This window comes from Sinohyriopsis cumingii, chromosome 9 (genome assembly GCF_028554795.1).
Source record: "Sinohyriopsis cumingii isolate HCF-2022 chromosome 9, ASM2855479v2, whole genome shotgun sequence".
In the NCBI taxonomy this organism is placed as follows: Eukaryota; Metazoa; Mollusca; class Bivalvia; order Unionida; family Unionidae; genus Sinohyriopsis; species Sinohyriopsis cumingii.
Window position 1 is genome coordinate 87017020 of NC_142969.1, and position 72089 is coordinate 87089108.

The 72089-nt window shown below is 34.7% G+C and overlaps 1 protein-coding gene across 13 annotated transcripts; it reads right to left on the reverse strand.

Moving 5' to 3' along the window:
• Positions 1-34190: 34190 nt before the first annotated feature.
• Positions 34191-55806, reverse strand: LOC149792178 (uncharacterized). 13 transcript variants are annotated; one of them, XM_089970696.1, is made up of 8 exons: positions 55358-55805; positions 54718-54839; positions 47118-47232; positions 36747-36836; positions 35699-35895; positions 35056-35199; positions 34754-34860; positions 34191-34301 (listed from the first exon to the last, which is right to left on the reverse strand). In XM_089970696.1, coding segments are annotated over exons 2-5 (225 nt in total). In that variant the 5' UTR covers positions 54737-54839; positions 55358-55805; the 3' UTR covers positions 34191-34301; positions 34754-34860; positions 35056-35199; positions 35699-35894. The 13 variants fall into 11 exon arrangements, 12 of the variants coding, with proteins under 12 accessions (XP_089826822.1, XP_089826819.1, XP_089826818.1 ...); XM_089970693.1 differs by having other exon boundaries at positions 36747-36863; positions 55358-55802; XM_089970692.1 differs by having other exon boundaries at positions 55358-55792.
• Between the last annotated feature and the right edge of the window lie 16283 nt (positions 55807-72089).

A 72089-nucleotide genomic window follows, 5' to 3' on the forward strand; every position in this document is an offset into this window, starting at 1 on the left:
TATGTTAAATGTGTTTGGTACAGAGCCTGGTTAAATTTAGGCAAATGAAGATTAAAGTTCAAATCGACCGTAGATGGTGTGAATATATATTATCAACTGACATTATACATTTCCTTATATATTGTGGAACTAAGAAAACATGAATATGTCAAAAAAGCGTTCAAGTATTAAAGTTTGCAACTGAAATGTAGACAAGTAAAGTGAGAAATAAGTATATAAGGATTTTGTGGTAATAGTTCGCCATTTGAGATTTTGCTTTCGTCTAATTAAAATTATTTGCATTGAAACCCTGTCCAGAATTTACATAATCAAGTATAAATGTAATGGATTATCCTGAACGAATGCTTGGATTAAATGACAACACAACACATAATGATGAAAGATGGAAGTTTATGAAATGAATTAATACAAAATATGTATATACCCCACAAATACAGTATGATTCGTTCACGCTCTAAACACAAGATTCATTCAACTACTTACTTTACACAAACATTCACAAATGGGAAGACTAAAATGTGAGTCATATATTCCCATGTAATGAAGGTCAAATTCACATAATCTTGTTGAAGGAAAATAATATTCACATAGTCTCATGAATGAAAGCAAGACTTTGCATAATCTAATGTAATGAAAGAAAGATTCAAATTATCTCATGTAAGAAAGTAAGGGTCAAATAATCCCATGTAATGAACGTTAGATTCAAATAATCTCACCTAATGAACATAACTCAATTATACTCAGTTGAAACAACATACTCAATTGAAAAAACCACGTATGACTCATACATACTTGTACAACCTTGCAAAGAAAATATGTTGACCTGGTTTGCCTGTCCCGTGTCCAACCACACATTTTTCCTGAATTCTTGGATTGGCCCAAGTTTACAAATCAGTGGTTCTGTCCTTGTATGGCCTTGACAGTAACACCTGCTTCCATTTCCATACAGACATACATACGCCCAGACCAACAGCCTGATATACCCACACATACAGACACCTACAATACAACCGAACTGGTCATAATAACAGGTACGGAATTACAATATATAGACAAATGCAACTAATTAAACTCCTAATAACAACTTGCAGCGATTCAAAAGTTCACAACCTTTCAAATCCTCCTAGTGGTACAACATGCAACATTGCACGGTACGACATTAAAAACTAAGTATGCTTCACATATCAAATAAAAAAGTAATACTTAACCTTATGGCTGTAGAGATAAATGGAGAACGTACACTCCTTGAGAAGATCCAAAAGACCAGCGTGTCTATTTGAGAAGAAACGTGCCCTAAATCTACAGAATATTTAGTATTATTAAAGGTACAATACCCGTGCATACGGTGCTTTTTGTGTCTCCCGTCGCAAGTGATCTATGACGAGATAAATGTATGTTCAGTCGCTTACCTAGAAAAACAAGTATCCACCCTGGGTAATATTCTTCGCATGTACGAAGAAAATGATAAAATCATTCAAAGGAGAAACTAACTGATGCATTGCCTTATTATGTGACAGTATAAAATCCACACATACACACGTAACTGTATGTCACTAATTCGGAGCGAAATCGAACTATATGCCCAAGATGAAAGTACTTTGATCTGGAACATACTGAATATAATTTGTATAAGAAATATATGAAATAAAGTACTTCTGTAATGTGTTTCATTTAGCAAAGAAGTGGACGATAGGGACACCTTTATCCACATGGGGATTTATTCTTAAAAAGTGGATGCTACCAAAGGGGGAAAAACTTTTCCTTTCTCAGGGCTTGATGCGGCAGATTAAAGATAGAATTTCATGTCTCATGGTACATTAATGTCCTTATCCTCTATGCAAAACATGATCGAAAAAGGTACAATAAATGATCGAATACGCAGTTTACAAGTGTGTCAGAAATTTTGAGGGAGGCAGAATCGGGAAACACAGTATGGCATATGGGAAGACTTAGCAGGATACTGAGATCAGGTGGAATACCATGGCAGGATACTGTTATCAGATGGAATAACATGGCAGGATATTGAGATTTGACGGACAAATATAACAGGATAATGATATCAGAATTAATAACATGGCAGGATAATGGAATGTCGCAAAGCTGCAGAAGCATAAGCGCGTATCTGTATGCATTACAATAATAAATAGTACATTTTAAACAAGCTCCTGAAAGTCTGCGTATACATTTTCGCCACTCACTTTTACAGTACTCGTTGATTAACTCATCGAATTTAAACTACAAAATGAAAAAGAAGAAAAACATATGGGGTGTGTAAACAGAACTTAAATTATATAATGACTTGTATCATTACTGAAATCATCATGGCAATTTACATATAGGGGATCTCTCTCTCTCTCTCTTTATATATATATATATATATATATATATATATATATATATATATATATATATATACATATATATATATATCTAGATAGATTGATAGATAGACGCAAAAGAAAATAAAGATTTCAAGGTGGAATATAGTTTGAAAAGATGATAAGTATGATGATAAGTACAAAAATTAGCAATGCAGATATGTATTCATATTAGATCAAAATACTACTACTACTACTACTACTACTAATAATAATAATAATAATAATGAGGACTTTGTATAGCGCCTAATCTTTAGAAGCTCTAAACGCTTTACAACTTTGGACAACACCTATAAGATAAGAAACATAATAATATTATTACAAAAACAAACAACATGAAATTAGAAAACATTTAAAAAAATAAAAAACATGCTGAGAATATTTCATGTAGGAAACATTATTAGATCTTTAAGGTTGCTCTTGCTGTCGAAATAAGTGAGTTTCGAGAGCCCTCTTGAATGTGATCACTGTGTCTTTGTGTCAAAGTTCTGTGGGCAATTCATTCCACGTTGCTGTGCCCTGGTATGCAAAAGAACGTTGTCTATATGAGTTTGTCAATTAAATGAGTTTTTTAACCATACAAGCTTACAAATGTATGTCTAACCATGCCCTTTTAGTTTATTAAAAAAAAACAAGTACATCACGTGAAACGTACAATTAATTAACAATACCACTGGTCAACAGTGAAATCATTACTGACTTGAAAAGGCCCTAATCTGTAGTATTTTGGTGTGCCGAACACGAATATAACCGTGAAAAATTTGTATTGGCTCTCGTTTTGAAGATATTCATATACCTCATTTTCTATGTTTCACTGTGTAAATTTCTCCAGTAGGACTGCAGCAACATCCGGAATAATGATGTAACATTGCATAATACCATCATGCTCACATCATCCACAGTTGATTGCATCATTTTCTGATGCAATGCAATACTAATGCCATGCGGCTGCTGAAGTAAGTTGACGTCAGCAGTGTACTATACATGTGTAGGCCTATTATACTAATGCCAGGCGGCTGCTGAAGCTGACGTAAGCAGTGTACTATATAAAGCCCAATCAGATAGGTTCAGCATTTAAAATATTTTAGACGTTGTGCGAGACAGTTCAAGCTACTGTTACATAAAACTTATTATTTTATCCATTTACGTACAATAAAGAACAGTAATGCCTCGAAAGTGTGTTAATACCGCGGACAATTTTTGCTATATTTGTGGGGAAGTGACATTTGCCAACCAGAAGAAAAGTATCAATTCTCAAGTGAAGAAGGCATATCATCTTTACTTCGGATGCAAGGTTGGTGACCAAGACAAGCCTTGGGCTCCGCATATATGCTGTGCTACATGTACAACACAGCTTTCACAGTGGTTGAATTGCAAAAGGTCATCAATGCCGTTTGCAGTCCCAATGGTGTGGAGAGAGCCAAGCAACCACCTAAATGACTGTTACTTCTGCTTGGTTCCTCCTCTTTCCGGCGGAATAACGAAGCGAAAGAAGTCGAGAATAGTCTACCCAAACATTCCATCTGCATTGAGACCAGTTCCACATGGTGAGGGACTTCCTATTCCAGAACCTCCAGCAGAATATTCTCTTGATTCATCTGACGAAGACAAAGGTGAGTCGACCTGTTCTTCTCCTGGTCCATCAGCATGCAGTGATCCAGATTTTCACTGTGGTGCATCATCAACCCCACACAGAATAACACAGGAAGAACTAAATGACCTGATTCGTGATTTGGACTTATCAAAGAACAAGGCAGAATTGCTAGGATCAAGACTCCAACAATGGAATCTTCTAGAAGATGTCACAATTACTGCATATCGAAAGCGCCACCAGCAATTGGAGCCTTTCTTCAGAAAGGAAAGTAATCTGATATTCTGTTCCGATATTGAGGGCCTCATGAATGCTTTAAAAATCACTCATGACCCACAAGAATGGAGACTATTTGTGGACTCTTCGAAACTGAGTCTCAAGGCTGTGCTTTTGCACAATGGAAACATTCTTCCATCTATTCCAGTAGCGTATGCTGTCCACATGAAAGAGACATACGATAACTTAAGGTAGCTACTGAATTCCATTGAGTATAACAAGTACAGCTGGCACCTCTGTGGTGATTTGAAGGTAGTTGCCCTTTTAATGGGACTGCAGCAAGGATATACAAAATACATGTGTTTCTTATGCGAGTGGGATAGCCGAGCAAGGGAAATGCACTACATGAGGAAGGAATGGACTCACAGGCAGAATGTAGCCATTGGAGAGAAGAATATCCAACACCCAGCTCTGGTTGAGGCTCAGAAAATCTTGCTACCACCCCTTCACATCAAACTAGGTTTGATGAAGAACTTCGTGAAAGCCATTGACCGGACTTTGCCAGCATTCCGATACCTGCATGAAAAATTCCCTCGACTCAGCGAAGCAAAGATTAAAGAGGGAGTTTTTGTGGGTCCTCAGATTCGAGAGCTTTTCAAAGATGACCGGTTCAGCAACTTGCTGGAAGGTGACGCGAAACAAGCATGGAATGCTTTTCGCCTAGTTTCTACAAACTTCCTCGGAAATGTTAGGGCAGAAAACTATAAGGAACTAGTAGAAGACATGTTGATGAAGTATAAGAAACTTGGCTGCAATATGTCTCTAAAGATTCACTTCCTTCATTCCCATTTGGATTTCTTTCCTAGCAACTGTGGTATTGTTAGTGATGAACACGGCGAACGTTTTCATCAAGATATCGCAACAATGGAACAAAGATACCAGGGAAAATGGTCCACTACAATGCTGGCTGACTACTGCTGGACACTCCTCAGAGATGCTCCCGAACAGCTGTACAAGAGACAGGCGAAGAAATCTAAGATGTAGTCAATGACTTGATTTTTTATAGGTAGGCTATTACAGTTGACCTTTTACTGTTGGAATGCATTTCGTTATGTAAACATTAATTTCTTGCAGATTACAAAAAAAACTAGAGCCAATTTTGCAATTTGACTGTCATATTCGTGTTCAGCACATAAAAATTGATAAGAATTGACTAATTTTATTTCAGTAACATGACTTTTGTAAAAATTTGTTGTCCAGTGTACTCTATCTATACAATACTTTCCGAGCTTCCATAAATACAACATTTATACCATGAGTGGTATATCATTGATACTGCATGCATACTATACATATATTTTATTTATATCATAAACAAATACATACATTTATATTTGCCTTTTGAAAGAAGTTCAGAGTTACTACAGGTAAATGTGTTTTGACCGAGTTAATGAAATCATAACATTGCTGCCGAATGTGTTTAGCTAGAAAATATAGTTTAATTCCATTCTTGGCTATTCTAAATTCCATTTGCATATTTATATGTTGGTTGTTTTTTTTTTTTTTTTTTTGTATGGTGAATTTCTATTTTTCTTCACATTGATTAAGTCAATATAATACACTCTTATGATTTAAACATAAAATATGGTTTTAATGAAGAACGTAGAGCACTATAAACACATGTTTAGCTACGTCAATCACATGAATCCTTAGAAATTCAAGACCTGTCAAAGGAAAATTAATGTGGAATAGAACCTACATGAAATGACGAACCAAGAAGAGGTATTTAAAATGTCTTAATGTACCGCTGAGCTAAGACACTATTCTGATTTAATAACAGTAATGCCGACCCTACAACTCTCTGTCTCTCTCTGGTCGGTTTGACCTCAAAACTCTCTATCTCACCTTCTCTCTCTCTCTCTCTGGTCCTGTGGTCGGGTTGACTGTCGGCTTTTACTGTCATTCTTAAGTCCAGAGACATCGCTGGATGTCACAAGCGAAAACCCTCAACGCTCTTCTTTTCATAGAATTTCGCCCTTAACTTGCTACAATGTACCAGAGAGAGGGACTTTTAAAGAATAGTAAAATAAGTTTAAAAAGCAACAGCAACAGCAAAAACAAACATTAAATACATGAGAAATTTACTGTATAATGTCGAAATTTGTATCATTGAGTATATAAATACTGTAGATAAATACCAAAAATATGGAAACATACCGTTACAAAGAATCATATTTTTGTATGATACTTGGTGTAAGCTCAATTTCCAGGTTTTTATCCACCATAAATTTCTTTTGTTTCTCACTCTAAACTTCTACGCAGGCTTTTTATCCGTTATGCATGCAATGGAAGGATTAACATAAGCAGAAAGGATTGTGATGTAAGTGTGTACCATATTGAATTCATTCAGAAATTGGAGATTATTAGCATCTTTCATCGCAATTTGTATGTTACTAGTGTTCAATATGTGGAAATTCATCATTGATCTAAAACCAATAGAGCAAGGTTGTGAGATTGTTTAGATATACGCATTTTAGCGCCATGGGCAGTTCACAATTTCATATAACAAAATGCACAGCAATGCATGAGACGTGGAGGTCTTTCTTCTTTGACATCTCTTGACGTTGACATTTTAGTTTGAGTTGACTGATAATCTTGGATGGGATAAATCCTATTAAAACCAAAATAAAGGGTATGCCCAGTTAATTCTCTTTTTACAAGATTGACAAGATGATCATATCATCATATTGTATTCCGTGCTTGATTTCACTTTATTTTGGTGTCTAAAATGGTATTCAGATTGCGTTTACTCTGTATAACATAACATAGCATTATAATTATTACCGAAGCAAACATTCACGTGTAGAGGATAGTGGAGGTGGCCAACACAGAGTGAACAAAATGAATTGCACAATGTTCCAGCTAAAAATTATAGCTTTTACCAATTTATGAATTTTAATGTGCCACAACATTTTAGAGAAAGTATGATTCAAACATAAAATATGGTTTTATTGAAGAACGTAGAGCACTATAAACACACATATTTGTTCAAAAGGGCACAATCTTTGTTAAATAGTATATAATTATAATACAGAAATAAATGGTTTTAATATCAATATATTATAATAGAAAATTACTTTCAATATAATTTAATCAAAACATACTTTTAATACAATTTAGAGAACATTTAAATCTTATTACTTGTACTAAAACAATCTGTCCTAATAAAGCTGTTAGTTTAATTGAACTGTGGCCACCTTCAATATATCTGGCATTAGCAATAAGTTTGTCATCACTGGACGTGGTTTGCAGTAAACACATTAGATAATAAAGACTTTAATCCACTTTCTTCAAATATGTTACCATATTCATTGTTTTAAGCGTGCAATAGTAATATGAAAACATATTATTACTCAGGGAGATATGATTAAAGTTATTAAAATCTGACATGATATAATAAACTGTACTAGAATAGACCAAATGCATCGCGTCGTGCAATGTAATGACCTTCGGAGCTGTAGACGAGCTAGTTACAACAAGATCGACACTTGAGCGCTTTGTCTTATCAATATATTATCATGATTTACATATGAGAGCATTTGGAAATTTTGGTGTAAGTCAAACAGGGCTTCTAACATCATTAATTTGCTACTTGAAGATAAATAATGAGAGAGAAATATTGAAGTCGTTTTGTATTGTCTTCTTTATGAAAGAGTTGAGCTCACCTAGTTAGTCTCAAAGCAGGACCTCGCTGAAATAGCGGAAATACGGTAGAAAAGTCGCAAAACATAATATCGTCAGAGATAACTTAAGTGTTCCAAATATCATAATTGACACATTTTAAGCAACTATATAATTTCTAAACTATAAAATTTGAGTCACGGTAATCATTTTATAAACATGAAAGACAAACCCAAACTTTTGTATTTTTGCATTGCATCTATTGTATTAGTTGTTACAAAATTACAATCATTTAACGATTCGTGTTTACTAGATTATAAATAATCACAATAGAGGCTTTTGGTCATTTTTATTTGCTACTATTATTTCCATTCATTTTAATTTCTTACGTACATTTTCAGTCTAATATCATACATACATTTTGATTTAGGAATAAATAATAGTTCAAAAAGAAAATGTCAAATAATATGATGTGAAAAATAATTAACTAATATTTGCAGTAAATGAAGCTTTAAAATATAATGAAATAGACGTTGGCGAACGGCGACATCAAAACGGCAATATGTCGTCGGTGCTGTACTATTTAGTGGTAATGAAACAATAATCTATTAGTGACTCATACAATTGACTTTTGTTTTGTCTATTTACATTTCGATTTTAATACTTTTTCTTGATACCTTCCCCCCTCACTTGTTCGTTCCTTTTTATGCTGTTGCTATATTAAAATATCAATAATGTTCCTAGGTTAATCTACAACCAATCAAAATTATATAGAATGCCAATATACACTTCTAGCTTATTCAAAAATATTATTAGGGTCGTCAGATTTACCAGAACCTTTTGAATGGATGAATAATTGTTCAATTATGTTACCTGCATCAATATACTTTTAGAAGTCTACAAATATCACAAGGTAAGTACTTGTACATATTACAATTAGTACAATAAGTTCGAACACACCATCATCCCTCTATAAGGCATTTCGTTTATATCTCTAACTTGAACACGCTATTTTTCACGCGCCTGTAGTGAGAAAACCTTTACGGTGTCTATAGATTCTCGACATATGTGGCAATACGGTATGAGTATAGTCGATATTTATCTTGAAAACCCATTGGTATTCTATGTCGGTAACGGTTATATCAGTTAGTTGACCTAGAACGAGACAGCATTATCAGCTTTGCAATAAATATAAACTTCCGTCTTGATCACTTTCATTGTAAACGTATGGACGTGTGGACCTTTTCAGTGTGTATTGGAGTATTAAACCTTATTCCTGGTATATATTGTAAGTAAACCTGTGTGCAGTTTACTGTTGTAAATGCTTGTGTCAACGATAATCGATAATATCGATATATATTTGCTTTCAAGCAGATACCTAAAGACTTCAGCATGTCAAATTACTTTGATATTCTATTGTAGGACAATAAGTCACGCAGATTTACATCTGTCAGAGGGCTTGAAATTGTAAAACTTTTTACATTCATGTATTAATTCAAATGACTTTGCCTTATTATTTGTAATATATGTGGCTAGAATTTGTGTACAATATTTATAGGTTATTTCATTGTTATACTTATTAGTACAATTATTATTATTATTATTATTATCATTATTATTAGTATTATTATTAGTATTATTATTATTATTGCTGTCCAGATTTCATTTTAAATTCAACCAAATCTGACTTTTGGCAAAACTTTTGGCGATCGTCGTGAAAATGGTATATTACTTGAAATTTTTGTCAGTTTACAGTAATATTTATCGTCCAAAAAATAATCAAGAAATAATTTGTACTAAATGATAGTAAATACTTCAATACAACTTCAGTGTGATACAGTGTTTGAATAGCTTTCGAAACCAAAGTCACTGACGAGGAAGTTTACTCTTAGCGGCCATCAGGGAGATAAAATTAAAGAGGTCATCAGAGAAGGAAGTAATTGTTGCCGTTGTGAATTTAAAACCAGATCTCAGTATACATTGGGCTATATATGGCGGCCACTATAACTAGTTGAGGAACAATCCGGGAAAACCCTTTGTATAACTACTGACCCCTGGAAAACTACTAGCTAGCTTTTGTCACACATCTACTTGCATATGTGTTTGATGGCAGTGATTAGTAACAGTAAGAGCTTAATGTCAAATGGCCAATTGAGTTCTCTGAGAGGAGTGTAAAGATCAATATATATATATATATATATATATATATATATATATATATATATATATATATATATATATCTTCTACCTCATCTTAAAAAGTAAATTTGTGCCATAGATCAAATACCTTATCAATAGGTTCGTCAGAACAATTTGTTTTGTTGTCAGAACTAATTTTAATTTAAAATTTGACTGATATAATGGCAGACGATTTTATCTACTGAGATCCATAGAACGAAAAGCAGGCAACGTTTGTATGCTACATATGTGACGTGATTCGCGGTACCGCTATTGTTATTTCTTGTAAACCACATTTGATGTATAATAGGTAAATCACAAGTCCATCACGTTTTTGTATCTATACTTCCTGAGGATACGACCACATTGAACATTGCAATGAGATAATAATAGACGAAAACAAAATTTCAGAATCAAAATTTAACATCAGCAAATTATGCAGACTATAAAAACAGTTGTCGAGCACAAAATTAATTTCATCCAACCAGGGGAGGAGATATAATGAACACTCAAGGAAGTAAAGATTATACGGATTCGGTGAAAAGTACTTAACCTCCCCAATGCAGTCTTATCAGGTTTCCACTCTGGCATCATTAATCACGCCTATGGAGTTCTTTCGTCCATTTTAAACATATTATATGTCTTAAATAAATTTACATGAGTAATAATCATTAGTGCTCTTTTTGTTCTTACTGTAATTATTCGAAGCAGTAGTAGTAGTAGGACTAAAAACCCTTGTTTATTATCATTATCATGGTATATTCGCATCAACTACCCCCACTGCACATGACTTTAAACGGACATAATATAACGGTCATAATGTATTATCTCGTTTAAGTTTTAATTGATTGAATTCTCTGATCTGGAATGACGTCTAAATATATAAGTACTTTGCATGTTAGTTACGCATTTTCACCGATCGATCCAGCATTGATTCTTTTTAATGAAATTATGTTAATATGACATAACACAAATTACACAGTTTTACTCATTTCCGTATTGCTTTTAACTGATTTATTCTTTCACGTTTTAATTATTGAATTATTCTGGTTTTCACGGTTTATTCCAGAATGTAACGATATATTTGCTGTGTGTTAAGTGTTTGCTTTGTGGATGCGAGTTGCTTGATCCGCTGGCTAAAAGCTTGATTAGCTCCACAGGTGTGGAACTGTTTTGCAATTGAGCCGTTACACCTGTTTGTGACTTTAAGTACATCAACGTTAAATCATACACTACCGTTGTCTCTGCGCAGAAAACACTCCCTTTCAGGAAAGTTGATTTGGATATGGTCTTGATATTAGGTTGTAAGCTATTAACAAAGTATTAAAAAAAATTGATCAGAGAGATTAAATATTAGATATATGCTTGAAAGAAATGCAAAGTTTAGAGCTTGGTGGAAGCGAGCATGATCTTATTTTCAGATTGAAGAGGTATAACAGGAATATCTGCCGGTAAATCAGTTCCTTTGGACTAGTGGATTTATATTTCTTAGATCTGATTCAAAATTATTAATAATCATTGAAAAAACGTTTCTCAACTAAGTAATATTCAAACAATAACAAAATATAATCAAGAATATATTAGCCAATGTAATCTGCTGCCATGAATCAAATGAATAGTTCATTTTAATCGAAGCAATTACAATATACAACCAAAATAGAAATATACAATTAAATAAATACATATGGAAGCAATTTTGGGAATCATTCAGGGACGAATTGTATGATCATGAAGTGTTCTTCTATATAACAGACACAAACGAGACCAGGTCTGTTTTGATACTGTACAGCTTTCGCCATCTTGCCGTATGAGTATTATAGGGTGACACATTTGGATCAGTGGGTAATTAATATTAGGCCGCCATTTTAAGCCACTCGGACGATAATGGGAAATTTACAGTTGGTTCCCCATTTTTATATCAATGGCAGTACAATAGGAATTAATTTTTAGCAACAGTCTTTGTGAGTTTATATCATCAAACATAAATTGTGTATTAAAAGGGATTTGTGGATCATTGGATTAAAGGTCTACACCATATTATTAATTTTCATACAAGGAATTAGGTTGTGGATCCATGGTGAGAACTATTGTAAATTTGTACCAATTCATTGGCAGCACATTGTCACAAAACATGATGGCCTATAACTGGAATTTAACATAACTGGGTTCTCTGACTTCACACGCGAAATGTCGCTTTGGACTGGTCAAGAGCCACTCTTTTCTTCACTAAAGGAGGTCGAATTTAAATGACGGTGCACACAAAAAGATAAATGTATATTTTAAACAAAATAAAACCACTTTTCTATAACTAACCGTCCCTTTTCTTATAAGATAAATCTATCACCCGCTACCACAATTATAATTCCTTTAACCGTACGAGAGACATAGATAAACAATGGATGTGTGCATATCTTATCAAAACTTACAATACATCAAAACATGGAGATAATATAATTTCTCTGGTATATTCATCTGAATAAGAATTGCAATGCATTTTAATATGAGAATCATTACAAAACGTAATATAGTTTTCGTTCACTTTGGATTTCTTTTGAACACAAAAAATAACTTTAAATCTAAGTCGGAACACAAACATAGATACGTTTCGCTGTCTCCAATCCGTCGTTCTTTCTAAATTAATGAATCATGTTCATGCTTTCGTGTCAATTACTTAGCCACGTCACTTTTACTCGAAGATGTTCAATGCCGGGACAAAATTACTTATATTCCGTCTCTTGTTTAAGTAATGGAGCAGTAGCAGTATCAGTGAACCAATACATGCACATTATTTGGCAATGAAATTCGAGATACCTTTCATTCAACAAACAGGTTCAATCTTTGTTGTAGGTTGTAAAGGTATGTATGGATCATCTCATTTCTGCGATTTTATTTCCTTGTCAGCAACGTCGAAACGGTAATGAAGATTCTTTTTAACATTGCTATACATATTTTTAGCAACTACACCTGAACAATGGCAACATGAAAAAATCATTAAGAATGGCAACAAGCATATCCCTCCTGAATGCCACTTAATCTTCATGATGTCAATTACCTCGAAGCCTATTAACATATGAACATCTAAAATGTAATGATATCTTTTCAGATTACTTGATATTTAAGGATGCTCAATATGAATTCAACAATACTGTCACAACCATGCATCCAGCTAGTGTTTATGTGCATAAATTCAACGCTAAGTTTATATACAACGTAGGAAATTCCTCTGATTCTTACAGCATATGAGCATAGAGGTAGACAGTGTAAATTTACATTTCGATACGGGAATTATCCTTGAGACGCAAGAATATAGCCTCAAGCAACTTTCTCTGTTATTGGGTACTTCAGTTATACCGTCGATGTCGACAGTACATTTAAACTTATCGCTCATTCACATTCCCATAGTATCTCTGGACGTAATTTATGTTCTGTAGTCAAGACTTGTAAAGCAGTTCCTTGTCTTATGGCTGGCACCAGGAAATAAAACAACAAATAGTAGCACCATGGTCGAGAGCTGATATAAAGCGTATTATGAAATAAACTTTGTAAATTGCATATATTTATATATGTCTGCATGTATGTATTTATTTATGCATTTCTGTGTTTGAAGAAAGATCAAAATTGCAAGAACAAACAAATTAATATATCTTTCATTAAACGCAATAAATTAATATTAACGTATCCGCTTATGTCATATTGCTAATTAGTGCATTGAACAGCATGCGAATATTCCACACTTTAGGTGGAATATTACGTAATGGGTTACACAATTATTAACATTAGATAAACCACTACACTCTCTTATTTGGTAAGCTGGCAATTACACATCTTGGCATTTCCATTAATAGTCTTAGCCAAACAATCAATTTACCTTTTATTATAAAATAACGCGACATTCCCCCACTGGCCTCTAATATAAAAATATGTTATGATTCATAAGAATTTTTTATCGTAGCTTTAACAATTTTTCAGTCATATCGCTACGATGTCTGCAGTGTGACAGTTTATAGTGACAGTTTATAGTGATATCTAGCACTGGGGAATCATGTTGCAGACATGTAGCATGTTGTCCCATCCAGTCACATTGTCCGGACACCTTGCCGAACGAACCCACGACCTACCGCATCTGACGCTCTAACCAAAAGACCACGGGAGCAGTTTGTTATGATTATTAATTCTTAATAATCTTGTTGTATCGTTGCAGGTACAATTTTTCAAGCTCATTCCAATGTGGCATGGCCTGAAGCTGAAAAAGCGTGTCAAAAATGCCACGGAACGCTTTTCAAGCCGGATGAGAGATCATTCGATGTATCTCCATTTCCAAATAACACATTCGATGGAGATTCATGGGTAGCTGCAAGTTATACCTATGTCACGGATCCTGAAACCTGTATGTATATCAAAATTTTCTCCAGAATAGTTATCAAAAGCATCTATATAAAAAATGATAATACAAAAGGAAACATAAAGCTTTTCAAGCAATAGCGAATTGTAATTTTCTCTTATCATCCGTGTTTAGTATATGTCTGTTACGATATAACTTGTAATTGAAAACACGTTCAGGGAACCAGACTCACAAGCGAATTACTTTCCATAATCATTTTTTTTTCAGCCAAATATGTATACGTCTTCGGGTTTTTCTGACGATCTTGGTGATGAAATGTGTTTGCTTTAAGGCAAACCATCAAGCAGTACTCTATATTTGTTACAAACATTCAAATAAAGATACTTAATGTTTACTTTACTTCGTTCGCATGTTTAGTCATCATACTCATAAATATATACTGCGCCTTAATATGTTATATCATTGTGGCATTTTAAATAAAAACGTCTAATTTTCGAAATGGTTCTACAAATGCGTCTTCGCAGTGCATTATGCATGTAAATTACTGAATACTCACGTCAAATATATACCCAAATGTCATAACATAAAGGTCTGGTAAGTATCACTTTGGCTAGAAAAAAAAACGAAACCTATAATTAATACAATTGCAATTGCATCAGTTGCTAAATGTAGCGAAGCTTTTCATTGGGTAGAACATAAACATGTATTCGGGCTAAACTGAGTTTATTTCTGTATAAACTGTGCGACTAACTACTATATACCAACTTACTTGAATAGAGTCATGTGCAATGTAACTATATAAAGCATTGACACAGGAGGCAATCACGCCGAATGCCTTTAAAATGTTGGTTTTATTATTTATTCAGAAAATTGGAAAGATTGGTTTTGACATTTTCAAGTAACAAATCGTGGTATTGTTTCATGAAATAACTAATTTGTTCTTTGACTGGATTTGAACGAAACAGAATAGCTCGGAAACTCGAAATCTACCAAGAAGAACATTGGGTTAAAAATTGATTTTAAACTAATGTCCAATTTATATATCATTCGGGAGGAGGTTCATTCTAAGACAAACAATATAACAATTGCACCACAGTCATACAATGTAAGATGCCAACCCTGACAGTTGTGATGTGAGGCTAAAGGTGGCTTGAAGATATATTCCGCTCCTCCATAATTGTATCTTCTTGGTCGATGTATAATATTGTTTGACTATTGGGGCCCGGTCACTGTAACCATTAAGTGATAGACTTAATGTCATTTAAGGAGCACCTTTATGTAACTTGACCTGTTAAAGCGTACAAACATAGACTTAAAGAACTGTTAAGTGGTTCCTCACTAGTCTGGACAATAATAACTCGGTCAAGTCTTGATGAACTCAAGAAAGTATCACATCCAAGAGCCGTGTGTATGTCCAACAATGCAGTATATCGTTTTCTGTTGAATACTGTACTGCTACTCAGAATATATTTGCCAATTTCGATAAGATATTAAGACCATGTTGTGGAATGTTCAAAACCTTAGATCGCCAACCATCAATGGTTGTTTGATGCTTACGTAGGTATTAGGTTATTGATGGACGATCACCATTTATATAGATAACTATGTAGCAGACGCCATCAACAATAATTCGTGTGCTTAAATAATGCTCTAAAACTAATAGGAAATGTCTTTAGAAAGCTCAATAAAAGTATTATTAAAATATTAATAATTGCAATTAAATCTGTTTCGCATTCATTGTCTCAGTTCATCATGATATAAACTGTCAATTGTCGATTCACACAGCTCACATTACGCCCTTTGGGTGATATTTGCTGTGTGATTCAGGAAGGGATAGTTTATACCAGGATAAACTCATAACATAAACCTTCGGTCTATGGCTTTTATCGTACTATTGCAATGAAAAGTACATGTCAAAATATAAAAGTGAGCCCATATTCCTTTTCTTGTTGAGGGATGGTGTGGCATTTTGTTTAAAAACGTTGCACTATGTACAACATTCATGAGGAATTTATAACCTATGTTGACAGTAGCTTTACTTTTTTTGAATGAAAGGAAAATGTTTTCCTCAGTAAAAGGACGAGTTGGATTGATCGATGAGTTGCTTAATGTATGGCTAAAGTTGTACATGTTATGCATGAATATATACGTGTATTTGTGTTCCAAACTGCATTGTAGTGTTTCTCCATTCAATAACTTTACCTTTCTTTAATTCGTTTCTGAGATCTGAAACTTCACTGTTGAAAGTCAGATTTGAACAAGTTCCGAGAAAAATTAATATAGAATTTCCAGTTATGTTATTCCATACAAGCTCTCTGAAAGTCAATTCATATATGATAAATGAAACGTCTGTAGCAGTGAAATATGCATGGCCGGAAAGGACTCAAACTTACTTAACTCCAGACGGGCACTTTACCGTTTGAGCCATTGGAGCCGACACGCCAAGTACTGCCCGATACACTCTCATACAATTCATTGTGTATCAAAGTCCAACTTCAACTTAACTGCACCCTCAATAGCCGGTTGTAGGTGCATATGTGGAATCCTGTCGGCGACGAAACATGTAGCAGAAACAATACACGGCTGGACCGGGGTGTGAACCCGAAACCTTCCTAACTCGACGGGCTCTTTACAATTTGATCCATTTGAGCCGACATGCAAAGTCATACCGTTACACGTGCATTCAAAGTAGATATTTCTCTAATTGTTATATATAGGGATTGATTTGCAGACGTATGCAGTCTCGATTACCTAACCACATTAGTAAAGTTTGAGTTTTATTTTACAGACTTCACCAACTTTCGAATGAATAACAGCTACAGATGTATAGCTATTGAAATTCAAAATAATTGTGCAATGCAGTATTGGCACAAGGCATGTAGAGAAAGATATGGCATGATATTGGAACTGAAAGATGGTAAGATTACTTTGTATTTTTATGTTACATGATCGTGTCATTAATATATATTAGTTCTACAAACAATACGAAATATATTTAGTGGATGTGAAATTATCTGGAATGATCACACTATCAATCAAAGAGATCCAAATGCCAAAATATAACGTTTAATGTACATGTACATCATACATTGTGACAACACATGGTATCACTTATACAGATTGATTGATTGATTAATTTACTGATTGATTTATTTATTGATTCCGATTGACTGATTAATTTCTGTGAACCGAACATAGAGACGCTTGTCATGAATGTGCAGGTCATTCGATTCCCTTTTGTGAGTGGTGAATCACTGGCCGAGTGGAGGACCTTCAAAGCAATTATATCCAGACATAGGTATAAACAATGCTTTAACGTATAAATGCAGAGTCTGGTAGCACACCGAATACAACACTGTTTTACGAAACTGTTATTTTGCTCGTTATCGTATTTACGTAACACACAACTTCCAAAGGCTGATTGGTCATGAGCGTTATAGCCCATACACGTATTTTAAGCAGCATTGTCTTGTATCGAAATTATATTGCTTTTATAAACAATTTATTTTAAGTTTGTTAAGTACCTCCTTATAATTCTAATTCCTACCTTATATCAACTGTATTTCTTCTTAGACAGAATCAATTATTTCTCATCAATTTTACCATTTTCATGCTCCACGGAAAATCACGTCGGCAGTTATTTTGATTGTAATAAATACATTTTCTTATGAAATTTAAATTGTATTGGCATATTTACCAAAGTAAGATATTTATTGTACAAGTTTGTAATGTTTGATGTAGCTGTCGTCTGTTAATTACTTGCATTTTCTGCATCCTGCATAAAGTGATATTCATTGCAATTCCAGTGATTTGCTGGGCGCCTTTTTGAGTGACCACTCAATCACTGTATGTTAAATTTGACACTTTACTTTCATCTTGTGTTATAAAGATCTAAGAGGATTAAGCTCCGTTAATACGGTCGATATGCATAGGGTTCTCCTGGACAAGACTGGTCTAAACGTTTTACTTGTGAGAGACATATGTGCATGCGAATCTATAGTGTACAGGGGTTTTGGTAGTAGATACAGTTCGTGCAGACATGCAGTGTATGAATAATAACAAATGTTTGCCATATATGAGGATGTATGGTTCTCCGGGTATGATATGTACATGCACATTACAATATATACCCTATCTTACTCCTTGTTGACGCTAAGATCTTTTCCTAGTTTCCTCTAACACAAGACTATATTTTTTTAATGATGTAACTCAAATGAGATGATTAATTTTTCAGTTCTGATTGTGTGTGTTTACTTTGTGCGCTTTAATTTAAAATGGATATGCTCTTGCAGATAACAGCAATCATCCCTCCCACCACCACTACCACCACTAGAACCCCAATAAAGAAAAATGAATTATTGTATGTGCCATCAGAAGAAAAGAGTTCAATTTGTACGGATATATACAATAAACGAATATGTGTGCTCACTACCTGTCATTATAGATAATACGCGTGCGGTCAAGAATCTATAATGAATGTGTAGATGACTTTGTTTTGATATTAAGAATCATCCATAACAATACATAAATTACAATTCTTTAACATTTCGTTTATAAAACATATACAAGTTGTGCGCTCATGCATACATACATACATACATACTTCAGTCAGTCAGTCAGTCAGTCAGTCATACATACATACATACATACATACGTACATACATAGTTCAATGTGTATGGATATATACAATAAACGAATATGGGTGCCCACTACCTTTCATTATAGATAATATGCGTGTGGTCAAGAACACACACACACACACAAATACATACATACATACATACATACATACATACATACATACATACATACATACATGCATGCATACATACATACATACATACATACATACATATGGCGAATTTTATATAGAGGGGAATCGTGTAACATTGTTGATGTCAAAATTCACTTACCTCAAAATTCTTGTCCGCCGTCTATATAATAGCCTTCCTCTGACATATATATGTTAAAACACTAACATGTACACAGACTTCCTTTTCGTGGTCGTATTTCTCGGCATTTAATATATTATTTGTAATGATCATTCTAATGAAAAGCAACGTCAAACCAACAAACAGCGGACAAATTTGTCTAGGGTATGTAGATCCATCTGAAACTGATAACTATATATCCTTTAATGCCAGATATTCAGTTGTTGTATGAAAATGAGATGGACTAGATGACAGCAAAGGACGTATGTCAAAAGAACCACGTGAAATTGGCCACATTTATCAACAGAAAAATATTAGTTAGTCGGGGTCCATGTAAATACTGATTTTATTGGATCGGACGGGTCATACAAGTCATTTTTCAAAGTACAAGGGTAGGTATCTATTTTACAATATCCATTTAAATAAGTTAAGAAATTAAAGCGTTCCACGTGTCTTAACTATTTGTAACTTAAAACAATGAAGTGAAACTATGCCTTAACATTCATGTTGTGATTCGCTTAGAAACGCTGGTGATAATAAGCGATAATATAATATCGTTAACAAATCGAACAGCATAAACAGAACATAAAGTTTTTCACATTTGTCCAAGGAGACGTTTAAGCCTTTTGTTTTATATGTGACAAACTGGTTCCGATATTATTGGATCTTCACTTGTATTAATCGTACCATACTGCATGATTATGAACTTCCTATTGAGACGTTTGTCAGCTTTGGTCAAAAAGATCTATATAAAATCGTAATTCTTGATTGCAATAAGGAGATCATGCTTTTCGTTGAATATTCACCTTTGTGTCCCCCTCAGTATTTATCATTTTATTGCTTTATGTCTCAGTGACCATTTCATGAATTATCACTGAATAGTTCATATGCTCTGCTAAACAAGTATGCATACCTTTCACTTTATGCAGGCAAACCACGGTCGGAGTAACTGTGGAATACTTCAAAATGATGTATTATCTTTCGACAATTGCTTTAGAATGCTACACCCACTCTGCGAAAGAGGTAACAAATTATAATTGTTTTGGCAAATTCTTGAAAATCTTACTTTAGCTAAATGCTTTCAACATGAAATCTTGAACGTAAATCACGTTAATCTTATTATCCCCAAAAATAAAATTTGTATCAGCCCTTATAACACCAAAATATAATCACGACGAATCAGCCGTATGTATCACTCCTCAGTATGTTTCGGTAGTCGTCTTTCCTTGCACATGATAACAGTACAATTGCCATCGATTATATCAAAGACTAAATTTCTTTTTTCCTACTTTGAGGTACCCAGCCTATGGTACCTGTCCGTAAGTTAAATAATAAATTAATAGACGTCATATTTACTTATAAATATAGCAGTAACTTTCCTACTAAAATGGACAGTTGTCTGGACTATTTGTGGTACTCATTTCGATTAGCAGTTTTTTTATCTTGCGGTACCCAATCAAATCTACGACTGACAGATAGCTGATTGAGCCACCTGTTAGTCAAATATTAACAGATCACAGAAAGAAATGGATAGTTGACTACATCTACAATTGTCTAAGGCTAAACATTACGTGATTGCAGCCAGGCTAAACTCTCGTTCTAACGTTTCAAAACTCTTGCATAAAACATATACACATTCAAAGAAACATTACTTCCAAAATGTCATGCCTTTATGAACTTCACACTGCTGATGGAGATTTCATTTCGTTTTCAATGTGAGTGAATGTCACAACTGATACGTTGTTTATTACATATCTTGATGTGGTAATGAGCAGTCAGAACCACGCGAGTTTTTTCTCTGACAATCCTCAGTAAAAAAAAATCTTGGAGTATTCTTGTTTTCACTCAAATCAGTCATCTCGAGGAATTTGACAACCTTGTCCCTCTCATCTCACCTTTACGATAGATATTCACATATCGCTAGGATACACACTCTTTCTAGGTTTCTATGATGATTCGGTGCATATGTTCACTAAAAACCTTTATCCAAGATGTTATTGTACAGATTCTTTGTAAATGAGACTTGAACGTGCATATATAGCACGCGCGATTGAAATTTAAATAAACACAAGAACTGCTGCTGTACAGTCATCTGCTATTGAGATCAGAGAATTTACACTGACAAAGGGCATTTTGAGTTTCCAGGTGTAGCACGTATTTTCTGTACGTAAATTGAGAAAAAGCACAGATGTTATACATTGCATAATACTCTGATTGCAACCTCATTGAGACTAACATCTGTAATACAACACTTGAAATCTAATTTGAGATTTAACTGCGATTAATACTTTCGATTTAGCCTTGTGCAATATATATATATATATATATATATATATATATATATATATATATATATATATATATATATATATATACTTTCCCACTCACCCGTTTGACGACATGCAAAACATATAAAAGTGAACATTCCTTTTCACTAACTGTAAAAAAGAAACATGCACAAGATCCAAGGCTGGCAGATGAACAGATGAACGGAAACATAAGCCCATCATCAAATAGAATTCTTTTTATTACATCCTATATCCCACGGAATACAAACATCATACCGACGGCACTAATAAGTGAACCATTACTCAAACGTAGTGATACAATTACAAATTTACTGGAGAAAGGAAAATTATTAATAATAAAGACACCCCAAAACTTTGAAACGAATTATTGCCATATCTAAATTTAACCTCTTTGAAAAGGAGGTCTAGTGATCCAATATGGTACGAATAGATGGAAGTTTTGTTCAAATATATTAGAAGGAAATTCCATACAATTCATAAAGAGTATGCTAGTTAAAGTTAAACAGGACATGATTTGCTATTGATGAACTGTGTTTCATGCATTTATATGTGTGATGATTAAAGCCCTTTAGGTCAGACAAAAAATGAACTTTAGAAAGAGAATGCTTAGCCATAAAAAGCAGAAGAGCTCAGGTTACTAAAGTCATTAAACATATACATAACTGTTCAAGAGGAAACTTTATACTGTATCAATACATTAATGAACATTTAAGACATTTCGTGCACTACACATTTAATTTTGTATATAAGTATGGTATATATATATATATATATATATATATATATATATATATATATATATATATAGATACATAGATAGATAGATAGATAGGGAAATTGTTAATTTCTCGCCAAATAAACAATGACATAATAAATATTGTAATGACGTCAAATTGGATATTTGCAAATATATTGTAAAAGAATGATGTATTCGCGAGAGGAGCAACCACAAAGGTGATACTAAAGCGCTCGAAGGATTAAAGCATGAATATTTGTCTGATCCTCTGTTACATTAACTTAACAAACAGTGCAAACCTAATTTCTAGCTAGCATAAGCACTATCGACTCTAAATGAGTATTGTTCGAAGGCAGATATAAGACAGGGACAAAACAAGCAAAAACACAACAAGCGTTGATATTCCGAAGTTTTATAAGACTATTTCACATGAATACAATCTAGAAATTTGTCATGTTTCAGCTAGTTGGTTTCAACTTGAGGCTGATGATTTCCCGTTGAAAATGTTTTTAAGTATCAGGAGATAATTTGCATATGCTGAGTTTAAAGAACGTGTATACTTAATTATATTGGCTGGCTTGCTGAGGTGCTAGTACGCGTTCTTTAATACTTTGCAAAATTAGTTGTTAAAGTCGTTCTGTACGAATAAACATAAGATGTTAATTTTATTTTACGCTACAGCAGAAACATCAACTACAAGATCTACGAATTCTTACTATGGAGAGGCACTAATGCGATTGTTTCAGTGTTCAAGAGTTCTACAACAACATCTAATACAACAAAAGCTGTGACCAAGGTCAGAGTTCCAACAAGAACAACTATCGAACAATTTGCTAGATTTGAAAAGACGTCACAAAGAATTAACACTAATAACGGGCTTACTGGTGGAGTCAAGGAACAAAACATATATTCATCTTTACCGTCGGCGACAAACATTGAGAAAGGCATCGTTGCAACATTCTCTTCCGACGGGAAATCAAAACATCCTGGTACAGTTAAAGTATTTTCCATGTTTGTTGAGGAAACATGCATACACTGTAATTTTCTATATTTTGTATAATCCCATTTTATTATCAAAACGTATATTTACAGATTTCTTTTAAGCATTCTAGTAAAACTCTATCATTTCTTCATTTTTTGTTATTGCTGTCAATTTTGCGCTAGTTTCTATGTTTGAATTTCCATGTAATCAGGTGTCTTTATTATTGAATCAGCTATTATGTACGGATATATTGTTTTTTCAGATATTGGCGTAATCATCGGTTCTGTTTTTGGAGGTGTCGTCTTTCTTTTGCTTATGGTTCTGCTTTTAATAATTTTGCGGAAGAGGCTAACACAGGGGTAAGTCTACTGAACAGGATATAAACGCCAATCAGTTCTGCCTGGCTTTAAGCTTAAGTGGACGGTTTTTGCATGATATGGGGTGACAAGATGAATATTTTACATACTTGTAGACTATTTTAAATAGTATTGTCAGAATGTTTCATCACATTTACATATATAAATGATACATGCGACTGGATGCAATAGATGCAAATTTTACTAAAGGATGAAACATATTTACGTGGTCAGTAAATTTATGTCGTAAACAAGGGTGGAGTGGAATGACTTAAGAGAGATTTGTAGAATAGACTTCAAATTTTTAATGAAATCAGTAATATCTTTAACATATGACAGAAGTCATCTTATTAAAAGCTTCACAACGATGTGCATATATTGGGTAGATATATGAATTACAACCCGATATAATTGGTCGTCCTGGATAATATAAAGGTACAAAATGGTCAGAACCCTTACGAGTTTTAGGTCATATGTGAAATCGAGACGAACGTGTTTTGAGAGCGTTGAAAAACATCAAATTCTACATAAACGAAACTATTAAGTGTAGGGATTTCATCAATGGATTTTAAAATTTTCAATTTAATTTTTAATGAAGGGTCTTCGTTCACATTATATACATTTCATCAAGGTTTTTCATTCATTCATTGCAGTAGTTTCTTTTATTTAATTGACATTGAATTCATAGTCTTTTTTGCAGTCTTCCCGATTAATAATAACAATACTTTTTATCTTTGTCAACCCTTTTAATCACAACAGTCTTGTCATTAATTAGGTTACGTAAAGACTCCATTTCCTCCTAAGAAATATTACTATAATGTCACTTAAGAAACTAAAGAATATCATCTAATATTTATTTTTTGTCTTACTATAATATCGCCTTTTAGGACTATCATTCTATATTTCTTGTTTGATAGCTTCAGTGTAAAAACTAAATGGGAGTCACGTCCACCAAATGGTGTAAAAGATGATTTAAGTTTTTTTGAAACAACCTTTATTTTTTTAACTAAAACAATCTGAATGACTCCCATAATTGTTGTCGGTTTTGTAAAATCTTTTTAATATCCGAGATATATAACTGAAAATGAAATTATAAATAAAATGAGGTATCCATTACTTAAAATTAACGTTTGCATGCCAGTTGCAAAAAAATTTTTTTTTGCGTTTTGTTTATTTTAGAACTCGAAAGTCAGATTTAACAAAACAGGCGGAGACGACGAAATGGCCAATAGGGGATCATGCAATGAATCCAACGAATTCTGTATATAATCAAGATGTTGTGCTACATATTGGACTTAATAATGAAACATATGTTTCCTACGCAAGTGATCCTGAACAACGTAATCGTGGCATGATGGCAGAAACTTCAAAGCCTGATAATTCTATGTATTCTTTGGCGGCTTCCGAAGCCAATAATGCAACTTACGCGAAAGTTAAAAGACTAAAGGCTGTCAGAAAGGCAAGCAATTATAGTCCAAATGTAATATACGAAGACAACGATCAATTTAATGATATAAAAATGGGAAATAAAAATTTGACAGGAAATGTTTATGATAAAACTAACTTCTGTCTCAGAGACCGTCTTGTAAATCAGTCTGACAGTAGTTATGATACAACAAATGAATATAGAAAAACATTGGGACAAAGTGATGAGGCATATGACAAAGCTAACAGTGGAAGCTTTGGAGAATATGAAACGACATACGTCACAAAAAGTGACACAGATTTCACTTATGATCATGTCTAATGGTCAAATTCAAAATGTAAATATGTGTACCGCGAAACAAATATACGAAACGCTATATGGATTATAATATCGGAACAAAATTATTAGTAAATATGAAAAAGGGTAGCACTTTTTAACTCATTAGCCCTGCGTGCCACATATATACGTCATGTGGTTGTATCATACTTTCATGCTTTGTAACATCAACATCATTTATGATATATAAACATGATTGGCAACACAGAAAGGAAGCCTGATAAAGCTATACAATGGTACCTAACTATGCAGGCTTTCTACAATCACTCCAAAATACAGCGATAAAACCCGAATTTTGTAGAACCCCCCCCCCCCACACACACACACAATTTATTCGCAAACAAATTGACGGTTCATGACCGTAGTTTATGTCCCGATGTTACAATTCATATCCATGTATATAAAGCAGACCGGCCCGAACTTCACACGGAAAGCGAACCTTTGCAAAGAAAAGGAAAAGTTAGGAAATTAAAGTCTTGTGTCCAATGAGCAAAAAAGTCAGCATTCTCTTATCCTGCACATGCGCTACTTAAATAGACAAACGACAATACGTTTTATAAACATATAGGCATTCAGCTAACTGAACAATTTTGGAAGCAGATGTATCTTGATCTTTACTGAAGATGGACCCTACGTATGTTGATGGTTGTTCAAAATCATTCGGGATCAAATCATCGAATACCTTCTCTCCAAACGTGCAAATAATGATTAGAAATATTCGAATGATAGTGTCACGGGTGAACAAAACACAACATGGATTTACACTTTTATCAAGAGAAAAAAAAATAAGACCAGCTTAGCAGAGACCACACATTTATTGACCTAATCAATTTCTCACAAGAAATGTATATGCAATATGCAACAGTCCAGGCCTTCTGGCTGCGCTTGATTTTGACACAATGGGCATTTAAATCCCTCTAAAGTGAAAACAATTAGAACATTCTGGGAAAACACACACATTATATATATATATATATATATATATATATATATATATATATATATATATACACGTTTTAGGTGCGTTGTGGGCAGTCATCCCGAAAGTGGGTTTACGGGAAGGACATGATATAGTTTACATTTCAAATCAAAATATATATACATAGGTTGTATTTCTTACATAGTAATTATGTATATGTTGAAAATAAGTATATATACTTATGTTATAGTCCTATTCATGTTTTCGGTTCGTGGGCAGATATATAAATTTCATGGGCAGTTTTGACCTTTAGGTTGAAGATGATAAAGTAACTGCCCAAAAATACGTTCACGAAGAACAAACATATAGCATTCTGCCCGCGAATGCGGCCATGGGAACAATATATAGCGTACTGCCCACGAATACGTTCACAGGTAACAAATATATAGCATGACTTTCCGGTGTGCGCGCGCAAAATGGTTGTCAAGACACGACGATAAACATTAATCTATTAAAGCATCCTTTGCAATGGCCAGCGTACATATAGCGGACGTGAGGTTCGTTTTTCACAGTTTGTTTGAAAAAAATGGATGATTATATATCCAGTGTAACAACTTGTCTTGACAGCTTATGGATGCTAATGTTTGACATTTATTGTGAAGATGATTGTCACCGTTTGTTGATGAATTCGTAGATTCTGTTAATCGATGCTATAGCTCAATTTAACTGTCATACACTGATATGTTTAAGTCTGCTTGCACAGTTAACTATGCAGAGTTATGGAAATACAACAAATTGGTTTTAATAACTTTCAGAGTTTGTTTTACTATTACTCAATATTTGTTTCAAGTACTATAAAGGCTGTGATAGGTTGGGTGGCTGAGATTACAAATCAGGCCCTTTCTCACTTGGGGTGGGGTGGGGTGGTACTGCCCATTATGAATATTACTGGTCCTAGATGTCCAACCTGATATTTATGACATATAGGTTCAACATCTTTCTGCCAGCAGAAATGGTGTTCTGTAGTATTTTTCCCAGTCAATAGTTTATGGATATATTATGTCATGTACTATGCTTGTTTAATTCTCTCATCTCAGTTCTGACATTACCATTGAATGCTATAATGTTCCCAGACATGCGGTATTCTTGGTTATTAAAATTATATATATACACAGATAACTGAAGTTGAGTTCTCATTATTCCCTAACAACTGTAATTAGTGGGGCTGTAGCAATTGATGCTCTGAGAATTCAAGTTAACTGGTTCAAAACTTGGGTAAACAACAAACTGTTTTCTTCCTTTGACAGGCATCATAAAGTTTTGCATCTTTGTCTCTCTGATGACTGTGGTACACAAGTTACAAACTTTGCCTTAGAATGAGCCTGATTTTTGATACTTGTTACTGAATGGGGTGGGGTGGGGAAGTAACAAAATTATTAAAGGTGGAATGTATGCAAACCATGCTGGAAATAGATATGTGCCAGCAACTGCAACATGTAAGCTTCAATAGATTTGGAAACTATAAGCTTTATCCTGTAAATATTAACAGTTCACACCCTGTATAAAAGATGATTTTGTGTTTGATTAACTGGAACTGTTAATTTATTATGTTAAGGAATTTATTGTTTTAACCCTAGTAAATGTAATATAATTAGGTCAAAAGTTCCAGTTTGTTTATTGTTTCCAGAGTTGATTACTGTAACTGGAAGAACCTGTTTCTAAGTGTTAAATGAAACGAAAGAGATATTGTTTACTCAAGTGATATAAAATAAAAGTTTAAAATGAACTGAAAGAAATATTGTTTATTCAAGTGATACAAAATAAATGCAAAAGTGTATATTCATTAAGAAGTGTATTGTCAATTGCAAATAAATGAAGATTTATCTTATTTTGTTCTTTACTTGTGTACAAAATTAGACCTGGATTGGGCAATAATTACTTGGACTCCATTTGGAAAAGAAAAATCTATATGTCCTAAATACCTAATGTTCATATCATAATGCTCTTTTAATGGATGATTATGCTTTTCAGCTGACGTTACCATATTGCCAAGTGAACTAATAGTATGGCCTTCGGTGTGGCCCACTAATCATATTTGTAAATGAATTATGCATACAATAGAGAAATAGCTCTTAAAATATCTTATGAGTTGAACAATGTGTGTACACAAATAAACATGAAGCAAATCTTTGAACTTGTATGCCACACATGCAAGCGAATTGGTGGTTTTCATATGTAACTTGTGTACTCTTATGGCTTTTGTCTATATTACTTTTAGCCATTTCTATTCACACACCAGAACACAACCTTTTTTGTCTGATTCAGGTGCTAATGCAAAACTTATTTCAGCTGTAACTGAAGTATACAGAATTTTTCCTGATGCTGAGGCCTACTGTGTAGACAGTATAGCTGTAAGTCATCAAATCAAATGGAAGACAACAGTGTGCAGTTGAAGAAAATGATATATACCCAGTACCATTTAGAGTTATCTTAAAGAAAAGTCACAATGCACACTGATACAAGTAGTTTTAGAAAATGCATTTGTTCCACATACATTTTAACTTAACCCAAAAGTTCAGTCTCTTGCCTAAAATTCAATCAGATGTATGCATTTATTCCATAAAACTCAAAGATATAATGAACCAAATCATTTTCATTATTGAGTTAGGTAGTAGGCTATGTTAAAGAGTGCAATCACTTTATCGATTTTTTTTTCCATTACATTTTTATTTATTATAAAATGACATTTCTTAGTGGAGTGCTAGCAACTGTAACTTGAGGAATATTTTGTACATGCTGGCCTAAGTGTCATGAATATACTGTGCTACATTTTGCTTTATTAGGTACAATACTATCATGAGACTTGCTTGATTAAATCCTGAATTTGTCAGTTACACTTACAAGTCCACTGGTAGAATTTAAAATCTGTGACAGTTTGGGAACTTTTTTTGCAGTAACTGCAAATCACTTTGCCTTCATAGTCAATGAATTCAAGCCATTGATAATTGTCAAACGATTGTGACTGAAAATGTGATTGTCTGCTAGTTGTATCCTATTTGATAATTTTGCTGCCACAGAGTCTGGATTGTGTCTCTGAAGAAATAGTTCATCTAGACTCTGTTGCAGTATTACATTTTATATGTTCAATTTAATGAATTTTCTTTCTTTGAATCATTCTTATGTCATAACTTGCGAAAATAGTTTAGTTAACAATATTTATTCAAACAGAAAAGATAACCTCACTTGACAAATCATCCTACTAAAGTGATCATGGCATACACTTTTATCTTTGAAATTCAAATATTGCCCACTCGTTAATTAACATAACTAATATTGCACATTGGAGGTGATCATATGTATCATCAGTTTTAAAAAAATAAAGACATAATACTATCATTTAATCACTGCATACAGGAAACAGACACTTGTGTCTGTAAAATGCCTTTCATTGGATTACTTTGGTTTATTAAAACCAAACAGCGATCCACTCAGGATTTTCTAGGGTAGATACAGAGAATATATTATGGTCATTCAGAACGCTATCAATACATCAGACCAGATTGTTTTTATTATTATTTAGGCAAAATAACTTAGTAAGTCAGATGGCAAACATGAGGATGGTGATAGGTTATGTGGAATTTGCATTGAATCAATGATCCCAGAAGATTTGATACAATGTCACTGGCTGTGGTAATCATCAAGTGCAGTTGCACGGCACCATAAGACTTATCAAGATACCATAAGCTAGAAAGATGAAGAAAAAGAAAAACGATGACCCAAAGACAAATCCTGCAAACTGTGTGCAAAAACGATTCCACAGATTATAGATGAAAACTTTACTATATTTAGCTTCAAGATATTAATAAATTCGGATTACTTCCTCCAGTCTGCTACAGTAATTCATGCCCATTGCACTCATAAATTGATTATAGTCCTTGCAGTATTTTGTGTGGGCCACAATATTTTAATTGATGCAGCTGATGCTCCATTCTTCAGTTCAGTGTTGATTCAAACATAGCAATGTCCCTTTGGGATGTGTGCATAAATAAAGAATGCCTGTCCCTTCATTACCACACTTGTTGAATTTATCGTGTCTCTCTGAAAACTGTACCATGTGAGAAAGAATTTTATAAACAAACTGGACATAAGTATTGCTAGACATATACTCAGACCTGAGACTCCATAAAAGACTGCTTACTTGTGAGGCATTATTAGTGCTAGGGCTTGAGGTAATAACTTGCTATATGTTTGGTAAGGCAAAATAAGGGGCCTTATGACTTAAATTGAAACTGTGAAAAAACAAAAGGTTCAAATGCAATAAACTTTTGTTTTTCCTCATTTGTTATATTACAGTGCCATGAAAGGTCATTTCTTTTATCTTTTTAATCCCTTGCCAATTTTAAGTCATCATCACTAACGAAGTCTCTAAATCAATTCTTGGCATATTTAGCTAAAATGGTGTCTACTATTCCATTATATCATTGATTGTTTAGCTTGCTTGTATGGAGCTTAACACCATTTTTCAGGACATCATAGACTTTACATGGCAGCCAACATATTTATTGGAAGAAATCAACACACATAACGCTACTGGCAAGCTTTCTCATATCCACACATTGGTTGGACTAGAGAGAGTTGATTAGTGATGTGTATGCCTAGACCATTCTATAATCCAGGGCCCCATGATTGAATACAGCTTAAAGAAATTAACCCTAATTCAATTTCCTTGTTGCATTTAAATCATAACACCCACCATGCAAAGTGACACATGTCTCAAGATTTTCAAATTTGTATATGTTTTGCAACTTTTAATTCTGAGTTGATGCATGTGGATGTGGAAATTCAGTTACTGAATACTTAGCTACTTATATAAGGAGCTCTCACACTGGTAAAAGCATGCAATTGGGATTGTATTTGCAAGAGGGCAATTAATTGTTCAAAATACTGTTTTAGCTAACTACATATGCGAAGGGTTGATGTATAAAAAAGAGGATCAAGAAATCCTAGCTGGTAAAGATAATTGTATCCAACTTGATAGAAAGTGAGAAGGCCTTTTAATTTTGTACAGCAGTTTCATTAAGGAACCAACTATAATACCATTAGAAGTTTATGAGCAGCAAAAACCACATTTAGGACCAACTAGACATCAAAACCATATGCATAGTTTCATTTACGGCCAACCAGACATCAAATAGGTCATCTAGTGAAAGCACAATGTCAAAATGACCAGCCATCTAGGAGAAGTAGTAAGGAAGGGTTTTCCAGATGCCCATTAAAACAGCCATATTGGAGGTTAGATTGGCACTATTTTCATTTACGTCCAACTAGACATAAGAAGTCTTTCACTGATATGACGATTCATTCAGGAGAAGTAGTTATACCAAGATTTTCAGGATGGCCACATTGGTGGCCTTATAGGATGTCTGTACAGCACCATAATTCTCATTCAGGACCTGCTAGACATCAACATAAGTATTTTGTACACATGTTGACACGCTGACACAATTATCCATTCAGAAGTAGCGATAAAAAGTTTCTTAATATGGCTACTGTGGCAACCACACTGTATGTGTGAGTGGCACCATCTTGTTTTTTCTTCCAGATATTTTCACACAAATATCATATTTAAAGATAACATGAATTCATACAAGATCTTGTCGGTTTATTTCATAACAGATTTTTCCCTCATATTAATATAATCTTTTGAAAACATTTATACATTATAGTTCTAGAAATTTTTCATGCTCTCAGAAACTATTAAAATCACAGCAGAAAGTGTTATGTTATATCTTTATTCAGCACTGAAAAATATTTATGAACTCTTAAAGTTTTTTCCCCTATATTAACTTAATTTAATGAAGATTTTCAGACTATAACCTTTCCATTGGATTTATTTTTTCAAACATGGCGTAAAAAGTATGTTATAGTAACCAATTTTTACATTGCCTTCACCATTGCAGAAATCTCTATAATCAATTTCCTAGTAAAGAAAAGCCAAGAAAATAAATGGACAGTTAATATTCACTTCAGGATCACAGACCTGAGGCAAATATGTCATTGTTAAATTAAACATTTTTATTGTGTTTCCTTAGACCTAAATATATATATATACTTGCTGTTACTCTAAACGAAGGCTGGTGATCCAGTTGATAACCTTTTGGGGGTTTTAAGGATGTCTTTAAAATTAAGGCCTTAAAAATGTTGAGATCTTATATTAAAAATGACAATTTGAGCCTTGCAGATTCATGTCCACAGGTGCCCAAATAAAAAAAAAAGGGGGGGGGGGTGCAAGGGGCAAGCTTGTTGGCGTGTTATAAAATAACTGACTTATCATCGGTGTGCTGACAGGTGATGTGTAATTAAATCACTGTTGTAATATTAATAATGAGTGAGTCTGCACAAAGGAATTTCATACAGCTAAACTAGCTCAACAACTAGAGGCAATTAAGAAATATATCCACATTCGTGATTCTGTCAAATGGCAGATACAACAGCATCAGGAAGCTCAAGTGGCATTTACAGAAGGTAAAAAGCCGCTATACTTGTTATCTTTTTAGGGATGTGCTTGGATTTTGCCGTCAAGCTTGAGCAGTCATAGGATATATAATAAATCGCCACGGTCGGAATTTATCCCCAAGCTGGGGTAATCGATGGGTAAAGTCTTATCCACAGTCGGGGTTTTATTCAAGCTTCAGGTGCAAGTTTTTGTGCATCTCCATGCCCTTGCATAAAACACAGTTACACGTTTTTTTATATAGATATTTTTCAGTTGTAGACAGGAATAATAAGTATTTGTGAGTGTTTGAAATGAATGGGTTCATTATGAATTGAGTGGCACTACATTTCAAAAGCAAAATTGGATTGAAATGCAAGAACTGTAGTACGGAATTAGTGTTGGTTCTGGATCGTAGAATGGAATTGTGTGTGTGTGATTGGATTTTTAACATAGCTTGAATAATTTTTCAGTCATATTGCTACGATGTCTGCAGTGTGGCAGTTTATAGTGATGTATAGCACTGGGGCATCATGCTGCAAACATGTAGTATGATGTTGCACCCAGTCACATTATCCTGACACCAGGCCGATCAGTCCTAACACTAACCTCTTAATGCTGAGCGTCTAGCGAGGTAGCTGTTAATAACATTTTTGTAAGTCTTTGGTATGACTTGGCTGGGGTTTGAACCCATGACCTCCCGCTTCTGAGGCGGACGCTCTAACCACTAGGACACCGGAGTGGTCAGAATGGAATTGTAACAATTACAATGGAAGCAATTTGTATTATGCTTGTTGGGGCATTCCTCACTGATGGCTGTCAGTGACATCATCATGGGAATGTGTAACAGCCACATTTTGTAAAACAAGGTGTAGTTGGTGAACAATACAGACACTTTTCTGCCATTTCCACTGGCATCATCTCATATGATGTTATTTAAAAAAACTTCCTACAACATACTCACAACATATAAAACCTATATGCAAATCTGATGAAAGCTGCTTGTGTTTCTGAAAAACATATTCCATACTGGTGGCAAGAATGTCCAAATCTACATTACAAAAATGAAAACATTACCATCCATCTAGGAGCTGCAAATGTATGAAATCCTCTTGTTGGGTAGTTTTACTAACAGGCTTTACAGCAGGGCCTTCCATTAGATTTAAATGTGGCAGGTATAATTCATTTTTTTTTTAAAGTAGCATGGTGTAAAGTAAAAGTAGATGGGCTGATAAGGAATCCACTGAATTTACAGACTAAAGGTTCAGACATTTGTTTTTAAGAGAAAAATGAAAGAAGGAAACAATACAACAGATATTTTAATATGACTTTAATGTTTATTTTCTAGATTTAATTAAGATTATGAATCAGAATCAGTCTCCAACTCCACTGTAAAGTTTATCTATTACTTCTTCTGCTCAGGCACCTGCAAATTAAAACAAAATTGTAATGCTTAAATAAAGTCATATCATCTCAGCACTAGTTACATATGCAGAAGTCATGTTAATCAGCATTATAAAAATGTATGAAATTTTCTTCACTGCACTTGTGCTTCCCTTACTATCGTTAAGCCATGATACAAGATAACTTTGCACTTACTTGTCATTTCTGGCAAGTGGATGGTGCAATCAATTTGCACAAAGATGAATTTATTTCATCCAAATATTTCATGTGAATAAAAATTCCAAATGGAGGCACTTGTCCGATCAGACAAGATATATGCATATTGTAGTTAGCTGGACTCTAGCTCTGATAGTCCTGGGCAATAGGATAAGCTGATTTTGTTATCAGTTTAGAAATGCATCCGCTTTGCAAATACTATGCTTTAAAAGACGAAACTGAATCCAATATTGATGAAATAAGAGTCATTTGGATTACCTTGTTTTTTATCATTCTGCGTTGGTTGGGTGCATATTTGAGGGTCTCTGATACGGTCTCTTCCATTCCATTTGCCTTTGCTTTGCCATCAGTTTTCAAGCAGGCTTCTGCAAGAGTAATACAATGTTTTAAAATAAGTTTCACAACAAAGGATGCATTGCATTTTTCTAAATGCCAGCAATAATCAATGGAATATTTTTAAAACATGTACTTTGAAATGTGTCTCAAGTTACTTTATCAATTCATTTAAAAATCTCTGGCAAGTCACATGAAAAACACAATTTAAATCAAGCCATACTTACTTATCAAAACCTGACATATCACAAGCTCTTGAAATGCTTTTTTCCCTTTACGTCCCTTTGGACTCTTTTTGTTTTAAGCTTTTTCATCATCCTGCAGACACCATCCCCAATTGTAAACCTGCCAAGGGAGCTCAAGTAGCATATCTGAAAATAATAATAATAATAATATTACTATTTTTTGATTTTGATATTATTATTAGTAGTAGTATTTCATGATCGATGTGACAAAATATGCTTGTATATAGTTATTTTTTGCCATGGTTTTGCAAGCAAATTTAATTTCTCTAACTTGAAAAAAATTTGATAACATTAACTATGCAACACAATGTACTAATAGCAATTATAAACCAAATTAACCACCGTGAATCTATTAACTTCATAAATGACATTCACTCAAGGATTGAATTAAAGTAGCCACATAATATGTAATAGTGTATATGTAGTAAAATACCTGTTACATGTTCATCTCTAAACATGTTTTGGCCTACATCCGTAAGACAAAACAGCCGACCACTACATGTTCACCCCACCCCCAAAAATAATTATACAGGCACTGCAGAACTTGCATAATGCATACTGAGGTTCACAACAGCAAATAAAGGTTATAACAGTTTTTTAAACAGAAAATAAAGCCCCAATTTACCATCTTCTTGGAGAGTTTGGGATTCTCCTCCAACCTCTGGCAAAGGCCCTCTAGTTCCTCCACTGAATCACATGGCATTGCAAGAATTTCTTCTCTATATTCTGTGTCTGGGCCTTGTGTATGAACTTGGATGGCCAGCTGCTCCAACAAATTCTCAATATTTGTGTCCAGTTTCATAAGTACATTGAACTGGAAATCTGTAACAGATTTGTGATGAAATTAGTTTTGAAAGATCAAGATCATTATTATAAACTCCTTAAAAAGATCTGTACAGTGAACATGGGTTTAACAATGAAATATATTTATGAAATGAAATACATGGTTTTTGTACAGTTTATATGAAAACTTTTCCCTATAATCCTTTATTTTTTTATTCCCTGGATATGTTGTTTCACTGCTGGTGTCTGTAAAGTCTGCATTCAATGTAGATGGTTTAGGCGTCTGACTTACACAAGACAATGGTATACATCAGAAAGAAAAATAAAAAAACCAATGGAATGATGAACAGTCGACACATCAATGAAAAACAATTCATTGTTTATTTGCACAAATAAGTCTTGAACAGTATGTTTTATGACCTATAATTTAATTAATTAACATCTCACAATGTTCTGAAATAACAGTATCTAAGCTACAAGAGCTTGTGCTTTCATGTCATAATCTTCCATTTCGCAAACAAATTTTGATGTTGAATCAATGTATATGACCTTAGCATTGAACACTAACATTCAAAATGTCTACAAGATGACAAGACTATTATCAACTGAAGTGACAACAAACCAATGAGTTTTACGTGCACTGAACATAAGCATTTTTAAATGCTACAAAATGTGTTTTTAGTGTATGGCCACAAATTACCCAACATTTTGTCAAACATAAAACAGTTCTACTACCTTAGATGAGAATTAAATTCATAAATACAGTGTATAATTGACCTACTCGTATTTAGAGAGCTGTAAATGAAATAAGAGATTATATAAAAGTCAACACCTGTAGTATTTGTTTCATTATTCTATAATGTACATTTTTTTCCATCCTCAATACTTACTACTTGCAGAGGAACTGGCAGAGAGAAATCTTTATATTCTCCACTCCAGAGTGGATGGGGATGGTGATGGTGTTGACCTTCTGGATGCAGCTAAGAGTATAAAGATTATCACTACTCCTTAATTGCAGTAAAAAAGAAACAAAGAAATCAGACTGGATTTTTTGGCATGTAAACAAAATGCATACTGGTTGCAATGACCACTGTATATAAAGCAGTGATACAATATATCACAAAATGCATTCTTTTTTAACAAAACATCTAATCTCATATATACAGCATCATGAGTAAGTAAGTACTCTTAAACACATCTTGTTAAACAGACAGAAAAATGATGAAATTTATACATACTTTTGATAAAGAATTTCCAATTGTGGCATGGTATAAAAGCAATTGATAAAAAATAAAAAGAGACCAGATAAACTAAATAGAACATACCAGCAGGATAAGAGGAAATCTTGGAGTCTGCAAAATACTCTCCATTTCAGGAGGTTTTGGATGAGATGGCTGACCAGAAAGGTTTCCACTTGAGATTTTCATCTTTAAATAATCATCCCAGAGTGCACCAAAGTCATGTGAACTTGATCCAATTCCAACATTACTGCTGCTTGAGTGCTTAGATCCAGTATTGCCTTCACTAACTGATGTTATTAATACCTCTCTCTCATCAGCATAATTTCCATCATTTTTCAAAACTCCCATTGTAAAACCTCTGCTGAAGAAACTAACACTACACCATAAGGATTTAAAGAACTACTGCCCGGTTTCTAATCTCCAATTCATATAAAAAATCTTACAAAAGGTTGTTCAATCCCAGCTTGCATCTTGTCTGAATTCAAACAGTCTTTTTAGCAATGTACAATCTGCATATCGCCCTTGCCACAAGACACAAATTGTGTCTGCAAATAGATTACACTCCAGCCCAGTTGATCTATGTTGTGGTGTTGCACAGGGGTCTGTTCTTGGACCTGTTCTCTACACTCTATACACTCAGCTGCTCTCAAGTGTCATAGATCATCATCCAGTGTCTCACCAATTGTACACTGATGACACCCAAATATACAAATCTAGCCACCCAACTGAAGTTGATGCTGCCATCCAAGGTGTAGAGATGTGCATTTCTGATGTGAAATCATGGATGACTTGTAACAAGCTGCAGATGAATGATGATAAAACTGAGGCCATTCTGATTACAACACAAAGACTTTCTCATTCACATCCTTTACCTCACACAATAAATATCAGCAACACCAACATTAAATTCACACAATCAGTACAAAACCTATGTGTTACTCTGGACAGTACTCTCACATTGCACCAACATGTCATGAACATATGCAAGGCTGCATATCTTGAGCTGAGACGCATCAGCTCCATTCTCAGATATCTTTCAGTTGATGCCACTAAAACACTTGTGTGTTCATTACTACTTTCAAGACTGGACTATGGTAACTCAATTCTGTCTGGTTCATCTTAATATCTACTGCAGAGACTTCAAAAAGTTCAAAACATAGCTGCTTGGATCATACTTAGAGTACCACAATCAGAGTACACCTCCCCGCTGCTCTGTACCCAACACTGGCTATCCATTCGATCCAGAATCAAACACAACATTAGTTCTCTGTGCTACGTTTCACTGACAGACTCTAGTCCAACATACCTATCCGACCTCACCTATGTGTACACACAAGCAAGATACTTACACTCCTCTTCTGACAATCATATACTCATTATTCTCACTATGAAAACAAAGTCACATGGACAGCATTCTTTTGCATACCAGGGCCCAGCAACATGGAATGAATTGCCCACTGAACTTAGACACAAAGACACAGTGATCCCATTCAAGAGTGCTCTCAAAACTACTTATTCTGACTACAAAAACAAACTTAATGACTTAATAATGTTAACTACCTTAAATATTCTCAGCATGTTTTTTATGTTTTCTAATTTCATGGTGTTTGTTTTTGTAATCATATCATTGTGTATGTTTTTATGTTGTCTAATGTTGCAAAGCGCTTAGAGCTTCTAAAGATTAGGCGCTATACAAAGTCCTCATTATTATTATTATTATATTTAGCTTGGATGAATATTTTTTAAATCAGTGGCCATAACTAAAAAATGGGATTTTGTTTTATGATCATAAAAGTATGTTGGACACCATCCATGATGTACAATGCTGTCTGACATTTCTATGCACCTAAGGTTTCCATCTCAAATATTAAAGCAAAATGCATACCGAATTTGACAGATTGACGAAAATAAAAAAAAGCAATGCTTACCATTTGAAAAGAGGCAATTGTCACTAGAATATTCTATTCAAAATGATATTAATTTTGGACACAGGGGATACCACCCCCATGTTTTCCTGACTCGTGATATGTCGGCCTATTCTGTGCACAGCTTTAAAAGATGTAATGTTTATCCATCGAGCTATAGAAATGAAATACATTTACTGTAGACTGTTTCTGTCAGCAGTTAAGTTGAGTAATTAGGTCAGGTTTATAGCTAGTTTACAAAATTCAATGTAGAATGCCAATAAATGACAAGATATATTTTTGCAAACTAAAGTGATCTTGAAAAAAGATTAGTAAAGTTTAACATTTTATAAAAAATAAGCTATTATGTGGAAAAGAAACAACAATGAAATAGGATGCAATGTGTTTACGTCTAGTTTTGGAAGGTACCGTCTCTAAGGTACCGTCATAATTGTACCGTAGTTTAATGGGTGGAAAGGCCATTGAAAGGTAAGGGCAGTGCGGAGACCATCGAGTATGTTCCAGAATAGCTGAATCTTTGTAGATACATAGATCCATTCGTAACTTCAGTCCGCAAGCGAAACACTGTACTTCGTATCCCAATCCTGACTCAGGTCCGAAGTAGACAAATCCTGTTCTAGCTAAAACATACGAAGAAGGTAATCCTTCCCTATCCGTAGGCCATTTTTGAAACGTGTCCAATCGACGGGCACAATCACAATAGTCAGGTAAGAAGACTGGAAAATGGTAGGGTTTGAACTTGGAGTTCTCACTGGATTTCTCACTCGATTCTTGCTGTGGCGAAGTCATCCTTCTGGTGGGTGGCTATCCTCTTACAACCAATGTTTTATACCGACATGTCCATACGGCAAAGTAAAGTGGGTGGGAAGCCGCACTCGCTTCTGCTACACGATTTGATAGACTTTTTCCAAGGGTCGACTGACGATGTGGTGTGTGGGTAAACGTACAATCTTGTTGGGTTGATAGGTGGTCACTTTCTCTAGACTGCAAGGCTTCTTTCAATACGCCAAAGTTGACCACTCGACTGGTACGATAATTCAGAGTAAGTCCTTTCACTTTACACTTCGTGTGCACTTCTCCTTGTTTGTCCCAGTATTCGTAGCTGTAATTTTTGGGACCGCCACTGACGAAACTTAGAATCTTGTCATCGGGGTGCTTGTCTGTCCAGGCTCCTAAACGGTCTCCTTCGATGTCAGGGTGCTGTTGACTCGGGTGATCGATATAAATGCAACTGTCCATGTCAAAGTACAAGACACGTTCCCCTAACAGTTCTAAAGCTTCGTACAATTTTAAGCGAGCATGAGCTGTCATGTAAGCTGCAATGATGACATTTCCAAAGGGGTCATCTTCTACAAAGTTCAGATCTTCTTCGTAATTCACCAAGATCAAATCCTCACGAACGACGTCCACGTGTTTCATGAATTTGGCTTTGTCGTGAATCATCTGAAAGTAGCGGGAAGGTTCGGTCAAATACTCCGTCTTGGGTAAACACGGTCATTGTGCCATTTTACCCCACAAGCAATTTAACATCACTTTGGCAAACAATCGCCTGCCTTCGTTTTTCTCAATGTGATCTAAAGTAATGCCTTCTTGTGCCCAGAATTTCTCTCTGAATGTCTTTTGGTCTTTGGGAGTGTGACACCAGGACAGATAGCCACTGGCTTCTTGCTCAGTTTCAAAAAGGCATCCACGTAGTCTGCGAAAATGCCTTTCTGCGTGGGGTCACCCTTGTGGAATTATTGTGTCTTGGGAAAGTGGCAAATTTCGTACACTTCTAACAGTTGGTATCCCATGTTCAGAGCTTTGAACAATTCTACGCTGACCCATGTCCCCGTCAAGGCCCGTTCTTCCTGGGTGTGATGACAAGGTTGATCTTGCTTGCACGTTTCAGCACAAGTACGGCACAAAGGAAACATAAGTTTGCCTTGGCAATGGCGAGGTAAGACGGGATGGTATAGGTTCGTGGGAGGCAAAACTTTGCACTTGATCAAGCCTTCGTATTGTCGAATGTTTTTTAGGGCGATGTGTTCGGTGAACAATTGTGGGTGCCCTGCAGGAAAGCAACAATATTTGCACACGTAGGGATACAGTGAACACACGTCCAAGTATTTGATTTCTTCTCCTTTCTCTTCGTCAGCTTGGTACAGCAAACAGGTGGCATTGGTCCTTCCTCCGTACAAACTATCACTTGGGTTCAGGGGGTCCATGAACTGGTAACTTTCCATGAGACGTTTAAACTCGGGATCGGTGTTCAAACGGTGATTGTATTTGTGTTCCCACATTTCCACCACTTGGTATCCTTCCTGTTCTAACTTTAGGCGTCGCTGACAAATGGCCTGGTACAAGTCTTCCATGGTTCGTTGTAAGAACTGATTTTTAGTGCCGCGGTCAGGGTAACAGACGGGACATCCGTGAAATAAGCAACCGTTAAACTCGTACATGATCTTGGGGTTTTCTAAGTCCCAGCCATCGACCGAATGCATTCCGATGATCTTTTCGCCCTGTCCGTTGCGGGCATGCTGAATCCATTTGTCTTCCTTGTCGCACAAGTAATGCAACCAGCATGGGGCTTTGACCAAGTATTGACGTTTGACATAGTTGGTTGTTTGAGGACTGATGACAGCCACAGTGTTTTCAAGCATGAATCGTTGTCGGTAGACTAAGGAACACGCTTTGGCAATGGTGCAAGCCTCTTTTAAATGATCAACCCCTCCATGTTCCATGAACAGTTCTCGAAATTTTCCACAGCATCGCCGTAAAATGTCCACGTCGGAACGACGATACTTTAGCATTTCTTCCTGAAAGTCGAAAGGGTCGGAGGCGTGAGCCTGGTACCAAGCGTAGAAAGTTTCTCGTTCGGTACGCATGTTGTCAGGGTCGTAATAGTGAGCCTGAGGCAAATGGGGTAGAACGGCGTGTTGATTGGCTTCTGTATTGAAAAAGTGTGGAAAGTACCCTTTAGCCATTTCTGTCATTCCAAACATTTTAGGCATTCGACTCAAAGGCATGGCTAAGTAGCTCATCGAATCTTTAAACTGCACTTGTCCCACTTGCATGAAAATGATTTTGGCTCCGTTCAAAGTGATTTTAGGACGCTCGATGCCACGTTCCGTATAACATCTCAAAAGAAACTGTCCATCGTATCCGGAGAAATTGTGAGCCATCACCGTGGCATGGTGATGACATTCTCCATAATAATGTTCGATGTCCTCTTGGCTCCACGTCTTGTCGATGGGGTCTAAGACCCATTGTGTGAAATCGGCTAGTGTTTCGGTCCTTGAAAGATTTTTTCACGCCCTCCAGGAATCTTACTGCAGTGAGGGCAATAACTCAAGATAGGTTCTTGAATCACTTCTCGCACGCTCGATGAGCCACGCAGAAATTAGGAATGTGAATACCGGTCTCTTGCATGCATTCGAAATCGAAAAAGATGAAATTGCCTTTCTTCTTCTTGTGACCATCCTCTTTCTCTGGTTGGGATTGGTATTTTTGCATGTAGCATTAGTGTTCCAAGTCCACGATGCAGTGACAAATGTGACATTTTTTCTTTCCTGAACATACGTGTGCCTTGGTACTGTTGATACATAGACCTTGTCCACACATTGGGCACAATCTCAGGAGTTGACAAGCACATTTCTTCTGTGAACCTTGCATCTTCAGATGTTGTTGGTAACAGGCAGGGCTGACAAATGTGCGCAGACAAGCAGGACAATGCACTGGTTCTTGCCCTTCGCTCAGACAGGGTTGAGAGGCCAAACATCCTGAGCATTTCGATCCACAATGTTTGTGTTGCTCTCGATTATTATAACCATCATAAGTCACATTTCTCACAGTAATATTTGTATCCCAGGAATCCAGTGATAGTGGTAATGGTATCGAAATGGTCATCGTGATGATAGAGGTGAATGTATTTTCCATCCTTAAAGTCTTTCCCTCGAAACAACAGAGACCCGCGCACTTCTTGAGGGTGCACTTTCAAGGTGTATCGTGGAGCTAGGGCATCTTGCAATTTTTGCATCTCAGGAATGCCACAGGATGTGTCTTTGGACAGGCATGCTTGTTGTAACAGAAGTTCTGCTTCATTTCGTTGTTTGGCTCGGTTCGATTTTCGAATGTTCTCCCAGGCTCTTTTCCATTCTACCATGTGTTCTTGTCGGCATAAGTTCATCCCACCACGATGGCTCGGGCTAAACACATGTGGTCTTGAAAATTATTAATTTGGACAAGACTTGTTTTGGTAATGCGAAGGTTGTTGACCAATAAGGTCTTTCTGCATTGTCCGGTCCCTTGAGGAGGAGAGACGTGGGTCATGTCCAGTGTGGCTTTTCCATCGGTGATGTCAAACTGGTCATTAGATTGTTGCACGTGTTGAATCTTGTCCATGACTTTGGAAGTGGTCAATTCTGCAGGGCTGCTAAACTCGATCCAAACAGGGGATTTCAAGCCGTCATGTTGTATGGAAAGTCTCAAGCGATCATCTTCTTTGGGTTGACATTATCGCTTGAGTGTGGTGAGCAAAGAATCCCACATGTCGGTGATGAACCCTTCTGCTTTCTCTAACAGTACTTCAGACTTGAAATCTTTAAACTTCACTGTGTATTTGTAAGCCGTAGTTCTAAATTTTCTAGAGGGACGCTTTTCCGTCTCTCGAATGTCATAGTACTTTTCAGGGTTGACTAAGGGTGGTAAACTTTGTTTAGAGGGTTTGGATTCTGGTTCACTCATGTCCACTTCAAAATCACTGGCATGAATTTGTGCCAAGACTTCAGCCCTGGTACGAGGCGATAGATCACGTTTCTGCCTCTTACTTTCTTCTTCTTTCTTCTCAAATGAATTGGATCATTTCATCTCGATAGCAAAAAGTCAAATGACTAAAGTTTAAACACCATGGACTAATTTATAGTCATAGCAGACCAGTGTATATAAAGGGTATGTGTCTTGTCCTTTCACTATTCATTTCACTCTCAAACTGAGCACAACGATGGAAGAGACCACCAAGATCGAACGTTTCATCAGAGCTTTGCGAGGGGTCATTAGAAAATTCTCTTCAGACCAGCCGAGGGACTACTCTCCTTCCTTTCAAGATAAAAGTCAAGATACTTGCTATATCTGTCAGAAGAAAGGGCATTGGTCTTCAGAGTGTCCAGACCGTTAAAAAAGAAAAAAAAGGGGTTAGAAGAGACAAAAGTCAAGATAACTGTTATTATTGTCAAGAAAAAGGACATTGGTCACCAGACTGCCCAAAAAAGAAACAAGAGGAGTCAGAAGAAGAGAGGGATTCTTCAGAGGAAGAGGAAGAAGAAGAGGAAGAAAACAGACAGGTGAAGAAAAAGAAACAGGAGAAGAAAAGAAGGGAAGAAAGTGAGGAGGAAGAGGAGGAAAAGACTATGACGGTGAAGAAATTAAAAAAACAGAGAGTGAACAATGAGACAGAATAAGTCTATGAACTTTTTAAAGTGCTCTGTTGTGAATTGTGAATTGTAAATATTTATAAAAGAATAAATTAATTATAAAAGGTAAGTGTCTTTGGGTTTTGATTTTAAAATAAGAACCTACACTCACGCACACTCATACACAGACAGGTACTATTGGGTAAAATGGTTTTTTTTAGTTATTGGCAATTGAAAGTCTATCTCTTTTCGAGAGACGTGGATGGCCCTGAAAAGGGCCTTTTTTGGTGTAAGGGGTGAGTTTAAACAATCAACTTTAACTGTCTTAAGCCTTTGCCATGGCCAAGGCCTACTTCTGGACTGCGTACTGTTGATGATGATTTCGTTGAAATCACTAAGGGTGGTGCAGTAGGCGTAGTCACAGGGTTGGAGTGTTTAGCTTGGGAAGGTCGTATTCTCTTCGGCCGTAATAAAGAAGTCTGATACATTTGTTTCAGACTTCTTAACTCCGCTAAAATGTCTAACAGTACCGTGACCGTTTGATTTTGACACCCTTGTTTCTTTGCTGCTGCTTCTTCTTCTTCTTGTTTTTTTCTTACCTCTTCTTCTTGCTGCTGTTGCTGTAGGAGAAAAGCTTGTTCCGCTTCCTTTTGCTGTTGTATAAATTTCTCCAATTCTTCTTTCTGTCTCTGTCTAAAATTTTCCATGTGCGGTAATGAAGGAGAAGGTGACGAAGGTTCAGGAACAAATTCTTGCAAGGTAAAAAAATCCACAAAATCCCAATTCACCTCTTCTGAAAGTAAGTCTGGGTTCCCTTGGGTAGTCTCCACCATCAGTGCACCCAAACTGATCGTTTTCTGAGTTTCCGTCATGTTGAAAAACTGTCGCTTAGATTGACTGCGCACAGGCGCTAGCGAATCTATATAGACTATGTGACGTCACAGACTGCTCTCTTCGGATTGGACGTGGGCTGACTGAATTTTGTAACGCGTGTTTGGATTGGTCAACAAACTCAATCCGTTTCAATCCTTCCTCCCCCTATAAATAAGTACAGTTCACTGCATTCCTTCACCTGTTACTCAGCACCCCAACATGTGGACCGACGTACAATCTTCAACGCTTGTGTCTTCGATGATGTTCCGGACGGACATATCAATGTATGTCCGATCCAACTGGACAGTTATCCACAGGACAGACACCAGCCTGTGGATGCGAAGAATCTTATATGGAGCATCAAGGATGCCTCAAAAGAGTCTTAATCTATGGTCCTGCAGTCAGGCGCAGCCTAAGGTCAAGAAGAAGATGTCACAGATGCCCTTTATGTTAAGGGTATATTAACATAAAACCAAAGGCCCTTTTCAGGGCCATTCCTATCTCTCGAAAAGATCTTGACTTTCAATTGCCTACCCCTTTTTTTATTTTTTTGTTTAAAAAATAATAAAAAAATAGAGACCCCTCCCTGTTTCAATTTTCGCCTGTTCCATTTTCATAGACCCATCAGGTCGGGACCTTATTAAAATAGGGTCCCGACCCTGTTCCATTTCCCTTAGTCCCAAGACAGTCCCACGATTTATTCCCCATGTTCAATTTCCCTTGTCCTTAGAGTGAATAGTTTTTTTTCTTTCTCCCATGTTAAATTCCCCTTGTCCCTAGAATGGATATTTTTTTTTTCTCCCATGTTAAATTACATAGTCCCCAGAGTGGATATACCCTTTTTAACATGGAAGTTCCCTAGTCCCTAGACCGTCCCTATTCACTACTACCATTGTCATTACCAGCCTGAAACCCAATTTAATGCCATTTGTATAAATTCATTTCAAATAAATATTATGATATAGTTGAAGTGTAAAGTCAAGCAAGTATTCTGTTTGCAGATTTTACATTTTAGATATTATAGTAAAGTCATATTTTCTCTTGTTTAGTAAACTTTATTGCAACTGGTTCCAAAATAGTAAATCTTATTTAATGTTCATTCACCAGAATAGGTATTAATACAATCCCGAATTAACTGTATGGTACTAAAATATACCCTGATCTTGTGTGAGATTGTAATATACAGAACTATACCTCAAGACAACAATAATATATTGAATTTATATTGTATCAAGACTGTCATGGTTATGAACTCCAACTTTATTCAGGTTTTTTCATAATAAATGATCATCTTGTGCTATGGTTGAAAAGAAATCAAAGTTCAGTTTAACTCCATTCTCTCCACATTTGTCAGTTGTTAAGAGTCATACTCATCCTCAGTGTTATAGTAAAATGTAATCTTATTTGGATCAATCTTGGTGGTGTAATATATGAATGGAGAAAGAATATTATCATCCAGATTAAAATGTTTTATTCAGACTCTACTAAAATTTTTAGTTGGATATGGGTTACGGAGCCTGATGTGTACGAACAAAGCAATGTGTACCATGACCTTTTTCATTTAACATTTTAAACTCCTGCAGAAGAAAGAGATTTTTTAGATCCATTAAACTGTATTAACAAAAACATTTCTTCAGTATGATTTTCATTTACTTAGTATTGACAAAACTCATATTTTAAAGTTGTTGTTTTTTTGTGTTTGGTTTGGCCTTTTATGGTAAACCAACACAAGTAAGTTATTTAGTGCCAAGGCACTTTAAGTATAGTGCCTTGCCCAAGGACACACCATGGTAGCTAACCCAGGTTGGTCTGATGGTAGAATTTGAACCTACCTTATTTCACAGGTCCAGAAAGCTAACCACTGAGCCACTACAGCTCCCCATCTTATAGTGGAATGCTGGTATACTTTATGATCAAGAAGGATGGGTTGGGGTATGCATGTTGCATCTGAAAAAAGTGATGGAATTTTTGTTTACATAATATTTTAGTCATACAATATGAATCATTTTCTATAGATTTAAGATGTATCAGATCAAGTTAAGAAAAATCATATATTCTGTTTCCTGGGAATGTACTAAAATTCACTGTTATTGATTTTTTGGTAGTAAGCTTACTTGGTATTTTTTTCTTTTTAACTTGAATACCTAATTTGTTAACATCCTATTCTAAATCTTCATAGTTCTGTCTATTAAGTGACAACTGTTGATACATGTAGGGAAGTTTTTGTTTAGGTGGCGCTCACCAGATAATATGTACTTTTGAGAGAGTGACGTATGTAAGGTGAAGTAGTTCGCATTTAAAACATGCACAGTGGAGAGAATGTTTGCATACCTCTATGCTACATTAATGTAATGTGGATGATATTTCTTTTGGATATTGTACTTTTGGAAATTTTACATGATTTAAGCACACTGCTAACTAAAATGACTGCTCCCTTGTGTTAAAAAATCACTATGAATTAGTCTAAAGTACACTATACATAGCAGCTATTAAAATAGGGAAAATGAATTTTGCCAGACTAGACAATACCAGCTTCTGAAAGTGCAATGAATGAATTACCAAATATATAAAATGTAAAAAAAGTTATCGGCTCTTTTTTATACAAATGACCTCTGAAGTTCAGGAAGTGAAAATGACCAAGTAGAGCTAGCACTTTTTTGAAAGGTGCACATTTGAAGTAAGGCCAAGCTGTATACTCTATAACCCATAGTACACCCATCAATCATACACCAGAATAAAGGGAATTAAAGGTTCTTTGCATTATACCTAAGATATACAAGGTCTTTTTTAAATAGCCAGTATAACCAGTGAGGAAAGCCGGGGACATTCTTTTTCTTTAAATTCCTAACCCTATGCAAAATGCGACACTGTATAGCGCCACCTTAAAGAAAATAAAAAAATGTTTGCAATTATTTTTTTTTATTTTCATATAATTATGCATGATGTTCTGAATAAAATGGTACATTCATATTGCATTTAAGCATGAAAATAAGCTAATTATGATCATTTTTCTCTTGCTTACATAATTTGCCATGAGGTATGTTTGTGTGAGTAGTGACCTTAATTATGGGGAAATTAGAAGACTTAGAATATAGGAATAGAGTCAACTTAAATTTAAAACTGTTGCAATAAGTGACAGAAATATATGTTGAAAATGTTTCTTTTCATTTATTTGCAATGAAATAAAAAAATAAATGAAGAGAAAGTGAATTCGCTTCTTCCATATTAAACAATAGGCAAATATTTTACATTTTGACCTTTGACCTTTATGAAGCTGATGAGTTACCTCCCTTTTCTAATTGTAAAATTCATTGTTGATATCTCAGAAATAATTCTGGCTAGTTTCATGTTCCTGTCATTCAGCATAACATTGGTTGCTATGTTTACAAAATGTAATGTGCATTCTTAAAATAGCTCACTTTTATCATGGGGGGGGGAGGCTGGACTTGTTAGAGACTCTGACACTCATAAATACTGTTCTGTGGGGAAAAAAGCAGGAGAATTATTCATAAGGATTGTTTTGATGCTTGCGACTTAAATGTTTCAGCCATATAAACATAATTAAATCATAAAAAATAATACCTACATCTTCTTTATAGAAAATAAAAAAATGTTTGCAATTATTTTTTTTTATTTTCATATAATTATGCATGATGTTCTGAATAAAATGGTACATTCATATTGCATTTAAGCATGAAAATAAGCTAATTATGATCATTTTTCTCTTGCTTACGTAATTTGCCATGAGGTATGTTTGTGTGAGTAGTGACCTTAATTATGGGGAAATTAGAAGACTTAGAATATAGGAATAGAGTCAACTTAAATTTAAAACTGTTGCAATAAGTGACAGAAATATATGTTGAAAATGTTTCTTTTCATTTATTTGCAATGAAATAAAAAAATAAATGAAGAGAAAGTGAATTCGCTTCTTCCATATTAAACAATAGGCAAATATTTTACATTTTGACCTTTGACCTTTATGAAGCTGATGAGTTACCTCCCTTTTCTAATTGTAAAATTCATTGTTGATATCTCAGAAATAATTCTGGCTAGTTTCATGTTCCTGTCATTCAGCATAACATTGGTTGCTATGTTTACAAAATGTAATGTGCATTCTTAAAATAGCTCACTTTTATCATGGGGGGGGGGAGGCTGGACTTGTTAGAGACTCACACTCATAAATACTGTTCTGTGGGGAAAAAAGCAGGAGAATTATTCATAAGGATTGTTTTGATGCTTGCGACTTAAATGTTTCAGCCATATAAACATAATTAAATCATAAAAAATAATACCTACATCTTCTTTATGGTGGCGCTCACCAGATAATATGTACTTTTGAGAGAGTGACGTATGTAAGGTGAAGTAGTTCGCATTTAAAACATGCACAGTGGAGAGAATGTTTGCATACCTCTATGCTACATTAATGTAATGTGGATGATATTTCTTTTGGATATTGTACTTTTGGAAATTTTACATGATTTAAGCACACTGCTAACTAAAATGACTGCTCCCTTGTGTTAAAAAATCACTATGAATTAGTCTAAAGTACACTATACATAGCAGCTATTAAAATAGGGAAAATGAATTTTGCCAGACTAGACAATACCAGCTTCTGAAAGTGCAATGAATGAATTACCAAATATATAAAATGTAAAAAAAGTTATCGGCTCTTTTTTATACAAATGACCTCTGAAGTTCAGGAAGTGAAAATGACCAAGTAGAGCTAGCACTTTTTTGAAAGGTGCACATTTGAAGTAAGGCCAAGCTGTATACTCTATAACCCATAGTACACCCATCAATCATACACCAGAATAAAGGGAATTAAAGGTTCTTTGCATTATACCTAAGATATACAAGGTCTTTTTTAAATAGCCAGTATAACCAGTGAGGAAAGCCGGGGACATTCTTTTTCTTTAAATTCCTAACCCTATGCAAAATGCGACACTGTATAGCGCCACCTTAAAGAAAATAAAAAAATGTTTGCAATTATTTTTTTTTATTTTCATATAATTATGCATGATGTTCTGAATAAAATGGTACATTCATATTGCATTTAAGCATGAAAATAAGCTAATTATGATCATTTTTCTCTTGCTTACATAATTTGCCATGAGGTATGTTTGTGTGAGTAGTGACCTTAATTATGGGGAAATTAGAAGACTTAGAATATAGGAATAGAGTCAACTTAAATTTAAAACTGTTGCAATAAGTGACAGAAATATATGTTGAAAATGTTTCTTTTCATTTATTTGCAATGAAATAAAAAAATAAATGAAGAGAAAGTGAATTCGCTTCTTCCATATTAAACAATAGGCAAATATTTTACATTTTGACCTTTGACCTTTATGAAGCTGATGAGTTACCTCCCTTTTCTAATTGTAAAATTCATTGTTGATATCTCAGAAATAATTCTGGCTAGTTTCATGTTCCTGTCATTCAGCATAACATTGGTTGCTATGTTTACAAAATGTAATGTGCATTCTTAAAATAGCTCACTTTTATCATGGGGGGGGGGAGGCTGGACTTGTTAGAGACTCTGACACTCATAAATACTGTTCTGTGGGGAAAAAAGCAGGAGAATTATTCATAAGGATTGTTTTGATGCTTGCGACTTAAATGTTTCAGCCATATAAACATAATTAAATCATAAAAAATAATACCTACATCTTCTTTATGGTGGCGCTCACCAGATAATATGTACTTTTGAGAGAGTGACGTATGTAAGGTGAAGTAGTTCGCATTTAAAACATGCACAGTGGAGAGAATGTTTGCATACCTCTATGCTACATTAATGTAATGTGGATGATATTTCTTTTGGATATTGTACTTTTGGAAATTTTACATGATTTAAGCACACTGCTAACTAAAATGACTGCTCCCTTGTGTTAAAAAATCACTATGAATTAGTCTAAAGTACACTATACATAGCAGCTATTAAAATAGGGAAAATGAATTTTGCCAGACTAGACAATACCAGCTTCTGAAAGTGCAATGAATGAATTACCAAATATATAAAATGTAAAAAAAGTTATCGGCTCTTTTTTATACAAATGACCTCTGAAGTTCAGGAAGTGAAAATGACCAAGTAGAGCTAGCACTTTTTTGAAAGGTGCACATTTGAAGTAAGGCCAAGCTGTATACTCTATAACCCATAGTACACCCATCAATCATACACCAAAATAAAGGGAATTAAAGGTTCTTTGCATTATACCTAAGATATACAAGGTCTTTTTTAAATAGCCAGTATAACCAGTGAGGAAAGCCGAGGACATTCTTTTTCTTTAAATTCCTAACCCTATGCAAAATGCGAAACTGTATAGCGCCACCTTATATCTTTTGATTTTTGTGATTCTGGAAGTTGCAGTATTTGTTGTTGTATTATTAACCATTTCAGTAATTTAATGAATGCAGAGTATACTGCTCTATAAATGAAATTTAAGTGAAAATAATGTAAAAGTATGTTTCACTGCAAATATAAATTGTTTAAAATAATATATCATTTATCATATGACTATTCAATTGTGGTAACTAGTATTCCATCCAATATCTATATATTAAAATATGTCTTTTCATACAGCTGGTGATCATTTAGATACAAGTCCAATTGAACATAATCAAATTATCAATGCAGGTGTTTTTATTAGTAGTAGTATTGCAAGTATAAGTGTTAGTATTAAGATTTCATATACAGGTATGATAAGTGTATCATAATGTTTAAATGATGCTCCTTGTTACAACATAAAATATGTTCATTGAAACAAATGGTTCACTGGTAAATTGGCAGCAAAGGTCTTCACTGAATTATGTTGCATAAACTATTTTACAATAAAACATATATGATGCATCTCAATTATGATGAATGTGAGGAGGAGGATTAATAATAATGCAATTTAAGTTATCTTCATAACATAAGTTCTAGCAGATGTGTAATTTTTATGTGGTTCATCATCAGTTTGAAACTGGTCTATGATTTCTGGATCTGGACATATCTGGTCCCCTGCTGTTGTGCTGCTATGGTCTTTACAGTTCATTAGGATATCAGTTACACTTGGTTTACATTTAGAACCCCATGGGATGGAATGCCCAGTTTGAAACTGAGAGAATGGTTAATTATCCATAATATAACTCCTGCAGTTATTATTAGGTTTGATATCAAGGTCTTTCTTTAAAAGCTTTTCAACTCAGGTTCTGTTCTACCATACAGATAAATAAAGTCAAATTCAAGGCTTTCAGATTTGTCCAGTTTGTTTCATGTGTTGCGGCAGACAGACTGTATATTGCCACTGTACCATATAAATATCAGTGCTTAGTCTGCTCTCAGTTGCTGTGGTTTGATTAGTTACAAGTGTCATCACATGTGACTAATTATTGACCAATGTAATGAAACTTGTATAATTAGAAGGCTGTATTTAAAAACTCTAAAGATCTTAAATGTGTGCTAGAGGGTAGGGTTAGCAGTTATACTCCCAGTTATGTTTGTGATGAGCAAAAGCAGCTGCACAAATTTGAGCTTTTAGTTTGGTTCTGGTAGGGTCAAAGGATGCAGGTACATTTTACATTCATTTTTTACTAGAAATAGCTATTTTCAATATTTTTCTGTGACAAGGCAACTAAAAGAATCAGTATGTGCCTTATGCATGAATAAAGTTCACTAGTACCATAACAAATTAGCATACTTTTCATCACCCCTCTACCATCAAGATTTTTTTATATTTACCTCTGTAGCAGACACAAATAAAAGTCGGCAGCTCATTTGCAGACTAAGTTACGCATATGATCTCCAATGCTCATCTAACTGTGACAGGCAGTCACCAACAAGCCAACCTATTTCCATGCCTAACTCAAAGTAAATCTGAACCACATTATAGATTTAGCTTATGTGTAAATTTATAAATGCTAGGCTTGTGATAATTAGGTTCATGCCTTCTACCTTAAAAATTAGAGGGATGTCAAAATACGAAACTATCCAGTGAGACCTATGATGTTAATTTTAATCCCTATGGGATTTGTGACATAAAAAACCCAAATGCTTTATGTATTAAAAGGTAACTAATGGGGGCAGGATCTGCAGTGAATCAATGGTTAGTATGCTAGACTCCTGATAAAAATGTTTGTGTTAAAATCCTGTTATCAAGTCAACCAGGTTACCTACTGCAATGTACCCTTGCCTTACTCCAATTCCCTCAGTACTCAGTAAACAACTAGTGTTGCTGTACATAACAAAACCAGTCCATATTGATTTTACATATTTTACTAAATCCTGACAAAAATAATTCTCTAAATAAAGAATGATTAATATGTGATGGTCTCGCATGTAATCAAACTCTTCCAAGCTTTTAATGATATGAACCGATTTATCAATGTTTATCAAATTTGCATGAAAAACTATTTCTTATTTGTCATCAAATATGTTCAATGTTTTGATCATATAAGCATTTCTGCTACATTAGATCAAAATAATCTTTTTGTCAGAAATAGAGCCCTTATAGTATTTGCAAGGTCAACCAATCAGATGCAGAATTTGAGTTTAATATGAATGAATATTTTTTTTTACAAAATTGCTCTTTTGCTATATCTTGATGAGATAAATCTATTCACCAAGTCTGATAAAATTAATGAGAAATAGTTTTAAGAGCAGTAGCAAGAATGGCTAGTGAGATGTAGAACCACCACATTATATGCATAGATTTTGCTTATAGCCTCAGACATACAAGCAAATAATTAAACAAGTCAGATCTAAATTGGATCATAAACACTGTTGTGCAAATCATAAGAAACTCTGCCAATCAGATGCAAGGTCACTTCACTACCATACCTTTATCACACTCATAATAAGCATCATTGTGAAACTTGACTATATAAGCCCAATGGCCAAGCATGATCAAACTTGAATCAGCAGTAGTGGTTATAACCTCATGTATTTGTATGCATCTTCACTTCTTCAATCTAGATCTCATTTATATAAGCATGTATTCTAAGTTTAGTAAAAACTGCACTACATGTATAAATATTGCATGCGGTGGTAACATACTCAGATGAAAGATCACCTTATTATTATTAATGGTTAACACTCATCAAACTTCAAGGACAACTTAATGATTTTAGCCTATATTGTGGAAGTATGGCTTTTAGGCTGGTTAAAAAACTCAACTAATCTTATACATGATCACATGTATATACTTGGATTTTGCTCATTATTAGATTTATCCAAGATGTTGATTTAAGCCCAAAACCAAGTTTTATATAAACAAATTGATCAGAACTATGGACTCCAAAGTAGCTAATTTCTTACTGTTGAAAGACAGAAGGGGATGTGAAATAAATAACACACTCAGGACCATTACATAAACCCACTTAGCCTTTTGACCAGTTGAGATAAAATATCAACAATAATGTTAAATAAGATTGATAAATTATGTTTTCTCACATTACCTCTAGCCCTTTTCAACATGGATGGTATTTTTCTTCCACATATGTCAGCTCTTAATTAGTGGCCCTTTCCCATCATGAATGTTGTAGGTGAAACTCTCAGAATTAGGCTTTTTAATTTATATCTGTAGAAGAAAAAAAACTATTGGTCTGCATATATCAATGTCACCATTTCTGTATTAGATTAAAATACCATATGTGTGTGTGTGTGTGTGTGTGTGTGTGTGTGTGTTCATTTTAGAATTTAAGCAAACTTGTCTCCATGTGTTTATTTTAAAACTGATGATGATAACACATAACAGGTTCAATGGATAAAATGTTATTTCTTACTTCTTACAACTGCTCATTATATCTGAATTTACATTCAATGTTTGTTTTAATTAACATATTTGGGATAATGGGCAAATTATTTATTTTGTAGTTTATCATTATATCATTTACCAGTCTTTTATCATTCAAATATGTAAAATATAGTACCATTATACTGACTTCATATTCTATATGATATCCCAGCAATACATATTAAGCAGATAAGTGCAAATAAAAATGTTCAGAATGTAAAATTTACTCCAAGCTCAAAGAAGATCAGCAAAAGATAATATCCAACAAACTACCAAACAAAAAGCGAAGTTAACGCAGTTACCTTTATTATGATGTCTCCAACACCAACGGCACTGTACAGCTACGTCTTCTGAGTTTTACCGTCATCTTGTCTTTCAAACCAGAATTAATTTCTTGAGCTCTTACAAAATGAAGAAACTTTTAAATACTATAATTTAAGCAGCTTCTTTACATGCCATCAGATAAATTATGGCACAGTGTTATGTCTGTCAGCAAAACGCAACTTCACATTTGGACGGCGCGCTGTGTGGGCATCGCCGACACAGCAACTGACATGAATTCTCTATTAGCAGACAATGATTCGGAATAAATCCTTCGCAAATCTAACATTCTCGATTTTTCATAGTTCCACTTTTCATTGTTGCATCTGTTTGATTGTACAATTGCTAATGATGTTCAATGAATCAACTTCAATTCATCTGCTGTCTGAAATCCCGGTTCAGTTGGTATTTTCTTCCGCGCATGATGCCGTGTAAATAAAACATACGGTCGACATTCAAAGTGGTTTAGGTTAATTTATTATTTTTCTTTATTAAGGTCATTTGCAGAAAGTGTTTCGCTAGGGTGAGAAAAAAAAATATAACAAAAAGAAAACTTTCTTTTCCAACGCTAATACTGTATATATTTCAATTTGTGATTGATGCTATAAATAAAAAAAAATGATAATAAAGCATTTTAGCCCGTGGATTCGGCACGGCACACGTTTTTGTGGGTTTTTTAAAATGTTGTTAGTGTTGTTTTGGGGTTGTTTTTGTGTGTGTACCACACTAAAAAACATACCAGGTATTAGGCCTAACGTAGGAAAAGAAATTATCCTCTATTTATTACTATTCTTACTGTCAAATGACGCAAAAGTGATCAAATTGCTATTAAGATTTTGTTTTGTATAACACTTACCGCTCGTTTTCCTCGAGATAAAGCAGTCACTTCAAAATGATTATAAAATCTGTGACAGATGAAAAACGTGGTTTAAATAATTCGTAATCGCCTGCCTTAAAATACTGTAGGAATTTGCTAATGTATTTCATGGCCCTCGTTTGAATAGATACCAACGATCATGTATATCGACCAAAATTTGTATATTCCTGCCCACAATCATGTATTTTGTATTAAACCGTATATTACACGAGCGCTCTGTGGCAAACTCGGGGGGGGGGGGGGATTTATTATACCCAGAGGCGTAGCTATGATATTTTGCGCCCGGGGACGAACTATAAAATTGGCGCCCCAGCCCCCTCCCCGTTTAATCACATTTTTGAATATTACCCTTGTTTACTTATTATAATGTAACGTTGTAAGCCTCATTTTAGCGGCCCTGTACCTTGGCGCCCGGGGACATATGTACTCCCCTTTCCCCCCCCCCCCCCAGCTACGCCTCTGATTATACCTGCTGTATCAGTTGAGAAATATATTGAACAGATCAGGCCCCAATACTCTCGCTCTGAAAAACATTAAAATAATTATGTGCAGAATATCGGTAGGTCTCCCTCTTGCCGAAAATGTCAGCACCATATATATTTTGCAAGTAATGTAATGGGTATAATAACACACACACACACACACACACACACACACTTTTTTAGGAGTGGGGTGGGGGCAACGGACAGATGCCCCCATTTCCAAAAAAAAATAAAAAGTATTTTATATTTGTGTATTTCCCCCTCAGATGTGTTCTACGTTTTATTAAAACAAAATTTTATATAAAAAAATTTAGTTTTTAGAATTTTTGATGGGGTATTTATGTTTCCATAGTGTTATCTAAAGGGTTGTTCGTCCGAGTCTGGTTTCCCTCACCTTGCTCGAAGTTCCTTCCCTTGAAATGTTTTGTAACCTTTGCTATATGTCGCCTAGGTCTCAGTGTTTGCTATATGTAATGGTGTTATATTGTGTGTATGCTATATTTTCTTTATGTTTGAGACAGCAAGTATAGATCAAATATCTTTCCCAGTTGTATTTCTTCCTTTATGATGTTATATTGTATCTTTTAATTTGTTTTATGGTTTTCTAATTTTGACGATGGAATGGTGTACTATTTAGATTTTGTTTAAAAAAAATAATTTCCTATTTTATTATTCGAGTGATAATATGTGTCGTTCCTCATAATAGTCTTTAAAGATGTTGATAGGTAGGTTACGCTCGATCCAAGGTTCACGCTTCTTTATTCTCTATGTGTTTTTCCTGGGTCGCGTTAGGCCTCCTTTATTTAGTTTATCTGATTATGCTTTATTGAAAGATCCAAACGTATTTATGAGACCACATTATTCTATAGTGGTCAACCATGCAGTGCGGGAGAAGTTAGTAGGGTTTTAAACTAAGTGTTATACAGTATGTATTTGTGTCTTTATTTTGTCTGTTTATGTTCTACATTGGGTGTTTTCAAAGACTCATGATGGGCCTGTGCACTTCACTGAGCCTTGTGACTTAGCCCCATGATGTCATCGCCATTTACTTCCCCCTTATATTTTCCCTGTATCCCTTCCTATATATGTCTTTAGAATTTTCTTTCAGAGAAAGAAAAAAAAAATTAAATTACAAAATTCTTTTATTTTTTTTTCTTTCTTTCTTTCTTCCATTTTCTCTTTAAAAAAAAAAAAGTTATATGGGTTTCTTTGAAATATTTGAAATAGAATTTGAAATTTTGTTTGAAATATGGCTGTTGTGGGGTGCGAGGAGGGGGTATGGGTATGGCATCAGCTCGCAATTGCGCTACGCGATACTTCGGTCTGTAATACCTATTCCTCCCTCCCCCTCTCTCCCCCAATTCCAACATCAATTGCGTTATATCAACCTGACGGTAAGTATCTATTCGTCGTAAGACGTATTGAGTTCTTGTTGTGGTTAGTATTCTTATTTTTACCACGTATCTTATTTAAAAATCTTTATCACCTGTCCACAGGATATCATCGTAGTTACTATATAGTCTATACATTTTAGAACGATTTTGTTTTCGTAGTCTAAATCTATGAATAAAATGTTATTTTTGTTATACTTATATTTTTTGCAAATTTTCATTATTAACTTTATCCTATTATGTTTAGTTTTATCACATTGGACAATCGTATGTAGTTTGGTGAAATTCGCTGTTTTACATAAAGGGCATTTCGGCATTATCCTCAGCATGCGATGTTTGATTGTTTCTTCGCCTGTTAGCCAGGTGTTGTGCAGGTATTTAAAAATTATACTTTGTGTTTTGACAGATCTTATTTTCCCCAATTTTTCCAATTTTTTGTCCAATTTACCCCCTCAGTTGTCCTGCTCTACTCTACATTTTATATTTTTGGTTACCTCCTCCCTAATCCAAGCGTGACTTTTACTTATTAAATTTTGCATAAATCTGTTTTGTCTCTATATTTTAAAATTAGTTCTCATATGTTTGCGTGGCACTTCGATTTTTTTATATTAATTTGTTATTTTTGTATATCTCTGGTCGGTTTCTCAAGGTGAAGCCGAACCAGTAGATGTACGGTGCTTCTCACGCTGTAGCCGGGTCTGAGTGCATTTTTTTTAAAATCTATTGATTATGTTAGTTAATTATAGTAGTAGAGGGCTCGGCAACCCCAAGCCCCCTCTACTTTTGGCCCTATATAATGTCTCTTTTTTTACATGATGCATTTTATGATTCCATATATAATCTATTATTTCGTTGTCTGTTTTGTTTAAAATTGTATTATCCATATCTATGGATTTAATTATGTAGTTAATATTTGAGTATAAATAAGTCTTGGCCACTTGGGCCCGCTCCATGATAGGTAATGGCGCCATGGCCAGATTTTCACATTTTCTCTTATTTTATTGATAATATGTTCATAATTTTCTACAGCTTCTTTTTTTATTACCAAAGTAAACCCCTAGAGCCTTTACAGTGTCTCTCAGTAAGTGTGTGTGTGTGGGGGGGGCGATAATCCAGGGTGGTTGCCCCTCCAGTTAACTATTTTTAAGATTTCGTGCTTGTTGTGGTTTATTTTGGAACCCGACGCTTATAGCATTTCCCCTCTCTTATAAAGATGTTGCAATCATATGCACGTTAGAGCATTTTTTAATTCATTTTTAGGTTTGGTATTTGTATACCTTGTATAATCAGGGGCGGATTAAGGCTCACTGGTGCCCTAAGCACTGACAAATCTTGGTGCCCCCCTCTTTTCCACGTACACCTGAGAAGATAACCCTAGGGTGTACCATGATCAAGAAACAGAACATCATGATCAATTTGCACTAGTTGTATCAGTTTTTTTTTACAAATCTTCATTCTTTTTTCTTTCTTTCTTTTCACCCTTTTCTCAACTTTGTGGTGCCCCCTTTGGCCCTGGTGTCCTATGCACGTGCTTAGTCTGCTTAATGGTTAATACGCCCCTGCTTGTATATCTGGGTTGTTTCTTATCGTGTGACGTAGGATTTATATTGCCATTACGTATTCTAGCATTGATAGTGGACATCCTTGTATCACTGATCGTTGTATTTCAAATTCTTTTGTGCATTTCCCGTTTAATTATCCCAGTGTGTAGGATTTTGGTCCATTTTGGAAACTGGGTCCGAAACCAAATTTTTTAAAAACATTCTTTATACAGTTTTGTTCAAATCAGTCGAAAGCTTTCTCCTGGTCGAAGAGTACCATAGCACTCATCATACCAGTTTCATTTATGTAGTTAATTATAGTTTTAATGTTTAAAATATTGTTTTGTATATCCCTCCCCCACAAGTTTGATTTACATTAATTATCTTGTTTATCCTACCCTTTACTGTATTTGTTAAAATCCTACTTAAAATCTTATAGTCCGTGTTTAAAAGTGATATAGGCCTCCAGTTTTTAATCTCGTCTCTATTCCCTTTCCCTTTGTATATAATTGTGATAACTCCCTCCCTCATAGATTTAGTCATTTTATTTTTACTTAAAACTATATTATTATATAAAGCGTTTAAGATCGGCGTCAGTTCACCGTGGAACTTTTGGTAGAATTCCACGATGAGTCCATCTTTCCCTGGTGACTTTTGTGAGTGTTGATATACTTTTTGTGATTTCTTCATCTGAGATGACATCATCACATTGGTCTCTATGTACTGCTGATGTCATCTCACAGTCGACATTTTTTAAGTAGCTGTCGATTGTGCTGAAGTATATGTTCTGTGTGGTGTGTGGTGTATAGTTCTTTATAATATTTGGAAATATTATTTAGGATATCTTCTTTTACAGTATGGGTTACATTGTTTATTTTGATATTGTTTAAAATTGTATCACCCCCTTTTCTAAATTCTTCTCGCTTATATACGTTTTTTGCCTCGTTGTAGATCTCTGTAAATTTTCCCGCCCTTATTATTCTCCCCTGATTTTCGTCTTCTTCAACGATTTTAATTTTGTCTGTCAATCGTTTTTTTTTTCTTTCTCCATCGTCGTTTGTTGTTTTGCTTAGTTCTAATTTGAGTTCGTGTTTGTCTTTTTTTTCTGGGGTTTTTCCGCCCTCTATTTGAGTACTGAATATTTATTCCTTTTATTTTGTTTTTTAAAACATCCCAATCAATTATTATATTAATATTTTCTTCAGTTTTGACGGTTTCAATTTCTTTTTTTAATTATTATTTCGACATATTCTTTGTCATTTAAAATCTTATTATTTAGTTTCCATAGTCCTGGCCCACATTTTTCTATTTTTTTCATTTTTAGGTCAATAGTGAGCATGAAATGGTCTGATAGCTTTTGGTTGGTTATTGCAGTATTAATATATATTAATGGATCATAAAAATTTCCGTAAAATTTATCAATCCTGCTAGACTGGTTTAATTTATAGTTACCCAGTTGAAATCTCCCCCTATGATTAGATTTTCCATCGAATATTGTTGTAGGTAGGTATATAAGTTTTCTTTAAAATTAGTTTCTTATTTCTATTAGCTGGCATGTACACATTTATAATATGCCAATTAAACATTTTAACACGTAGCAACCGTCCCTTAAAAAAGTCCCCCCTCCTCAAACCTTTCCCAGCTTTTTAAAAATATTATTGTTGCAACCAACTCTAATATCATTATTTGTAAAATTGTTGCATATCTTTATTGCGTTAAGTTTGTCTTCTACTAAAATTTTGAACTCTGGTTTAATTCTATAGTGTGTTTCTTGTATCATTATTACATCAAAGTTTGTTTCTTTGGCTACTTTGTCTGCTTTCGCTTTGTCTATCCCATTGCTGTTGATAGTAGCGATCCGGAAATTTGTTTCTTCCATTTTTGCTTTACTCCCAGGTGCCGCATCACTTTTATATAGAATTTAATTGTATATATTTCAGTTAAAGTTATTATATTCCATTTTTTTTTGTACACACACACCAGCACGCTCGACAAAGAGCGCTTGAGTAATATACAGTTTGATACATCCTACATGGTAGTGGGCAGGAATACATATATAGGTCGTTATCCTTCTCGACCGAAGTAGTAACATTGTTCCAATGCTAACACTCGACGTCCTCGATTTGTGCTTCATCGTATTTGCAGTCTATACACTTAAAGTTACAATGGAAAAGTGTACATGAACATATTTATACCATAGACAGAGCCTTGAAGTACTACTTTTTTCGGTCTAAAACTGTCCAAAAAAAAAAAAAAAAAAAAAAAACCAGCATGTAATAGTTCATTTCGATACAGTTGCACAGAGCATTTGACGTTCATTTTGATGTCAATATATATTGATATCGATTAAGTGCGATTTGTTTTCAAAGCTGCTTTATTGCTGGTAGTGCTTCTGTTTTCAAGTTCGATATATAATATACCCATGGAGCAGTAGTAATACAGAAATCAGAACAACAACCATCATCATCATCATCGGGAGTATTATTATCGTATATGTTGGTCACATCGATGATCATTAATAAAAAGCGGTTGAATTATGAACAATATTCTATCTCTTCAAATAGCAAATAACCAAGCAAAGTGTGTGTGTGTGTGTGTGTGTGTGTGTGTGTAATTTTTAACGTAGCTTTAAAAAAAAATGCAATCATATCGCTACCATGTCTGCATTGTGACAGTTTATAATGATGTCTAGCAATGTGGCATCATGCCACAAACATACAGCATTTTGTCCCACCCAATCACATTATCCTCACACCAATATCTTAATGATGGGCGCCAAAAGAGGCAGCTGCTAGTACCATTTTTATGTCTTTAGTATGATTCGGCAGGGGTTTGAATCCGCGACCTCTCGCATCCAAGGCGGACGCTCTGTACAGACACTGCACCACCTGAGCGATCGCTTAGCAAAGAATGTACGATACTGTTTCCTGTTGTTCATAACAACTCGACCTGGAGACCTACCTGACGGAAAATGAAAGCGCATTATAACGTTATAATATACGAATCCGGAATTTTTTTGATTATTATAATTTTCAAGAAAGTTAGTGCCTTTTAGCATTTGACAAAGTGTGCTTGCAGTTGCATACTAAGGGGAGGGGGAGTTTACAACATACTTCGATGCTGACTACTGATTTGAAGCATAAAATTAAAACTAAACAACAGCATAACATGTTTATATATCTTATTAAATACGTCTTCATTTGTCTTTCCGTGCGCCAAAATGCCTTCCTACACGAACATGTTCCTTATAGGTAAATAAGTTGTACCAGTAAACAACCACCGATTTCGACATATATGATATCAATTTATAGGTTTCTCATCAGTTTAAATCGATCTGTGCAACAAAAAAACAAAAAAAAATAATAATAAAAAAAATGTGTGAAAATGAATAATAAAAAAGTTGCTATTTGTGACTCATTGTCGCTTGCGACTTTACCGATCTTCGTATCCTTGATGCTTCCATCCTTCCCGTTTAGGGATGGTAGCACCTACTTGGATGCTGATACTATAGATTTGAAGCATATAATTAAAGCTGTACAACAGTAAATAATATGTTTATGTATCTTCTTATTAAGTACGTCTTCATAATGTATGTTCGTGCGCCCAATGCCTTCCTCTACGAACGGTTTCGATATACACGAATAAGTCATACCAATAGTAAATAAACACCGATTTTGACAAATTTCATATTAATATATAGGTTTCTCATCTGTCTAACTCGATCTGTGCCAACAGACATGTGTGAACATGCAGAATACAAAAAAGTGTACTTTTTACTGAATATTGGGTTCGACTTTACTGATCTTCATATCCTTGCTACGTTCATATACCGTTCCCGTTCTGCGATGGTAGCACATACTTCCATGCTAATACTATAGATCTGAAGCATAGAATTAAAGCTGTACATAATTATAAAATATGTGTATGTATCTTATTAAGCACGTCTTTATCTGTCTTTCCGTGTGCCTACATCTGACCTATACGAAAGTTTTCCATATGGGCGAATAAGTCATACCAATCGCAAAGAACGATTTTGACACGTTTGATATCAGTTGATAAATTTTTATCAGTCTAAATAGATCTGTGCCAATATAAATGGGTGAAAATGCAAAATAGAAAAGTTGGTATTTTTCACTCAGTATCGCTTGCAACGTTACTGATCATCGTATCCTTGCTACGTCCATCTGCCATTCCCGTTTTGCGATCGTATCACATTTTTTCGATGCTAATTCTATAAACCTGACACATATAATAAAAGCTGTTCAACGGTAAATAATGTGTATGCGTCTTATGAAGTACGTCTTCATTTGTACGTCCTTGCGTTTAGTGCCTTCCTAACCGAATATTTTCCATATAGGCGAATAAGTCATACCAATCGCAAACAACCAACGATGTTGACAAGTTTGATATCAATTGATACGTTTCTCATGATTCTAAGTCGATCTCTGCCAATATACATGTGTGAAAATGCAAAATAAAAAAGATTGTTCTTTTTACTGAATATCGGGTGCGACATTACCGATCTTCATATCCTTGGTACGTGAAACTACCATTGCCGTTTTGCGATTGTACCACATATTTCGATGCTAATACTATAAATTTGAAGAATATAATTAAAGCTGTACAACAGTAAATAATATGTGTGTGTATCTTATTAAGTACGTCTTCATTTGTCTGTCTTTTCTCCTAATGTCTTCTATACGATCGTTTAACAAACAGGTGAATAAGTCATTACAATAGTAATAAACACCGATTTAGCAAAATTTGATATCAATTGTTAGGTTTCTCGTCAGTCTAAATCGATCTGTGCCAACAGAAATGTGTGAAAATGAAAATAAAATAGTTTGTATTTTTGACTCGATATCGGTTGCGACTTTAACGATCTTCATATCCTTGATACGTGCCTCTACCATTGCAGTTTGCCACGGTACCACATATTTCAATTTTAATGTTATAGATCTCAAACATATAAGGAAAGCTATACAACAATATATAATATGTGTATGCATCTTATAAAGTACATCTTTGTGTGTCTGTATGTCCGCTCAATGTCTTCCTCAATGAGCGTTTTCCATATAGGCAAATAAGTTATAACATTAGTAATTTTTTAAAAACGCGATTTAGACGAATTTGATATCAATTGATAGGTTTCTCATCAGTCTAAATTGATCTGTGAAATATATAAATGTGTGAAAATGCAAGTAAAAAAGTTGATATTTTTTACTTGGTGTCGCTTGCGATATTACGGATCATCAACGGATCATCATATTCTATATTCTACCTACGTGCCTCTACCCTTGCCGCTTTGAGATGGTACCATATAATTCGATGATAATCATTTGAATGTTTGTGCTCCTAGATCTTTACAACACGAACGTTTATCTTAGAGTCGAATAAGTCATACCAATCGTAAGCACACACAGATTTTGACAAATCTGGTATTATTTGGTAGGTTTCTCATCAGTCTAAATTGATCTATGCCTACAGAAATGTGTGAAAATGCAACCTAGAAAAGTTTATATATTTTACCCAGTATCCTTTGCGACTTTACCATTACCAATCTTCATATCCTTGTTACGTGCCTCTAGTATTGCTGTTTTGCGATGGTATCACATACCTCGATGCTGATACTAGTGATATGAAGCATATACTTAAGCAATAAAACAGTAAAAATTATGTGTATGTATCTTATTAAGTACATCTTCATTTCTCTGTCCGTGCGCCTATATCCTTGCAACATGATCGTTTTCTATAAGGCTAAATATGTCATGTTAATCGTAAAAAAAGCTACAAAGATTTGGACCTATTTGATATCCAGTTATTGGTTTCTCATTAGTCTAAAACGACCCGTGTCAATATAAATGTATGAAAATGCTACCTTGAAAGTTGCCTTTTTTGTCTCGGTATTGCTTGCGACTTACCGATCTTCATATCTTTGCTACCCGCTTCTACCCTTGCCGTTTTTTGATGGTTTGTATATAACCAAATAAGTCATGCAAATTGTAAAGAACCACCGATGTTAACACATTTGATATCAGTTTATAGGTTTCTCATCCTCCAAATCTTTCTGTTTTTAAGAAACGTTTTTCTAATTCAACTAACGGGTCATCACGCTAAAATTACGCTACTGACAAATGTCACCTTAATATCCTACATACTAAACTTAGACAAGCAGGTAGTCTCCTGAAATCCGACCTTTACATGGTGAATTTAGTTAACTCTTTCACGTGTGCATGTGCTTATGATAATGAAGAAGTTGAACACTTTGTCTATTGCCCCTTACCTAATGCCAAAGATCCCAGCTCTTTCGCTCTACCTTTCAATACACTTCTTGGTTAAGTCTAGATTTATCATTGAAAAGTGACGTGACTACTCACCTACAATAAGATGTCTTTCTGCTTGTGTGATGACACGTTAGTTAAATTAGAGAAACGTTTCTTAAAAATAGAAAGATTTGGAGGATTTCGGATATCATCAGGCAGAGAGTTCTAAAGACGAATCGTATATGGTAAAAGGTCGTGTGAAAATATAAAGTTTGGTTGAGATTGGTGTGATACTTTGAGAGTAACGTAGACGATAATTAGATGCCTCATATCTCCTTTGTGGAAGAAGTTCGTTTAAATAGTTAGGCACTTGAGTATTTATAATCGAATACATAATGCATAATCTCTTCCTTTTCCTTCGTTGTGCAAACCAAGCAGTTTCCGCATAAAGAGACTATCTAGAAGAATTAATGGGTATAGATCTGGAACGATCCGTGCATCTTCCATCTGATTTTCCCCATTTTATTCTGATCTTTCCGAATCTTCAATAGAACAATTATCCCAGACTCTAGAAGTATATTCTAAGGTTGGACTTATGAATAGTGTATATAATTTAGCTGAAGTCAACAATTAGTCTGCATTTAGACGGTAGTGTTTTATCTCCTTTCTTATACATCGGTATGTCATACGCTAGCTTGCACTGTGTTAGGAACACGCTGGCTGGGAGTGATTTATTTAAATGTATTTGCAATGGAACATACATTTCTTCAACTATACTTGTACAAGTTTATTACTTATTGGATTGGTTCCAGCGGTTTTGTTTAGGTCAAGACTAGTTACTACATCTATAATTTCTTGTTTATATATAATGATGGCAGAAATAAAAGTTTCATTTCTAACTTCAAAATGCGGTAACTGTTTATCATAATTTTTTAAACGTGTAACATATCAAACTTCCGAGTTCAACAGGTCGCACTTCTCCTGATCACTTGTTGCAAATTTAGATGATCATTTCGTACGTTTCAGTGGAGGTAATAGGTTCCATGTCTTTGTAGAATGTACTTGTTATCTCATTATTTTCCAATAAGGTCGAGGATTTGATCCGATGGCAGGGGTTGAACCTGCATCCTTTCGGTCGCAGGTCTGAGACGCTAACCACTGAGCCAATGTTGCTCCTCTTAAGATTAATATACCCATATGATATTTTCCAGTATCATACGTAACTATATGATACGTTTAATAACACCCAATAACTCAGCAAATGCCGGCATGACGACATATGAATTGAAGGTGTAATGACGAATGTAATTTAAAGTCAATTATGTAACCTATTTTTATGCTTTTTATTGAATATCATTTCTGTCATGTGATACACATAACATAATCTTACATTTAAGATTATTTAAAATGAAATTTATGAAATTCGTTAAATAGTTTCAATCTTTTGCGACTCTCGTGAAAAGATCCTTCATTGCTGTTCATGTAATTTTACATGTCATTATATTTCTTTATTGATTTGCACTTTGGTTACAAAAGAGACAACTTTTGCAATTTAAAACTTATTTCATCTATGCTACACTAGTATAGCTCATGAAATGAAGGCAGTTTACTTGGCCTCTAATTCATCTATAGGGAATGATACCTGCGGGAGACTGCTCTATCTGACCAGTGTGTAACTATGGAAACGGTAATTTAGTGACCTCTTCTCCAGCCTCGAGCTTTAGGTTAAGACTGAAATTCGCTGTCTTATGTAATGTTCTGTATCTGTAGTTTAAAGCTGGGAGAATTATACAAAGAGAATAGCAAGTAAACCCTTCTGTAAATGGAGCAAACTCGCACTTTTACATTGTAAAACTAATTTATCTTACAATCATTTATGAATAATTAAAAATTACTGAGTAGTAACTAAGAATATATAAATTCTTTAGATGGAGACCCAAATTTCATTTTTTAAATTATCGTATTTTTTATGTTTACTTTCCAGATACATTTTTTAAAAAATTCTCAAGAAAATATGAAATCTAACAAAAGATGAACGAAAGTCTTATTATTTTGATTTTTTGTAATGAGCAAAGAAAGAAAACTATTAATGACATAAGCTTTCATCATGACATATACACACTAGCCTCCACAGAAGTACCTTTATGACAGTACGGTTAAAATAGAAATAAATATGCATATACAGTTGTAAACTTTCCCGATTTATGACTAAACATTTATACTGTGATAGGGTATTCTTAGTAAGTAAAATGTGTATTATACAATGAATGAATAGGAGGTATTCGATGAATGGACTGCACGCATTTCAGGTGCAGTGGCTACTCAAGATTATTTACTGATGCACAAACTAGTTATAGTTGTCATACTGGTTGTCATCCCAGGGATACTGACAGTCAGTGATTTCCACCTTGTAAAATCTTTCCTCTAGGGCGGACAATAATAATAGTTTCTGAAGCTGATTTTATTAGCAATGGTTTGCAAAATAACAACAAATATCCTTGTGTTTTATCAACTCATTATGGTTCCGCTGCTTTGGTAGAACAAAAAGGAATGTTCTTTATTGTTTTATGAATTTTATGCCCTGTGACAATGGCTAACATTTTGTAGGTCACGATCACTTTGGCATAAACTTATTTTATGCATGGCAGTTGGAAACTACGAAAATCTTCTTAGAGGCGAGCTGTATAATCGGCAGTTACATTGTTATTCTGAAAGAGTTCTGATAACTAAATAAATAAGTAAATAAATAAAAACACCATCTTTTATCATTAAAAGTTGCCAAGTGTTGTTTATACATTGTACGTGGCGTAATTCGTAAGTTTACTCGGCATATTTTCAACTCGGTAACGCCTGGTAACGGTCATACTTTTACCTAAATATGTGGGTCCTTTGAGAGCATCGTAAATGTATGGAGGAAAAGAAATAATTGTATTTTATGCTCATCTCAAAAGATTTGTTTGTATTTCTGCGAAATAGTCATGCCTAACCAGATAATAGCACAGACCCCCCCCCCCATTGTAACTACAAAGCCTTGAGCAAGTGCGAAGTTACCAGTTAATTTTATTGTTTGTTTCTATTTTTCAAGTTGCCTTCGTGTGTGCGCGCGTAAATTGAAAGCTTGTTATTACTAGTCAATATCGTCAATCATATTTGCTCCATTATTCCATGCAGATAAGAAAGGAACTAATTTTGTGTTGAATTTGTGCCCCCCCCCCCCCCATCCCGGCACGGTACAAAAAACAAACACTTGATTGAAAATAAAATAAAAGAAACTAACCTTGCATTGTTATAATGTATTTCTTCTTTTTTCATCATGCGAAATTTACAGAACAAAATATATCAACGAATTCCGTAAATGTAGCGGATGCCGGCATGCGTATGCATCCTTACTGTGTGTGTATCGCTAATGTCAGATAAAAAAATATCGCAAAAGAGACGAAAATATCACCAGATTGCTTGAAGGCGCCTGCCATTCACGCATGATAAGTTTCAAGGTGCAAACGGACCAAGATTATATTGTATCCAGGTTAACTATACGACGATATCTCGCAAATAAAAAAAAAAATCATTATTTTAAAGAACATACATTGTGAGTGCAAATGATAATCTTTCGCTAGTATGAGTTACGAAAGTATCATGGGGGGGGGGGGGGCACCAGACAGATGACCCCCCCCCCACAAAAAATAAAGTGTTTTCATGTACTCTTGTATACCCCAAGATGTGTGTGCTTGTTTAAAGTTTAAAAAAGGAATTTTGATCAAACTTTTAGTTTATAATTAGTCCTAGTGTTTTCTAAAGGGTAGTAGTCTGAAACATGGGTCTTATTCCCATTTTCAGATTTCATATCCTTGATTTTTAGTGATCTTTGTCAAGAATTTTCTATGTTCCGTGTATGCTATGTGTATCAATGCTATGGTGTGTGTATGCTATATAGTCTGTGTGTAGGGACAGCAATACTATGTCAGATTTGTCTCTGTTGTCTTAATATATATTTTTCTATGGACTTTTCAAATTTATTTGTTTGTCCTGGTATAAATTTAGTTGCTTTTGAATTAATTTGCAATTTAGAATTCCGGCGAGATGAACGGTATACTACCATTTGAAATTAAAATAAAACCTTTTGTTTTATGTGATTGACTATGGTGTGGCGTTTCTCACATTAAAGTCTATTTTCAAAATGAGGTAGGCTGTATTCGAGTCAGGGTCCGCACTTTCTTTCTTTATTTATTTGTGTTTCTCCCGATTCGAGTTAGGCCTCCTCTCTAGTATTTAATTTATAATGTAAAAGAAGTAAATATCCAACCCAAAACCCCTTAGGAAGCTTTATACATTTACTGGTTTGGTTTTAGCATGAAAAACATAAGTGACATCTACAAAAATAATAAACTGGTAAAAAGACTAGAAACAACAAGGACCTTTAGAAGTATAAAGGAACTTTTATGTAAATATAGGGAAAATGAGGAACTTTGGGGAATTGAAACTAAGGAAACATATAATTGGATAAGGGAAAATTTAACCTCTAAAATTAAAAATAAAGTAGAGGAGGAAATATCTCGGTTAATTGGGACAGACCTTGGAGGTACTGGACCAACATCGGCTCTCCAAAAATACAAAGCTTGATATTCAAATATCTACACGACATATGCATACATGTAAAATATCTCATGTGCAAATGTGCGAACTTCACAAAATATCATGCGATGGCACATTTCGAGTTTAGGAAACAAGACAGGATACAATTAATTATGGAGATATCCAAGAAATAAAAATACAGAAGAAACCAAGTTTTATATCAAGACGGCAACTTTAACAAAACTTTAATAGGAAAAATAACAGATAACATAACTAAAACCATGATGGCGTGTGACCAAGTCATAAACATAAAAAAAATGAATAGGCAAATTTTTTTGTAATCCTTTCAAATTAATTAGAAAAAAGAACTTCTAGGAAGATTTGTGAATGGGAGGGACGGGGCTGCAAAGGGTGAAAAGAAGGGGAGGGAGATGGGGCAATGGATAATCTCCCATTAAAGGGGACCATCACAAAGTGAACCCTTGCCCTCATACCCCCCACCCCGGATTGGAATCTGCTGTAGCCGCCACCCTTTTAATTTCTTATAAATTTTCCTAAACAGCTTCAGTTTCTTTTTATTATCCATTACAATTAAAATTAAATAATTAAATAGACTTTAATTATATTACGTAAACTATCACAAATCCTAATTATCGGGACAGAGAAACTATATGGGAAAAGTACGAGATAATGACGTCATGGGGCTATGAAAGAGTCGGGATAAACACCTCATATAGGAAACTTTACATACATACACGAAAACAAAGGATCTAATAAGTCTCTCTTCTAATTCTATTTGCTCAAAATGTGCAGCTCTCGCACTGCACGGTAAATCCCCACTGTGTGTGTGTATGTGTGTGTGTGTGTGTGGGAAGAACAACCATTTTTAGAGATTTTGGCAGAAATCCAATAAATAATTTGAGACGGCCTAACTCTAGGTGGGAGAAATACAAGCAAATAAAAAAGTGTATGGACTCCAACTCGAGTACAGCGGATTTCAATTTACAAATCCAATATGTGAATAATGACACAATATATTTGCACACAGAACACATTAAGTTTTGTTTTTCTTAATTAAATTATAATACACCGTTACTTAGCCAAAATTCAAAAATATATTAAATAAATAAAAATAAACCTTTTCTTGATCCGATTATAAGGTCCTAAGATTACTGGGGAGATTTGGGAAAAAATAAAGGCTATCCCAACATGGAAGCAAAATATAGCATACACAAACTATAGCATATATATATATATAGCACACACGGGATATAGGCGACCTCTAGCCAAGGTCAACCAAAAGTATAGGGAAGGGATTTCAAGTCAGGTGATGGAAAGATGGAAACCTATTCGGAAAAACAACCCTATAGATAAAACTAGGTTTTAAAAGAAATACCCCGTTAAAAAGGAGAATTAAATTTTTTTGACCTAAATTCTTTTGCATAATATAAAACATACAACACATGGGGGGGGGGATAAATACACATAAAACACTATAATTTTTTGGAAAAGTGGGGTGGGGGGTCTGTCTGGTGCCGGCCCCCCCCCCCCGTACTTCGTCTTGTGGGGATAAATGTACGTCATTTC

Bases quoted from the DNA above. Each gene is read 5' to 3' on its own strand.
- LOC149792178 (XM_089970688.1), bottom strand. From the start codon at position 42,186: ATGGCTCACAATTTCTCCGGATACGATGGACAGTTTCTTTTGAGATGT.